This window comes from Arvicanthis niloticus, chromosome 17 (assembly GCF_011762505.2).
Source record: "Arvicanthis niloticus isolate mArvNil1 chromosome 17, mArvNil1.pat.X, whole genome shotgun sequence".
In the NCBI taxonomy this organism is placed as follows: domain Eukaryota; kingdom Metazoa; phylum Chordata; class Mammalia; order Rodentia; family Muridae; genus Arvicanthis; species Arvicanthis niloticus.
Window position 1 is genome coordinate 59,513,280 of NC_047674.1, and position 64,664 is coordinate 59,577,943.

General features: G+C 42.0%; 4 long non-coding RNA genes across 5 annotated transcripts; 2 read left to right on the forward strand and 2 right to left on the reverse strand.

Moving 5' to 3' along the window:
- Nucleotides 1–35,877: 35,877 nt before the first annotated feature.
- LOC143434797 (uncharacterized) lies at nt 35,878–39,783 on the reverse strand. Its single transcript, XR_013104556.1, has 3 exons — nt 39,300–39,783; nt 37,327–37,565; nt 35,878–36,747 (listed from the first exon to the last, which is right to left on the reverse strand). It is a non-coding gene; the product is annotated as an uncharacterized LOC143434797 (long non-coding RNA).
- Nucleotides 39,784–41,539: 1,756 nt separating this feature from the next.
- On the forward strand, nt 41,540–48,324 carry LOC143434798 (uncharacterized). Its single transcript, XR_013104557.1, has 3 exons — nt 41,540–41,628; nt 44,471–44,544; nt 48,180–48,324. It is a non-coding gene; the product is annotated as an uncharacterized LOC143434798 (long non-coding RNA).
- Nucleotides 48,325–49,509: 1,185 nt separating this feature from the next.
- On the forward strand, nt 49,510–53,582 carry LOC143434800 (uncharacterized). Its single transcript, XR_013104560.1, has 2 exons — nt 49,510–49,641; nt 53,159–53,582. It is a non-coding gene; the product is annotated as an uncharacterized LOC143434800 (long non-coding RNA).
- LOC143434799 (uncharacterized) lies at nt 51,472–57,318 on the reverse strand. Of its 2 annotated transcripts, none has more exons than XR_013104558.1 (5): nt 57,281–57,318; nt 56,030–56,065; nt 55,536–55,688; nt 52,573–52,640; nt 51,472–51,762 (listed from the first exon to the last, which is right to left on the reverse strand). It is a non-coding gene; the product is annotated as an uncharacterized LOC143434799 (long non-coding RNA). The 2 variants fall into 2 exon arrangements; XR_013104559.1 differs by lacking the exon at nt 51,472–51,762 and adding an exon at nt 51,837–52,415.
- Nucleotides 57,319–64,664: the final 7,346 nt, after the last annotated feature.

The window sequence follows — 64,664 nt, forward strand, 5'->3', positions numbered from 1 at the left end:
TTTTGTTGCTTGAAGAGAAGAGTTTCCAGTTGATAGCAGGGTCCATGGGACCCTCCTGATGGAGCTGTCTTGACATTCACAGTAAACAAAGAGCATCTGATGGTGTCTGAACCAGACAGTCATTCTGCAGCAGAAGGCTTTGTGGCTATCACTGGAAACTCTGATGTTACAATTGCATCTCGATTTTATGAAGCTGTCTTCTGATGACCAGTCACCAGTGAGGCACATGCAGAGGGTGGGTTGCTTCTGTTCATTTCAACCACTGTCAAAGCATTCTTGAGTTCATTCATTCAATAAAACATGTTAAACAGCTTATTTCATGCCAAAGGCATGTATCCCATGCCAGTAACAGCAATGACAGAGAAAAGTAACAGAGAAAAGACAACTCCATATATGGAGTTATATGCACTGAGAGGTGTGGTTACCCGATCACCCCACTTCAAATCATTGAGAATGGCCAATCACCAGTGACTTCATGGCAGTTGCTGATAGGATGAAGGCAATGCTTATAAGGGGCTGCGGGAGCTGGGGAAAAAGAAGAGGAAAAGAAGAGAGAGAGGAAGCGCACTGTACAGGGATAGCTGAATAAACCGCTTGAAGAAGAACACGGTTGCCGTTGCCTTATTCCCCTGGTCGGACGTGGGTAGCGACAGGAAAGGACAAGTGTGGACTTCCCAAGGAAGAGTAACAGTTGTGTTTTTCTGTAACAGTGGGTGTATGTAGGACATTGTACCTTTCAGGTTACATATAAAGGTAACTGAGAACCCTCTTCTCCTACTTTCTAACATTGTCCAGAGATATAGTTTACAGCAGGGTTAACAACTCAGCAAACTAAGTTGAAAGTTGGATTAATGTGGGACACTGGTTAGGTTTAAGAAAAAAGGGGGGAGGGAGTTCTAGAAACTCGGGGTTTTACACAAGTTTAACCCCAAGTAAGCACAACCTAATTTCTGACCTGTATATTGATTATTGAGGTCTCTTTGTTAATACGTCATCTGGCCCTAAGTAACCCTTATTTCCACTATTTGCCATCTCTGACAAGAGGAAAGTGGAAAACACTTGCACCTGTAGGCCTTCCCATCCTGATTGGTACGTCTGAAGTCTCCTGTCTTTCTCAGCAGAGAAAGCAGATCAGGACTTGTATCAGACCCCTACACCCAACTTTTCTCCTCATGTTGCTGTAATTCCCTGTCTTTCTATCCTATTCAGGATGACATGGCTTGTGCTCTGGAGGACAGTCTTGCAGAGCAGGCTTCAGGGCTTCTGTCTCTCCAGGCTGCAATTGAGCAAGAAGGGCTTTATCGCCTTAAAAACATCTGGAGATGGTTCATATAGGACACAAGATAAGCAGTTAAGAAAGTAGATCTAGGAGTCTAGTTTAATTGTCTTCAGGGAGACCAAAGAGAACTCATCCAGCAACTGGTGGGAGCAGATGCAGAGTCTCAAACATTAGATGGGGCTGGAGGAATCCTGTGAAGGGGAAAGAAGCATCAGAGGAACCAGAAGAGTCAGAGACACAAGAACACATCCCACACAACCAACTGACTGGGACTCATGGGGGCTCCAGAGACCAGGGAGCCTGTAGGGGTCTGACCTAGATCCTCTGTATATATGTACGGCTGAGTGAATTGGTGTTCTTGTAAGATTCCTAACAGTGGGAATAAAGGTTATCTTTGATTCTATTGCCTAGTCGTGGGACCCTTTTTCTCCTAGTTGGTTGCTTTGTACGGCCTTGATGTGATGGTATGTGCCTGGTCTTGTAGCTTGTTGTGCTGGGTTTGTTTGATGTACCTGGGAGGCCTGCTCTTTTCTAGTGGAGGCAAGGGATGGAGGATTGAGGTGGGGGGAGGGAGGGGTTGTAGGGAAGAGAAACTAAAAGGAGGGGAGAAAGAAGCACTGCAATCAGGATGTTATACATGAGAGAAGAACAAAAGTAGGGAAGTTTAAAGAAAGTAGGTCTAAGAAAAAAATAAAGAGAAATGTCATTGGAATTAGATTCAAATTAATGAACAGGAGAAGTGATGTAAATTGTCCACTTACTAGTGATGAATTATCTATCATTCTGTCTCTAAGTTTTCTGGCAGCCAAAGCAAGTACAAGGAAAATATCCACAAAACAAAATCAAGTCAAAAAAATACTAAGGATCTCTGAGGGATCCTCTGACTTTTTCTGACTGGCCCTTTGTCTTCATAGTTTCTGACTAAACCTGATGGCCCTCAGGTTTTCTCATGCTTTGCTGCAGAAAAACTAATGGAGTTGGGGTGAAGATTAAGTAAAGTACAGCCAAACCACTTGGTGGTCTCCTAGAACAATCTGTCCTGCTTAACTACCCTCTATTTAATCTAGTAAGTTAGTAGTCTCCACAGAAGTTAATATTTTGGTCACCTTTAAAGAATATCCTGTACCCCTTACTTATCTCTTTTTGCTGTGGTCCATCAGGGGGTGCAAATGTTTCTACTGTGAAAAAATCTGATAGAGGTTGCATAAGCCGGTAGAGACAGGAATCTTCAGTTAGCAAAACTCATATCCTGAGTAGGGTTGGAGATAAAGACATTGGGGGGAAAAATCTGTATTTTTTCCATACTCAGGCCTGCGTAACTTTTTGCTGTACTGGGTCTAAACACCTTCCCTGTAGATTCTCAATGACTTTGGTGGCATTGGCATTCATATCTACATCAATGACAAGGCACCTTGGTCAAGGGACAGAAAGGGAAAGGTTCACATTAAGTAAACTGGCTTATAAAGAACTTATAAAGGTATGATGGTACATATCTGTAATTCTAGTCCTGAGGAGGCTGAGCCAGGACAATTGTGAATTTGAGGCTATAAAAAGGTCATTTCAATGTCTTTCTTCCATTGACTAAAAATTGAACACACTGAATAGAACAGAATACATGTCTTATAAAGCTTAAAATAAAAAAAAAAATTCTAGGATCCATACAGATAAAGAAGTTTTAACTTCTTATATAACTCAATATATTTCACTAAAACTAAGGAATTCTTTTTTTGCTGATAAAAATCATATTTTTCTGAATAAAATGAGTTACAGGCAAATATAACAATGGTAATAAAGTGTTATTTTAAAGATTTCCACACAGGATTACAGAACTGTTAAAATTCTACTGCTATTTGAAGCTGAAGAGATAGCTTTGTAGTTAGAAGCACATGCTGCTCTTGCAGAATGTAGAGAATTTAGAGAATTTAGCAACATACTCATCTGTCAAGGGATCATATCCAAAGATATAATTCATCCAGAATGCAGAAATGCCCTGGATTACAGTATGGTCTGGCTGGAATACAGACACACCCTTTACACCTTTAATCCCTAACAGTAAAGGTAAGGTTAGTTTATAGAAGGAAGCAGCCATATTTAAAAGTGACCTATAATTGAGGGGTAGTCAATGTAATGAATCAGAGAAATATTTGACAGAATGAGTCAGAGATAGGATACACTCAGCTCACAGGAGACCAGCGGAAGAGAGGTGACTCAAAAGCAGCATGAGAGAAAAGTGTGTGGTGTGGTATTTGGTGGGCAGTGTGTATGTATGGCACTTTTACAGAGACAGGGTACAGAGAGAACAAGCTAGACACAGGTGAAGACAGAAAGCACCAGAGAATTAGGAGTCAGAAGATTAGAACATATTGCCAAAGTTGGTAAGAGGCCAGGCAGAGCAATTCAGTCAGAAACCTAGAGAAGTTAGATTGAATCAGTCAGCTTGGAAGACTGGATTGTAAAGAGGCTAGAAGCTTCCAAATATAGGCCTAAGGACAGTTAGCACAGAGAAAGAAACACTCTGGACTCAGCTCAAGCCATGTATTTGTACAGCTAGGGTATGGCTCTCATCTCATCACTTCATCTGAAGAAATAAAAGTAGCATTTGCAGCAGAAGACCTGGGTTTTGTTCCTAGCACCAATTTGTTGGGTTATAACCACCTGTAACTCCAGTTCTGTGGAACTCTCGCTTGGCCTTTGTGGACGTAAGGCATACACAAGGTATACATACATGATGCAGGCACTCACAAATACACATAAATTAAAAATAAGTACATTTCAAAATTAAATTAATAATAATTTCTAAAACAGAAATTATGTTGCTATTTAAAATTACTAATTTTTCTATGCATGCATACTTACATGATAGTGATTTATTTGAATCACTTGAATTTATGATGCAATAATTTAATTTATATTTTTATGTCTCTCAAAACCATAATTTTGGTTGCCATTGTAATATTGTCCTGGTATATGCCTCATAAAGTACTTAGTCATTTTTCTTAAAACAAACAAATAAGCAAGCAAACAAAGAAATAAATAAATATTTACTTTTATTTGTGTGTATGTGTGTGTGTTTGTGGCAGTTTGTGCATGCAGTGCCTGTGGAGGCCAGAAGAGGGAATCGGAGTCCCCCGTGATAAAGTTACCTTTGGTTGTAAGCTGCCCAGTGTGGCGGTTGGAAATGAAACTCAGGTCCTCTGGAAGAGCATTAAGTGCTTTTACCTACAGAGCTCTCTCTACCCCTGCTCCCCCACTTTGCTATTTTCTATCATGAGTTCCTTGATATTTGGAGATCTGTGGATGAATAAATTGTTTTGTAATTCTCACCTAGTGCTTCACTTGGACCCAAGTAAATGTGACTTCTGCCCTGATTCCATTTTAAGAGAACCTGTGCTTTGAGGTGCCTTCCCTGAAATTTCAAGAGTTTCCCTTTAGTGGTTAGGACCTATGAAAGCAACCCATAGTGAAGGCTAGCTTTCAGCACAGAAGTCAGTCACACAGAACCCCACACTGAGAGGTACTTTCCTCCATCCCTGCCTTGGTATTTTAATTCACTTTTAGGCAGTTTCTACCTTTTCACTTTGCATTGTGTCCTAAAAGTTATATAGCCTTGCCCTAACAGTAGTCCCATCTGGGTAAATGCTCTGGGTCTGCATCAGGACCAGATCACTCTATTTCCCCTCAGGGTTGTCTCTGGCCATTTCACCCTGATGTAGGGTTGACTAGATGCCCAGAGAAGCCTCAGAGTTTGGACATTTTAAAATCATCTGGGGTCCAGTCCAGGATAGCATTGTGACAGGAAAATTATTGCTCCTGGAGACTGTGGTACACGTTCTGCAGGGCTGGGATAAGCTGAGCTACAAGAATGCTACTGCTATACTAATAATGGGTGACTCAAATTACTTATATAGTCAAAGACCCACATGCCCATGGGTGGCCCTGAATTACGGTAAGAGCCATGGTAACACAATGTCATTAATTTTTGATTGCCAATTTGGCACAATCTAGAATACCTGAGAAGATGGTCTCAGGGAGGAATTGTCTAGATCAGGTTGTCTGTGGCAGGGGTAGATATCGTGACTGTGATAACTTAGATGAGAGAGTTGCCCACTGAGGGCGGGATCATTCCCTAGGTAAAGGGTTCTGAGGTAAAGGGTACAACAGTGGAGAAAGCCAGCTGAGCCTAAGCGTGCGTACATTCATTTTTCTCTCCTCTTGACTATGGATGTGACCAGTTCCTCCAAGCGTCTGCCTTGACTTCCTGGCAATGACAGAATTGTGAGCTAAAATAAACCTTCAGTCCCCTGACTTGTGTCATCGAGCTTTATGGCAGTAACAGAAAGCGAAAGCAAAACCACCACTCTGCCTTAACTTCTCTATGTTCTTGTCCAACCACAGTCCATTTGGGGTTTGGGCACAAGTTCGGAGTCCTGGAGAGCCCTCAGGCAGAAAACAGAGAGTTGGCAAAGTCAGAAGCAACCAAGTTCCAGGAAGGTGGTAAGGGCCCTCGAGAGGGACTATCCTCAAGAGTGAGGGCTTGTCGGGAGCAACAGTTCCCAGGAGGCTTGAGGAACATTCCTAAAGGCTGTGCTCTGAGTCAGAGCTTATTTATAAACTCTTCGTTAATTTCCTGATGTTATAATCAGAAGCTGAGTTTCCCGCAGTTGCTGGTATGAATGGGAAAGTCACAGCATATGCCAAGAGTGGTGAATTTTAGGAAGCTTACATTTTTCCTTTTCTCAGAGGCCCCCAAACTGAGAAAGCTTCTTTCCCTTCATTTATCCTTGTCATCTGAGAATCAGCTCAGTTCAGCTCAGCTCAGCTCAGCTCAGCTCAGCTCAGCTCAGCTCGCTCAGCTCTTCTTACAAAGTCTTGGACTGTGGGCTTGGAAACGCCAGCTGCCCTAGGGGCTTGGAGCCCAGCACACTGTGCTCTTGGTGGTGATGGGTGGAAGTGTGGCCAGATTGGAGAGTGGGTCGGTGCCTGGAGGGGCAGTGTTTATTCCTGACCTGGCTTTGGCATCCACGGGCTGCCGTACTGATGTACTGATGCTGTACTGGGGCTTTACTCTTATCTGCTCTTTCCCTGGCTTTGCTTTCTTGCCATTCCCAGAAGGAGAAATGTAGTCAAGGGAGCATTTCCACAACGAAGGGTCAAAGCCGGCCTTGTGGAGGTGTCCACAATGCTCCCCAGTCATTAGGGAGGGTGGGAAACAAAGGTCAAAGTTAACTGCAAAATAACATTTATTCGCTTAAAATTTATTAAATCCAATCCAAACCTACTTCCTTGTTAATATTATGGGGGCTACAGAGAAAAAAAAAGCATTATATTTTTTTCTTCTGTGGGGCTCACATGATAACTGTAGAACACTGGTTCTCAACTTTCCTAGTGCTGGGACTCTTTAATAGAGTTAGTCATGTTGTGGTGACCCCCTAACCATAAAATTATTTTCTCTGCTACTTCCCAATCATAATTTTGCTACTGTTATGAATTGTGATGTTAGTATCTGACATGCAGGATATCTGATATGTGACCCTTGTGAAAGGGTTATTTGACCCATAAAGGGGTGTGACCCACAGGCTCTAGAGTTTTTACTAATGCACTGTGAAAGCGCAAACAGCATAGTAATTCATTCTTCTTGGAAGAGGCAGGAATTACTGGGAAAATCTTCATGGAAGAAGTACTTCCAAGTTGAGCTTGATAGAGCAGTGGTTAGAGCACAGACATTTGTGGGTACAAAATATGTCCATGCTTCCCGGCGGTTCCCAGCATCTTTTTAAGTTCCATTGTAACTGTATGACAAGTTCTAGACAAGGATTTGCATAGATGCCACCAGCTTCTAAGACAGGATGCTTAAAAGCCTCATCCATTTTTCTCTCTGCAGTATGGAAGCTGTGTAAAGACACTGTGGGGCCTTGATATAGGAGACTTGTATGGAAGAAGGTCCCAGGTAAAGAAACCCATCTCTCATGGGGCTGAAGGAGCAATCCATGTTGTAAGATAATGTGGTTTTATGTCAATGAGACTTTACAGGTACTTGTTATTACAGTCTAGCCAATCCTACTTTGATTAATTTTAGGATTTTTTTTCCTAAGTGTATGAGGTGACTTTTCAGATTTGGAAAGGACATTTCAGGGGAACAGCAGGTGAAAATGTAAGGCAGTATTTCCAGAAGAAGAAGAAGAAAGAAAAGGAGAAGGAGAAGAGAAGAAGGAGGAGGGGAAGAGGGGGAAAAAACTTCCCTATTTTTCAACTGGGGAAGAACATCTTTACAGTGGGGTTAAATTCCCACATGCATTTTGGCTCGGTGTGCGGGGTGCCATATAGGTGAAATTAGAAAAAGGGTACAGCCAGACCCACCAACTATGTGAGTAATCTTGCCCTAGGTAAGACAAGAAATAGATGCATCCACTCCAGCTTGATTCGGCTGATCCACAGGAAACTTTGTAGCAACATGGAGAGCATTGAGGTCTCTCTGCTTTAGCTTGTGATCTACAAGTTGTACAGCGGAGATAAATATATTTTGGCAATTGTAAAAGTTCCATATCAGGGTCCTGATGAAGATGTAACTCTGCTGATTTGTGGCTCCATCACCAGCCCCTCAAGCTGTTTCTAGCCTCTTATTTATAGCTTTCCCAGGCTGTGTATCTTATCAACGCAAAACGAATGGAGGGGTGCAAATGAAAAAGGCAGCTTCCCTTATGGTCTGTTTACATCTTCTTGCTTGTCATGGCTAAAGAAAGACACAGACTCCCGATCTGCCAAGGGCTGGATTACTTCTGTTGTGTACAACATTGACAAAGGGTGTTGGTGGACAGAGAAGACTGTGGACACTGAGACACTTTGTTTTTGAGCTCTTAAAATGAAAGTGACTTGGAAGGCTGGGGCTAGTGGTCTTCATTTTCATAGTGTAGAAAAACCGTGGCATGCACACAGGTATCTTCTGCAGTCTCCGAGAGTTCTCCTGGGTCTGTGGATGGAGTTTGTGGTCCAGTACTACATTTAATGCACTTTAATATATTTCTATACCTCTTCCATGGCTCTGTCATAAATAGAATTGCATATCTTCACACCTCAGCTTTGATTTGGTATAGGTGACTCTATGGGTATGAAGTCACACGTGTCACTTCATTCGATCAGAGCCTGGGCATGAGAAAGCCTTATGCATGCTCATTGCACTAATGTGCCTATTCCATGACATTAAAAAATGACCTGCAGTTAGACCACTAACTTCAAGCCTCAGGGAGGATTGCAGAAGAAGGGAGGAAAAGAATGTAAAAACTAGAGGAAGAGGGGATGAGCCACAGAAAAGACATCTGGATACAATACAGACACTGTATGCATGAATTCACTGTAGGTGTGGATCCAAGGCCTGTCCAACATTAAGCCTGTCAATATTTTACTATGGAATAAAGAATCATGAGACTCCAGCTCCTCCCCCAGACACTATTGATGGTGAGTGCTGAGGGGCTAGTACCACTTTCTTCAGTGATGTACCCACTGACAAGTTGCCCTTACTCTGTTAAAGAACCTCCCACCTGTGCTCATACAAGCAGCTCTAGTTACACTCAGTGAATCACACACACAGTAGGAAGAAGATTCGCTGGGAGGAGAAGAGTTTTCATCAGAAGAAGGCGGAGGCTGAGAGAAAACAGGGAGGGGGTGTGAAATGAATGCTTGAAGATCATCATACACGTGCATGAAACCATTGAAGAATAAAATATGAAATGACCTGCACATTGCCCTTGGGAGGGAAAAAAAAACCCCACACAGAATAGAATTGCTTAGATCACTGAACCCTCAGCTCACCTCATGTACTTATGTGATAGAAAATGTTTCAAGCCAACATATCTTAGCTACATGGCTGTAGCTGATGAGTAAGAGCTTGTAACTAAATAAGTTGTTCTTTAGTAACCGATGCTTGTTAACTTACTCTAACTATGACATATTCTAGTGTGTGTTCCTTACTTTTTCTTATAATTCCCCAGGGTTGTGGTTGAATCATGGTATTCCCTTCAAAATTCATGTTGAAACTTAGCTTCGAACACATTAATGCCGTATGGCATTCTGGGAGGTAGTAAAGCCCTCATGGCCAGGATCAGCACAAGAGTAAAAGGCTGGAAGTTGAAGAGTGAACTCTCTTGATTTTCTATCCTTCTTACCAAATGAGTACACAACTTTCTTCCCATCCAGAGAATGCCCCAACTTGTCAGAGAACAGTCTTCCAGACCAGCACATTGGTCTTGGATTTCCCCATCTTCTAGGCTATGAAAAAATAAAGTTCTGTTATTTTTACATCACCAAGGTCTGTGATGTTCTGGAATAGTAGAACAAATGGGTTAAGTAAGAAATAAATTTCTGTTATTTTTAAATCGCTAGGTCTGTGACATTCTGGATCAGCAGAACAAATTGATTAAGGCCCTAAAGAGCCACCATTTGCTTCTCTTGAAGAATGTAGCAGTTAATGTTCTTTGACAACTTGACTGGATTTTAGATTCATCATGGAAACCCACTCCAAAACGTACCAATGATCGTGTTTCCAGAAAAGTTTCACTGAAAGGGGTAACTTCCCCCCACCCCAAAGGTTGACAGCACCATTCCATGGGCCAGGGTCCCAGGCTGAATGAGGAGGAGAAGAAAATGTAACCCCATCTTTCAGCTCTTTTTGCTTGCTGACTCTGGACACAGTGTAGCCAGCCGCATCAAGATCCTAACCCCACACCTTCCCGCCACACTGTAGAAACTGTATCTGTTCTTAAACTGCAAGTCTGAACAGAACATCCCACTCTTTGGTTGCCTTTGCGAGGCATTTTATTACAGCAAGAAAGGTAATTAATACAAGAACGGAGGAGCTTTTTTACATAAATGAAAACCACAAAGTTTGAGAATACATGTGGCACGAGTCCAAGAACACAAGGGGTGATCATATCTTAATCCTAAATCTCAGTATCTTTACCACGGCAGAGATTCCTCACATATGCAAAAGATCCCTGTGAGCTGGGTGTCTTTGCTGAGTGGCTTTGTTGCATGTGCTGACCCACAGATTGTGTTTTATGGCTCCATGGTGTCCACACAGAGCTTCTGCAGACTCTGCGAAGGACTAAGAAACAAACCAGCTTTACCCACCTCTCCTGTAAGCTTGGCCAGAAAGTGTCACATGGTTGCAACAAAATGGGGATGGAAGCTGGGACTGTGGTGTGGTTTGTGAACCCTGACCTTCTCTGCCCTAACTGTTCTTTTGAGCACAGTTTAGGAGCACTTCTTCTGTGAAGACTTGCCCAGATCCCCCTGCCTCTGCCAAGAAGAATCAATTGCTCCCCTGATTCTGTTTCCACTGAATGTTGACATATTTATCAATGACTGATACCCAAGACACAGGTTTTTCATACTTAGGACTTATTTAACTTTAAAGGTACTATTTCTGTCTTCTATAGCAGACATTTATTTTTTTTTTCTGTGTTCATGATCCTTCCTCTTTGGAGGACTGCCTTTCCATGCCCTCATGGCTTTTCTGGTTTTAAGCAGACTGCCCACTCTCAGCTCCAGGGGACACATAATGGCAGTAGGTGTGTTCTAGTCTCTGGAACATTGTGTTTGGTACAGGGGTAATCGTGACCCTCAGGTAGGCCTGATGGGACACAGTGACAAACATTTTTTAGCTTTTTGTTGTTGTTATTTTGTTTGTTTGGTTGGTTGGCTGATTGGTTTTTCTATGATAAGATTTTCTTTTCCACAATGACTTATAGCTGTAGAGATAACAGCTGTTGGGGTATCTGAGGCCTCCAGTGGAGGTCGGATAGAAAATTATTCTGACACAAAATGAAGGGGAAGTGGAGCGATGGGAAAGAATACTAGAGGTAACAACAGAGACAGAAGAGAAGCAGGAAGAAGAGGGAGCAGTCACACACAGTCGCAATCCCAGAACACTAGAAACAGGAAGAGAAGGACTGTGAGTTCACACAGACGTTGGCTATGTAGTGAGGCCCTGTCCACGATACCAAGAGCTCAGGGGTCAAGTACAGAACATGGACAAGAAGGCTATGGATTCCATCCCCAGTACACAAACAATAGCAAATAAAACATGAAAAACCGCAGCAAAATAATAACAATAAATAATGGATGGATGATTAAGTAAGTAAATAAGTAAATCCATCAATCAAGGAAAGAGAATGGGAAAGCCAATAGTTTGATTTGAACCACCAGCTCTTGGGTTAACAGCCTGTAGTCATTTTGTCCTGAACTTTTCGATTATCTACAGCATTTTTTTCTTTTGTTTTGTTTTTGTTTGTTTGTTTTTCGAGACAGGGTTTCTCTGTGTAGCCCTGGCTGTCCTGGAACTCACTCTGTAGACCAGGCTGGCCTAGAACTCAGAAATCCGCCTGCCTCTGCCTCCCGAGTGCTGGACTAAAGGCGTGCACCACCACCGCCCGGCTACAATATTTTTAAAATTTGTTTTTTACTTTTTTTTTTGTCTTAAGCCACGTTGAGCAGTGTTTTCTCTCACATGTAACTGTGAACAGTTCCAGTCTTAACTGTTTCTGACTTTTCAGACTGGAATGGAAGGTATACAGTATAAGTAAGATATGTTTCTCATTAGCACATGGAGATGTAGGGGCAAGCAGCAGCAGGTGTTCTGGAGCATTCCATCTTGACGTGACAGAGTACAGAACAGCCCCTTGGCTCTGTACCTGCACCATCTTCCCGTGTGTTTCTTTCTTCTACACCTACCTCCTTGAAGAATTGCTTTGTCATTCACATATATAACCTTTACTCTTCAAGTCTTTCCACACTGCCCAGCCCAACCAGGTCCATGCCCAGTTGCCCGTCAGCCTTTGAGTCCTGGGCTTGTCCTTACTTTGTTCTGAGTCTAGGAACGTCTCCAATGCCTGTACTCACTCTTGCTTTGACATTATTAACAAGACAGACGCTGCTATGACAATGCCTCAGAAGGTCCCAGGGGACAGCTCATCAAGCAGCAAACTTCCACTCCACACAGCTCTGCAGCCTCTCCTCCCTGTCTGAAGGACTTTCAATCTATACTCTTCTAATTTTTCAATAATTCTATTTTTCATGTAATGGAAGCTTAGTCTCTGAAGCTATTTCTTTATGTCTGAGTATAGATAATAATGTTTACCTACCCACAGGGAATACGCTACCCAATGCATGGCTGATCATGGGCGTGAGTATCCTCACAGTCTCTACCCATCTGTTAGCTCAGATCAAGTACATTTAAAAGTAGTTGGCAAGTGCTGTGTTGCTCCCGGCATCTTCCTCCTTTTTCCTGTTCCTTTTCCTCCTCTTGTTCTGTCTGGTTGAATTCACAGAAAGAATCTTATACATGGGATTATTAAATCTGAAATTATTCAGAAGATAGCATTTCCCTTTTCATTTCCGGTATGTATGTCCTTGTCTGCCACAGAAGTGAAGAATTTGAGAATTCCCCACCCCATTGGTCAATCTTGGAAGCGTTTTGTGGGTACCATCAACCACCAGTTTTAGGTTGGTGCATCTAGAAGTTCTAGGTAGTCTATCTTTCAGATGCCAAGAAACCCACTAAAGTTTCCATGGCTGAACAAAGAAACACATGGATCACTTTACTAACTAAATACACCAGTCTCCTGAGGGATGGCCTAGAGCTCATACATGTGATTCTGCATGGGAGAAGGTGTCAGATGTGTTGTCCTCAGGCCCACTAACACTGGACACTTGTATTTGGGGGAGCCTTTTATGTAACCCAGAGAACACTCTCAGGGAAATACTGGCCTAGTGCTTTAATTAGATAGTTTAAATGATATCTTCCCCGTTTTTCTCTTTGTTGTCTTGCCGTCATTGTGCCGGCCACTCCATCTCGTTTAGGTCCTGCTGGGTAAGTAGTTGTTATCTCGATGGTTAAGCACAGTGATAACTCAGCTAAAAAGGAGTGTGATAAGTCTCCAGTGTGTGGTGATAAATGCTTGTAAAAGGTTTAATTAACGTTTGATGCTAAGAAGAAAAAGAAAGAGGAGAAGAAGGAAGAGAAGGAGGAGAAGAAAAGGGACAAATCAAGACAAAGAGGCTGGGTGCAGGTAACACTATCACCAGTGCTCCCTGAGACTTTTTTTCTGACTGGAATATGAGGGGCTTAATATGGTCTTTAAAGAACATCAGGTGGAGAAATACTTTTGTTTTTATTGTAAGGACACATCGTCTTGTGTGCCAGCAGTCATTTGATTTTTATGGTTTATGTGCTTCCAGTTTGCTGGAGGAAATATGGGGTGGATAATTTAGACCAGATCAAAAGACAGACTGTTTACAGACCTACTCAATCCTTAATATGTGGACTCGAAACCGTCATTCACTCACACGGGGCCTTTCCTCTTTCCTAAGCACAGGATAATGTTAGTTACTGTCAGGTGTTTTAGTCCACTGCATCCAGGGTCCTTTATTCAATGTCATCCAGATAATGTAATCATTTTCTTCATATCCTATAGCCACCTCTAGATTACTATATATTTAATTAAAGGTGAGAATTGATGCCTCTTCATTTCTTTCTCTTTTATTGATCTTTGCAGCCTTCTCTTTTCAATGAAAAGAATATGAGTTTTCAGAAGATGTTTCTTTACAAATTTATTTAGCTCAATAAGAATAAACACAGCTTACATATTGTTTCTTTGTACTCATTTGTAAAGGGACACCAGTTTTATGGGAGAAACAAAACCTTCTTGGAGACACATACTAAAAGACACATGATAAGGGACGCATGCTAGGAGACACATGCTAAGAGATACATGCTAGAAGACACATGCTAAGAGACACATGCTAGGAGACATATCATTCTTCCTAGACTGCTTTTGTCTTATCAGTGAGAATTCAACTCTAGAATCCCTCAGTACAGATTTTTGTGAGAATTTCAGAACGAGCTTAGGTGCTAGCACTAAGTACAGGAATTATTTTCTTTTGGGTGTCACCTTCTGAACTAAGCAGCTGATGAAGGATCTGCTTCTTTTTATGGCTGACTGGGCTGAGAAAAGTGCGAAGTCACACTTTACCTTTCAGCCCTGTCTCTTCAGAAGAAATCGGTCTACACTGGCTTGATATCATTTCAGACTTGCTTAGGTGTCCTGGGACCAACCAACTGACCAGAAGGCTTGTACAGGACTTTACAACATGTCTAATTTGATTGCTTGCTATTCCCTTCACCTATGTAGAGCTAGCCCTCTTCTCTCTATCAGTGCTGAAATGCAGTAGAGCTGGACGCCGTCGTTGGCAATGGTGCCCATGGGTTAGACATTTGACTGACCTACCCACTTCTTAATGTTCTCTGCTTGTAGGAATAGGGTTTAAAGATAACACAGGCACTCATTGTGCAGGCTCTGTTTTCATGGTAGTGCTCGAATATAGCATGAAAGGTGAAAGTCCTTAACGGAATGTCTAGTCATACCAGAAAGGTGTCCTCTGTGGTGAAATATAGCTTTATGGGCAAAACGAAGCACTGAGTTTTCCCACGGCTTTCCACACCTTGTCATGCTGTGCAATTTACTCTTAACCACATGTGGCTAAGAAAAGCATGTTTCAATGGGACTTAAGCATGACGTCCTTTCTTTCATTTCCACAAATGAGAAGCAGATGCCCTGAGTCTCTGGGTAATATTAGGTTTTAATAATGCTGCCATGCATCAGGTTAATTAATTGACACTGACAGTAGTACTAATAATAGCAATAACACAATAAACTTTACTGAGTGTTTACCATGTGTCAGCTGTCAATGTTTTATGTGTATTACTTCATGTAACCCTCAAATCCCCATGTGGAAGGTTAGTGGGTTGTTTTTGTTTTAGGCCACCCAAATGTTCTCTCTTTTCCTGTTAGTAATAGTATCCAGATTTTCACTCCTCCCAATGGAGACCCTAAGAACTTGGGAGGAAATGGTTCCTATGTCATCCGTAGAGATGAGTGAGTGCTAATGGACTCAAGCTTAGTGTATTCCCCAGTCAGTACTGCTTAGTTTAGAGTTGATCATGTGACACAGTTTGGGATAGTTAGATCTCCAGTGAACTTTTCTAGGAAGATACTAGGTCTTCTGTGGAAGGTTTTGCAGACATAATAGTCACAATAAATATGAGTATAGACGCTGCTTAGGAAAGTCACCCCTTGGCAAACAACAACAAAGGAACTAATAAAGACAAATAAATAAATTGGAATTTTGTGGATTTTATTGAGCAGCTATGTTAAAGGCTCAATGAAGGTCCAAGCTAATTTTAGGTTTTCAGCCAATAGGCCCCTTCATCATTGGGTTTTCTGGTCCTGTTAACCAAAACTGTCGGGAAAAGGCTCTTAATAGGACCAACTCCATTTTGTAATAGGAAAGAAAACAAGTTTTGAAGTGAAGTTCTTTTGAAGTGCTATGATAACCAGAAGTTGTTTTGAAACCTTATATGTGTACATAAAAATGAGCTATTTTTAATAAGTATGATAACCAGCTGCAGTGAGGTCAGAACCTGGTGATAACCAGACACGAATCTCCCCACGGGGATATTAAAACCTGCTCGTTACAGATAAGAGGCGGGGCTTGAGACAAAAACTTTCCTAACAGATTCTTAGATCAAAATGTTTATTTTCCAGGCAGGGAACTAGGCTGAGAGTGTTCGAACACGTTCTCAACTTAGTTGACAAAGTAAGTGGGGTGGTAAGTGTGTGATGATTATTGCTCATCGCCAATATGGCTAGGTTTAGGGCCACCTAGGTAACCCCTCTCTGGGTATGACTGTGAGGGTGTTTCCAGACTAATGAAGACCCATCCTAAACACCACATGGATGCTGGGATGAAAAAAAAAAAAAACAGGAGAGAAGGAGCAAGAACATTCAATGAGCTCCAGAAGTCAGCTCCCTGTTGTCTGCCTGTGGATGCAGTGTGGGTAGCCATCATCACACTCCTGCCACTATGATGGATGGTGTTCTCAAATCCAAACAGCAAACCCTTCTGTCTTTAAGTCGACTACCTCAGGTCTTTTGTTGCAGCTCTGAGAAAGGTAACTAGTAAGATAGTAGAGAGTTGGATCCTGGTGGTTTGATTGCAAAATCCATGAACATAGCTGATACCCTGAGAGAGTGGAAGACTCCGTACACTTGAGGAGAGAGTACTGGGGAAAATGGCTTCTTTCTGCTTCTGACTCCTAATGAAATGCAAACTTAATTTGTGAAGAGTGTGTTAATTTTTTTCTTAAAGCTTGGGCCAAAGACCCTTTGTTTTCTACAGTTTTCAATATCTGTATTTTGCAGTGATTTTGGAAGCCAAAACTTCTTATTGAAGAAAGCATTATAAATTATCTTGTTATAAATTTATCAAATGGAGATTTTTATCACTATGTTTTTGAAATAGGAGTGAAATATATCCTAAAATAATAATGTTTCTGAACTACATGTAAGTTAATCAAAACATGCATTTTTGAATAGTGGGAGGTAGTTGACTTTGACCTCCTATAACCCAAGTTCATGATCATACAATAATTAATTATATAATTATAACATACAACATTGATTTTATATATATTATGTATATATAATATATAAGCTGTACATACATATATTCATAGGAAAGCTGCATATAGATTTTCAAAGACCAACTGAACAAAAATTAAATTCTTTAGCCAGGCAAGGTGGCTCACACCTCTATTCCAAGCACTCTGGATGTAGGGGCAAGCAGATCATTGAGTTTACAGCCAGCATGGTCTACACAGTGAGTTCCAGGTGACCTGGAGCTACATAGTGAGACCCTGTCTCTAAAAATAAATAAATAAATAAGTGAAGAAAACAAAAACCAAAATTATAAACAAAAGATTGATCAAAAAGTTTCCCTGAACTAGAAGATAATGTCTACTACATGAGACCTTCCTGCTGCACAGGAAGGATCACAAATGAACCAATTGGAAAGACTATTTCAAATTAATTATTAGACTATTTCTAGAATGATCCATGTTTTTTTTTTTCTTCCTACCTAGACTGGGGAGAAACAAAGAGATAGTTCTTGGGAATATACGATTTTATTCCTCAATAACTTGATAACATTTTAGCAATCCATTAAAAATTAATCTTGCCATGGGGTAATGAGTGTGCAAAGTATAATAATGCACATGCATGGAAATGAACCCAATTATTTTGTATGCTAACTAAAAAAATTAAATAAAAAAAAATTAACCGCACAAAGTCTATATAATATAGACCCAAGTCTAAATGAAAGACAGTAGCAAGGACTTAAAGCTTTTTTTGAAATTAAAGTATAACCAAGTCATTTTTATCTTTTCCTTCTCTATCCCCAACCCTCCCCATGTACTCCACTTATTCTCCCTCAATGGCCTCTGTTTCTTGAATTCTTTGAATGTATGTATGTGTATTCCTAAACATGTAAATACAACTGTGCAGTCTTTATGACATTACTTGTAAGTAGTACGTGATTTTAAGTCTGATTACTTGGCATTGGATCACCAAATCATGGCTCTTCCCTGGAGAAGACTGTCCTCCACTCCCAGCCTTCCTTAACTGCCTGCAGTTGTTTGTCTAGGCTTGAGGCCCCAGGAGAGTTTTGTCCTCTGAGTTAGCACGAATATTGCTATTGTCCTTGCTCAGGTTTTTTTAGGTAACAATGTAGATGTGCAAAGACTTTTGGTGGAAACTGTTCACAAGAACCGGACCTGGAAATTTGTAATACAGCACCTCTTCCTGTGGCCATTCTTCTGCAGGTCACACAGGTGACATAGTCTGTAAAAGCCTCAGGAAAAGTGTCTAAACCCGAGACTTGGGCAAGATGATTCAGCTCAAGGTCCAGGTTCTAAAGATGTGAAAAATCACACCAATTATTCACATAATTATGCGTAGGAGTGGTTTTCTTTAAATAATACTCTAACTCTTGGAGGGATTTAGTTATAGCAATTAATGATAAGTGACTGTTTAAAATAATTGTTTAATAAATGGTTCAATTTTTAAAATGTTAAGAGTAATAGTGTGGTTAAGAGAAATACTCATTTTCTTTGAATTATTGAACCTGCATTACAAGTTTACCTTGACTGCTCAAACCATGGTTCTGTCTGTCATCAAACACCTTGGAGCAGTTTGCCTAGATTGGAAATTAATGCCCAGGTGGAAAAAATAATTGTTTAGAGTATTAACCTCACCAAACCTCTGGAAGGTGATAGTAAAGCCTGCTGTCCCTGCTTAGGGATTGCACTCCCAAAGTGTTCTCATTGTCTCTTAATCGAAAGGGAGAGACTCGGCTCTTAGAAGCCATGGGGTTTTAGTAACTTTCAGCCGACTACAATAGATCTCTCATAAAATTCTATGCAAACTGCCAGAATCTTCGTTATTCCATAGGCAAGAATGAGCGTAAGTAATAACACTGAGGTAAATAATCATCCTGTAAACGTTATTGCCCAGGAGTTCATCATGAGGTCATGTGCTCTGAACATCTGGCTGAATGAGTCAATTGTGAATTTTCAGGGTCTTCTGAAGAGTGGTAAGAGCTGCCTGCTATGTTTAGGAGTCTTGCCTCTGAGCGAACATACCTGAAGTAGTCAGTTAAGTAAGTAGAAATTTGACATGCCAGTGTTGAAGATGATCACAAAAGTATTTTCTTTATCTATTTAGGAATTGTGATGGCTGTACCCTTTTTTGGGTGAATGGTAGAAAATGACTGCATACCCTCATTGGCTAGGCAGCTTCTCTTGACACCATGATTTACCCAGTAATAGATTCCTTTGAGGTGGGAGACCTCCATGCGCCCAGCTTCACTCCCTCTCCCCTATCTGGGGACTACACCTAGAAGCAGCACACCATCTCAGGTCATGAGTTGTAGGGGACTCTGGACCTTTCATTTTGTCCTCTTAGCACACCAGACATTTACTAGCACCTGCCAGGATCCTTAATATCCGAGTGTTGCCATCATTTGAAAGTCTTCCCTGGAAACATAGAGAAGGGACATGTATAGAATGAGGCTGAAGAGCTGGAGTCTAGACGCCACTGCAGTGAAGGAGGCCTTAGTTCCAATGTTGCTCCAAGGCAATCGTGCTTATTGGTTGATTATCAATTATTTGATCGACATTAGTGGGAATGGCTCACAAACATGGTTCAAGAATTCAACTATGAAAAGGTCAAGTGGAAATGCCTCCCTATCCTGTTGCTTTATTGCCGAGAAGATATTGACTGGGTTTTCTCTGTGCCCTTATGGAGGTTCTACACTTACACAGCTCACTGTTGCCTGCCTTCATCACTGAACTATATGTCCTGGAGACACTTCGCAGAGCTTTGGCCCAGGTCTGCATGTGTGTGTTTGTGTGTATGTGTGCATGTGTATGCTTGTGTGTGTATGTTTGCTTCTGTGTGTGTGTGTGTATGTGTGTGTGTGTGGTGTGGTGTGTATGTGTGTGTGGTGTGTAGTATGTATGTGTGTGTGTATGTATGTGTGTATGTGTTTGTGTATGTACATGTGTATGTATGTGTATATGTGTGTGTGGTGTGGTGTGTATGTGTGTGTGTGGTGTGGTATGTGTGTGTGTTTGTGTATGTATGTGTATATGTGTGTCTGTGTGGTGTGTATGTGTGGTGTGGTATGTGTGTGTGTTTGTGTATGTATGTGTGTATGTGTTGTGTGTGTGTGTGTGTGTGTGTGTGTGTGTGTGTGTGTGTGATATTGGCCTGTGTGCGGGTGTGCAGGTGTGCTTGCCCACGTGGTACAGGGCTTGACATCTAGGGTGTCTTTTTCAATCACTTCTTCCCCTCACTTGTAACAAGGTCTCCCACAAATTCTGGAGCTCCACTAGGCTGGCTGGTCAGTGAGCCCCTGGGATCTGCTGCCTCTTCTTTTCAACACTGGAGCTAAAGTCATGTGGCCCCCATACCCATCTTTTTATGTGGATGCTGGGGATCCAAACTCAGCTTCCCATGCTTGCATAGCAGACACTTTATAACCTGAGCTATCTCTCCAGGCCTGCCCTGGTCTTTTTAATAATGGAACTATTGTACATGGTACAGCAGAAACCAAGTTCATCCAGGGGCTCCCTAAGGGAGTCAGCATTTGGCCCCTTTCCAATTTTGGTATTGCTAAAATGTTACAATATATCATATGAACATTTGGGATTATATGCAGAGGAGACTTCTTAAAAGCAGAATCACTGAACTGAAGGGGAAGGCATACCTTTTATATTGTAATCTGTACGAAAAGACTCACTGATATGTTTTCTTAGAGTATTTGAATTCTGGGCTTAACACATCATCAGAATGTTCTCTCCTGAACTGAATTCTGTACCTGAGAAGGTGGAGCTGTTGTAGCAGAATTGGGGGGTGGGGCAGCAGATTCAAGCTGACTCATCAAACAGGAGAGGTAGGGGTAGGGGTTGAAGGGGGTTGAAGGGGGAAGCAGGGAGGTACTGATGTGGAACAAGGAGACAACTGAAGGCTTGCCAAAAACAACACCCTTTCATCATTTGAGAGAAGCAAATTCTAGGAGGCATTGTGAGCACTGTGGTGATCAAACAGGCAGAGATGAGAATAAACTCTGCCCTAGGTAAAGCCTGTCCCCGGCAGGAGAGGGACTAATTAGGAGAACAGAGAGACAATGGCTCAGCTCCCACATATGGAGTCGATCTTACTTTAAACAGGTTAAAGATTCATTACAATTTATGATTTTCTCCCTAGGTGCCCTTTTGATAACAATAGATGCTTCCCCCCTCTTTTTGTTCTCTTCCAAATTGGACACAATCAGAACATCAAGAGTTGCTCAAAGAATCTCTTTACTTTATGGTAAATAACCATAGGTAATTACCTTCTAGTGTGGCACTGTCCAGGTGGCCCTTTCTGGATTCCTTTTTAGGTTGGAAGTGTTACGAAAGATAAAGGGTACCTGGCAGGCCCATACCAAGGTGTCTCCTTAAGAAATCACACCATTGGACAGACCCTGGTATAAGGGGGCTTGATTTGGGGGAAGGAAGGAAAGTGAGGAGACCTGGAGAAGGGGTACCATGAGGACAGAGAAGACAGAACAGAGAAGGACAAAAAGAAAGAGAGGCTTACTGGGAACATGTGGGAAGAGAGAGAGAGAGAGAGAGAGAGAGAGAGAGAGAGAGAGAGAGAGAGACAGGGACAGAGGAGGGTAGCAAGCAGTCCTTTTTATATTCTGCCTCATCGGACTCAGCTGCTGCTATGTCCTGGGAATCACCCACCCATAAGATACCAGGAAGCAGATCTTCTAAAGTAACCTGTGAGGGAGTGTCTGTCCCAGGTACAGGTCGGAGGGCTGTAAAGAGAGGCAGCAGTTCATCTGCCCCCAGTGTCCGCCGACCTTGGCTCTTGGTGGACTAGGTCTGCTTCTTTTCCTTAACTCACCTGCCTTGGCTTTGAAGATCTCACCCTCGCCTTCTGTAGTCTTAACTGAAGCGATTCTTCAGTGGAGGACAGATGTCTTTGAAACTGAGTTGTTGTAATGTTGAGGTATAGGGAATAAGGACATCTATTGTGATAGCAAACTCCATAATTTTACAAGAGTCACTCTTACCTTATGCCTTTGTTTTATCCACTGGAAAGGACAGATGAAAACTTACACTACAAAAAAGATAGCCTGGGGTAGCCTTCTCATCACTCGCCTGAGGGACTGATGAAGGATTGACCCTGACACGCTGGAAAATAAGCGTCTTGCTTTTGCATTGATCTGCATCTCAGTGTCTTCACTCAGGGGCATCTTGAAGCTTGCTTTTAAACTCTTTCAATAGCTGAGTATGACCTTGAAATTAATCCAGTTGTCTCTGTACTGGCTAGTGTTATGTCAATTTGACACAAGCTAGAGCCATCTAGTCATCTAAAAGGAGAGGACATTAATTGAGCAAATACTTCCACACAATCAGACTGCAGGCATGAAGTGGTGACAGAGAACTGAAGCTTGGGCACTGCGGAGCCAGCCTGGGATCCTTAAAGGGAACCCAGAAGAGACTATCGGTGAAAGTGCAGCCCAGTTGCAGCAAGGAATGCCAAATCTTTGAAGATGCGAGTACCATAGGATGACCACCAAGGACAGTAGCAGTAGTGGAGTGCAGGCCACCTGAAACTGGAAGCAAAAGCTGTCTGTGCTGAAGAGGTCAGAAGTGGAGCAGTGACTCAAGCCTTGTGTTGAAACCTAGAAGATTGTGAGTGCATCTCAGATAATTGGATATTGGACTACTTATATCTACTTATATTGTTTGAGTTTGATTTTATTTTGTTCGGATTATGACTGGGCTCTGGTTTCTCCCTCTTGAAGAAAAATGTAATATAGGAGAAACTATGCAGACACCTCTGCATAAATCCTGAGCAACTGCAAAGGCATGTCCCTACAGGAGGACCTAATTGAAGACTGCCTGAGAGACCAAGGATTGCTGTTGCAGACAATGCCAGCCAATTGAGAACTGCTATCTAGAAGAGATGATTTCTTGGGACCAATGGGGTACCAGAGGGTATTAAAGGAGCTTGCAGCAGCGTTTAGATGGGCTTGCTCCTGGAGTCTGTGTTGTTGATTCTGTGCCACCTCAAGTCCAATCCCCAAGGGCAGGAATGTTCAGGCAGTGAGTAGTTGGGGGCACAGGCAACAACGTAATTTAGTTTTTACTTTTACAGGAGCCCACAAATGAAAGATATCCCACATTTAAAAAAATGATTTTTGATTTTTAAAAGAGATTGTATATTCTAAAAAGAAAGATATATTAATGTGTTTGAACCTGCAAAGATTGGGGAACTTTTAAAGTTATGATTTGATATTGTGAGGTTAATATTAACTTGCCTTCATAGGCTTGAGAAAGGAGAATTATAGCCGAAAAGTGATGTGTTTGTGTGTCAAGTTGACAAAGGGTTAATTTTACTGTCTAGACATACATCAACTTGACAAGATAGAGTCATCAGAGAGGACAGACACAAATTGGGAAAATCTCTCCATAAGATTGTGCTGTATGCAAACATGTAGGGCATTGTCTTAACTAGTGTTTGATGGATGATGTCCAGACAATATTAGTTGGTGCCCTTTCAGGGCTGTTGGTCCTAGATTCTATAACAAAGCAGGCTGAACAAACCGTGGGGATCATGCCAGTTAGTGGCACCCATTCATGGCCTCTGACGCAGGTCCTGCCTCTGGGTTTTGCAGTGCTTGAGTTTCTTGAGTTTCCGCCCTAACTTCCATTGATGTTAAACCATGATACAGCAGCATAAGCTAAATAAACCCTTTCCTTCTGTAAAAAACAATAATATAATTTAGGTCTCTATAATTCAGACGGGATTAATAAAAGAGCTGGTTTTAAAAACCAGATGGATTTTCTTCTTATTAAAACAGGCATTCACTGTAGTATGTCCTTGGATATGTATCATAGTATCCCCCTCGGTTCCTCCCCCTCCCCCCCCCAGTCAGGTACAGGAATATATAGAACCCAGGAATAGATTGCTAGAAGATCCTTCCAAATCAGCTTTATGTCCTAGGAACCAGAAATCTTACACCAGGGTAAGCCGGGACCATGTATGAAGGGAACAGTCTAGAATGCATATTTTCAGTACCACACATCTGAACTTCTGCCTAATGCAAATGCAGCCATGCATGTCAGGGCAGCGCGAGTAAAAAGTGCCCGCCACAAGTTTGTGCCTTTGCCTTCCAAATGGAATAAAATAACAATAAGTATTCTACCTTGAATTATCTGGTTAGAATAGTCAAACTCTAGCCTGGGTTTCTCTCTTCGTATTGAAGATAAGTCTTCTGACTAGCATGACCTCAGTGCTTTAGCACCTGAAGAAGTCAGAGTGGGGGAAGAATCCAAGAGGAGAAGCAAGACAAGCTTTGACTGCTGTTGTCTGTATGAATGAGCAAGTTACATTTCTTTATTCGGAGGAGAATGGTTCAAATGAGCTTTTTAATGGAATCCCAGTGCACATAAAGCAGCTCAGAGTTTCTGTCTGTTTCCATTTCTCTTCTCTTCCCCATGCTCTCCCCCTGAGCCGTTTCTCCAGACATCTTTTTTAAGGTTTACTTATTCATTTTATTTTTGATGAGTATGTGTAAATGCCTCAATATATATGCCTATATACATGTGGAAAGAGAGAGAGAGAGAGAGAGAGAGAGAGAGAGAGAGAGAGAGAGAGAGAGAGAGAGAGAGAGAGAAGATATAGTGAATAATGTTTGTGCAGGTGCTCTTGGTGGCTGAGAGAAGGCATCAGATCCCCTGGAACAGGCAGCTGTAAGCTTACGGGTTCTGAGAACTAAATCTAGATCCCCTGGAAGAGAAGCAAGTTCTCTTAAGCACTAAGCAATCTCTTCAACCCCCATCCATTTTTTTTAACATTTTTGTTGGAGATACTTAATGTACTTGAACTCATTTTATAATTCAGGTAGGGTTTAAATATACGATCTTCTTGTCTTAGCCTCTTGAGTGTCTGGGATTGCAGGCCTGTTCCAAGATGCCTGGCTCTGCCTGGTGATTCTCTGCCTTGTTTCATTTGAGAAGCAGCTGAGATTATAACCAGGTGGGGCTTGGTGGCTTGTGTTGTATCCTACCTAAGCTGGCCTGTGCCTGTGTCTAACTCTTGTGAGCGTTTGGAGATTTTAATTCCCTCACCTCACCTCAGGAAGGATCACATAATTTGAAGGCACAAGGTCTCCCTGTCTCATGTGTAGATCTGAGTTCTTAGAGGTTTGAGGTCACTGGGAGATCTTTAGGAAGCCAGCATCACCCACAGGCATATCAGATCTATTAGCTGCTGCCCATGTGGCAGTATGAGAAAACTCAATTAGTACAAACAGATAAGGGCATATTGAAGTCTTGGGAGAAAGAGAGGCCTGGTTGGAGTCCCTAATGCATACAAGTAAGATGGTTAGATAAAGCTTTATTTAATTACACCACAGGCGGGAAGAGAGTCACAAGGCATCTTGGTGCTTTTAAGTGTGTGTGTTTTAATCAATTTTTCAGAATGTCTGTATGGTTTCTGCCAGTTGCCTGGACAGCCATTAATTACACAGCCTCACCCTAAAAATAAGCAAGTCTCCATCTCATTACGAGGGAACCTGCTACCAAGGCAGCTTCCATTTGTGGGCTAGGCCTGTAGGTCCTCCCAGGTGTGAGCCCCACGTAGCTAGCTAGCCTTCTTTTCATTTTGCCTGCCCAACTGCTACTCTTAGTAGGTGCACATGTCTATGACACATAGATCAACCTTAAATTTTACTTTCAGATTCTAGAGATAATGTTTAGCCTCCTGAAAGAATCATAAAGTGATGTGAATTAGCGCTCATCAGATATTCATGTCTCTTGTCTTTCCTAGCTCCAGGGCTGGTTAAGTGGGGTTCTGTGGCCAATTTTAGACAATGGCTTGGATCTTAAATAGAATTCTGTGTCTCTTTTGGTCTGGGGCCATTAAGAGAAGACAAATCTCTATGCCTTTACTTTTTCTACTTTGGCAACGTTAGATGACATATTTGAAGTGATGGAATTGCAGACTGGAGGTCACTTGGTTCTTACATCTCAGGTTACACCTGATGTCAAGGATACCCACCTGACACATGTCAGGCTCTGGTGTGAACAAAATTTAAGCACTTGGCAATCTTGACACACCAACTGTCATAACTCAGAGAATCTGGCCTGGCTCACGAACACTTAGGGATTTCAGCGAAGTCAAAACAAAGGAAAAAAGCAGCTTGAAGCTTGCCTGTTGCTAGAGCTGCCCCACGAGGGGAGTGGTCAGCAGCTACTCAGTGAATGGTCTAACGTGGACACAGCAGCATGATTCTCTGGGCAGTGGTGATGCCTAAGACGATATGGAAATGGTTACTGTGGTTTGTGATGTTTTCTAATGTGGACCCAAACTTTGTTAGTTGCCAGGAAGGGGACTTTGTGTCAAACCCATGGAAAAGAAAGGCTAGGATAAGTGGGTGGAGCCAGCTGGGCGGTGGTGGCGCACGCCTTTAATCCCAGCACTTGGGAGGCAGAGGCAGGCGGATTTCTGAGTTCAAGGCCAGCCTGTTCTACAGAGTGAGTTCCAGGACAGCCAGAACTACACAGAGAAACCCTGTCTTGAAAAACAAAACAAAACAAAAAAAGTGGGTGGAGCCATGAGAAGGACAGAAGTGAGGAGCAAGCCAGGGGTAGGAAATTAAACCTTGGAAACCTTGGCCCTAAATTCATATGAGTAACGGGAACTGTCTAATATAAAATTAGAAGAGGAACCAGTATAGATGCCGCAACGGCACCAGTATGAGAGAGCCAAGTAGGAAAGGTCACAAAACTGAGTAAAGGAGAGGAGGAAGAGTCAGGTCCATCGATGTAGGGAAGTGTTAGGGAAAACTTCTGTGGCAGAGTTGAGAGAGATTCACCACAGGCATGGGGACATGGCACTCCACCCGTCTCAGGACAACACGGCAGCTGGGTCGCAAGAGATAGGTGAGCTCTTTTGGCCTTTCACATGTGAAAAGCAGGGTTCGTTCTGTCTGTGCCTTCCCAGTATATTCCCTGTTGCTACAGGTATGGAGCGTCTCATAGGCTCCACAGAGCTACCCCAGTAACAGCTTGGCCACTTGGCCAGGGCTCCCCTTCGTTCTCAAAGCCCACAGAGGCACCTGTTTAGTTGGAATATCTTTGTCTACCAGGGCGTCGGCTTCTGGTACCCACTGCTCAGGTCTATCTTTGAGCTGCCTGTGAGGTTGGTTGATTGGCTTTTTATTCAGCATCCCGTTAATTTGCTAAACACTATTTTGGTGGAAGCGGATGTGTAATATAAAAATGCAGTAGGTGTTTAATAAGAGACAAGTTGCAAGAGAATGCTCAAAGCTCCGAGCTGCACACACAATACCTACCCTCCAAAGGGCTGGATTCCCCTCGGGCTACCGGGGAGCAGCAAAGCCAGGTTCGCCATCCTCCTTACGGCTCCCTTTGACCTACTCCTCCCCCTCAGCGCTGCGTGGTGGGCGTACAACTGTTGCAAGTAGGTGGCACAGCTGTTTGCTTTGAGTGCCTCTGTACCTCAGGGATCCCAGTCACACAGTTAACATTGCAAGATGAAAATGGCATTTATGCTTTAATAAACTCACCCTATTTCTTTGTTCGAGGGAAAAGGGAGGGATCCCACTCACCATGGTGCCAGCTACATGTCACTGTTCAGAGCACGCCACAGTGGCTAATGTTTTCCAAATTCTCCCTTGCATTGGAAATAGGAGCCATTAGAAAAATATTGGGTTGGTGTGAAGATTTCCCAAACACCTGCCTCCACCTCTGATGCACATATGCCCAGCGTTTACAATGCACATTGTCCCTTTTTCCCCACGTTTGCTGCATTTTCATTTCCAAGTGCATGTATATTTTATAAGTGAGTGTGTACATACTTCTTGGTGATTTACTTGTAAATTTCCTAAATGGGGGAAGCCACACAAAGGTCACCAAGCCGTGGATGGAATTAAATAGCATTTTCTAATAGGAAATAATAAAAGAGGAGTCAGATACATATAGGCAAGGAGTGGGGAATGCATCTTCAGCTGGGAAGTTACTGAGTGGTTGAGATTGAGGAGCTAATTCTCTAGAGGAAGGGAGCCTGCCCTCTTCTTCCCTGTCAGATAAATCACCAAACGCTCTCAAAGTTGTCTTTCTAACTAGCTAAGCCTTTCAGCTCTCTCTCATCTTTGTCCTGGTGAAACAACAGTCATGCCTCCTTACTGGTGTGTTTCTCCTTCCTCCTTGCCTGGCAGTAGCTGTCCACGTGCATTCCACCCGTTTCCGTGAATGCACATTTTGCTGATTTGACTTGAACTATCCATAACTATGATGGATTCTTTGGCTGCCTCAGAAATAAGCTGGCTTGCCTGCTTCCATCTAGAGGATCTCTGCAAATCAGTGAAGAGACTGACATTGATTGTTCTCATGCCATCATTATATTATTTTTATTAACTAGCCCATTGTTATAATAATGCTGGGAAGCAGAACAGAACTCCACCTGGGGAGTGAGCTCCCAGTACCGATGGAGTCTCGAATGGGAAAGATGTTTAGAACTTATGTCCCTTGACAACCCAGGTTGCCCGTTGACAACTAACATTCTATAGCCAACGATTACTCAGTATCCCATTTTCCCTTAAGATTTTAAAACAGCAGTCAATAATTTTGGGGTAGAGGCTTTATGTCAAACTTTATGTCTTGCTTTATAAGTGGGCAGAATGTAGTCATTTGTTCATTATTTTATATAGTTTATTACAACTATATTTATTTAGTGTGTGCATTTGCACGTACTCGTGTGTGTGTGTGTGTGTGTGTGTGTGTGTGTGTGTGTGTGTGTGGCTATGAGAATATCAACACATACATGTGGAGGTCTGAAGACAACTTACAGGAGTTAGTTCTTCTCTTTCACCACAAGAGTTCTCAGATTGTCATGGTTGATGGCAAATGCCTTTACTCAATACACTGCCTTGCCAACCCTCATTAAATCTTTTAGATGAATATCTCCTATGTTCTAGGTGCTATTTTAAGGGCTGACAGTAACAGGAATCATTCAGGTTGCTAATGTTTTCCTAAGACAATATACAGTAAATGATTAAAACAACAAAAAGATAATTTGCATTGTGATGAACTTACCAAAACAAGATATGGTTGTATGGTTGGCAACTACTGTTCTCTGAGCAGGTGAGATGTGCTCTGAGGACTGAATAACTAGGAAGAACCAGAAGCTAAACACTTCCGGAAGGAATTTTCTGGATGAAGGACCACTTCACAGTCTCACCACAGGGGTGGTTTGGATGGTCTAAGAGAGCCAGACTAAGAAGGGGTAAATATCTAGCCAGAGAAGCAGTTGGGGTCTAGACCACTTGGAAACCTGTAGATCAGAAAAACTGTTGATGTTTTTAGAGCGGCAGGAAGCCTTGGGTGTGGGGAGGAGACTTAATGTGGCAAAGATGTTGGAGAGCCTGTGCTTCTGAAGAACTGTGAGGCTGTGGTTCATGGAAATCAATTGCAGGGAGTCGACAAGAGCTGAGTTTGGGCAGGGCTAAGTTTGGTGATGTCAGAGGTAGTCTCAGGCAAGAGACAGATAGATGATACTGATGGAAAAGAGTGATCAGAGTGCCCAAGGACTCACAATTAATAGATGGTGGCCTATATCTTATGGTCTGGCCAAGTCTAGAATAGTCTGACTGGTGGGTAAGATATTTCCCTGAAAAATGTATAGCCGTAGAATGTTTGAAGAAGCTGACATATATCAAGACATGTAGATAAGGAAGGACTGTTTACGAACGGAGGAGATAAGAAGTTTTGATACTTAGATTTAATATTCCTGGAAACAGAAATCAATGATTTAAACGTGTTTATGTTTGCTTACCATTTGATTCCTAGTGTTCTTATGACATAATTTGTTTCCCAATTTTAGGATCTATTTTTTTTTATTTTTATTTTTTTATTAGATATTTTATTTACACTTCAGATGCCATCCCCTTTCCCCATTCCTCCCCACCCCCCTTAGAAAACCCCTATCACATGCCCCCTTTTCCTTTTTGCATTTATACATTTTTTTAAAATAATGTTAATCATAAGCATTATAAGTTTGGAATTGTTCAATCAGAGGTGTAACCCACTGACCGACCTAGATATAACAACTATCTTTGACTGGTGGAGATACATGAATATCTGCCTCCCTGTCTCCCCCCTCTTTCTCTCTTTCATCACCTAGCTTCTCCTATCCTTCTTCTCCTCCTCTTCTTACTCCTTTTCTTCCTCTCAGTACTCCTCCTACCTTAGCTCCTCCTACACATCACCCTTCCTGTTAAAATGAAACTTTTCTCTCAAAATACAATTAGAGCATAATTATGCCAATTTGTACCAGTGAGGTACAAGATAGTCCTAATACCCAGTCCATCATTTTGTTGACTAACCAGCACCTCTGTCATCTATCCTAACTAAAACATTTAGTTCTGAACCTGGCTTTAGGATGAATGTCAGCTGACTACCATCCACTCAAATCTTTTCTCTTACGGTGAATAGCTATAAGTTTTCAACCCCGTCAGAAATCCAGAATGACTGAGTTAACTATAATTGTGGGAAGCACAAAGCATAGCTTCTAAAACTTAGCCAATTTATAGAGACCTCTGAACACCTGAAAAGCCCCTATACTACCGAACGTTGGAGCATCAAATCTTCAGCCTTCTGGCCCAGAATCATCTGACAGACCTTGGTGATGCAGGATTATTAAGGACTGATTACTCTGTCTAGGCAGATATAATCAGTCGACTATTCTGCATGTGTGTCCTTTTCTGGACAGTAATTTGTCTGTAGATGGAGAGAGGCAATTCTTGCCTAGTGGCTGTTACCACACAACTGGAGTAACTCCAAGGATGCTCAATTTCTTCTTAGAATCCACGACAGGAAGCTGTCAGGAGCAGACAGGTCTCTAATCAATATGAACATTAATATATAAATATTTGTAGCATCAGTTCTATGGACTTCTGATGTTTTGAAAACCAACTATCCATGTAAGGTAACCTGGACTGTTTTCTGTTAACTCCTCTCGGCTATTTCTAAGTAAAATATGGAAAGCACCCTAACAATAAACTCAAAAATATGAATTTGCTATAGTCCTTTAACTCATAGGTTAACCATCCCAAATCAGTTAAAAAAGTTAAAAAAGGGCTGGGTCTAGGCATTGTATTCCTAAATGTGTTATACAGGCACAATGCCCATGAGTGTATCAATATTCATCTCATTTTTATATTAATAAGAGGCTCGTACCAATGAAAACCTTAAATTTGAGATCAAAGTAAATTTTGTACCATTTAAGAATTTATAACTTCATCTTGATAATAAGTATATAGATTTCTACCAGTAGGTTATGGCTATGCAGTAAGTCCTAGCTAATCCCCCCTGTTCCAACAAAACCACTACTTGTCCCTAGAAAGACAGACCATTATTAACCACATTAGTCCCCAAGCTCAGGGAATAGGGGCGCTGACTCTTCTTTAACTTCTTCAAGTTGATTAAGGGCGTTGAGATTTTAGAAGAGGGGTGGGGGGGGAGAGTAAGTTGATAAGCCTCTGATGCTGTGTCTTCACTGAATCCAGATGGAATTCCAGGACATCAGAGGTTTGGGCAGGTCTGCTCAGTTTGCTTGATGAGTAGACACACCAAGGCTGTGTATTCTGCAATATACAATTCTCAGAACAAGTTTTAGTATCAAGAAAAAAGAAAAAAAAAATTTCCACCCCCAGGGGGCTGACATTTTTTTTTAAAGATGTTGGTTCTGAAGACTTCCCCCCCCCTTCTTAAAATTGGTTGTAGTATTTACATTTCAGATTTTATCCCCTTAGCCTACTTCCTCCCACCACCCAGAAACCTATCCCATCCCCCTCCTCATGCTTCTATGAGGCAGTGACCATACCTACCCCCCTCACTATCCCCTCCCCGTTCTCACATCCCCCCCCACTGTGTGTTCATTCATTCATTTTTCATTCATTTTTTTATGGGACCAAGAAACTCCTTTCCCACCTATGTCTGACAGGGCCATCCTCCCCTACATATACCTCTGGAGTCTTGGGTCCCTCTCTATGTGTTCCCAGGCTGGTGGTTTAGACCCTGGGGGGCTCTGGTTGTTTGGTATTGTTGCTTTCCACCTGGGGTCAATAACCCTTTCTGCTCCTTCAGTCCTCTCACTAAGTTCTCCATTGGGAAACCCCTGATCATATCAGTGGTTAATTGTGAACATTGTCCTCTGAGTGTTTTAGTCTTTGGCTGACCTCTAAGGAGACAGCTATATCATGTTCCTCACATTATGCACTTCCAGCCATCCACAACAGTGTTTAGATTAGGTGACTGTACATGGGGTGAATACCCAGGTGGAAAGGTCTCCTGATGGCCCCTCCTTCAGTTTCTGTTCCATGTTTTGTTTACATATTTGCTCCCTTGAGCATTTTTATTTCTCGTTCTAAGTAGAACTGAGGCATCCCCTCTTGGTCTTCCTTCTTCATGAGCTTCATGTGGTCTGTGGGTTGAGTCTTCGATAATCCAAGCTTTTGGGCTAACATCCGTGGAGATATGTTTGTGTAACTCTCTTCTTTTGGGGTTTTTGGAAGATTACTTTCTTGCTTTTTCTAGGTTGTAGTTTCCCTCCTTGTGTTGGAGTTTTCCACCAATTATTCTTTGAAGTGCTGGATTTGTGTTGAGATACTGTGTAAATTTGGATTTGTCATGGAATATTTTGGTTTCTCCATCAATAATGATTGACAGTTTTGCTGGGTATAGTAGTCTGGGCTGGCATTTGTGTTCTCTTAGGGTCTGTATGATATCGGTCCAGGATCTTCTGGCTTTTATGGTCTCTGGTGAGAAGTCTGGTGTAATTCTTATAGGTCTGCCTTTATATATTACTTTGCCTTTTTCCCTTACTGCTTTTAGTATTTTTTCTTTGTTTTGTACATTTGATGTTTTGACTATTATATGGCGGGAAGTATTTCTTTTCTGGTCTAAACTATTTGGAGTTCTGTAAGCTTCTTGTATATTTATGGACATCTCTTTCTTTAGGTTAGGGAAGTTTTCCTCTATAATTTTGTTGAGGATATTTACTGGTCCTTTTAGTTGGGAGTCTTCCCCCTCATCTATACCTATTATCCTTAGGTTTGGCCTTCTTATTGTGTCTTGGATTTCTTGTATATTTTGGGTTAGTAGCTTTTTGTATTTTGCATTTTCTTTGACAGTTGTGTCAATGTTTTCCATGGTATCTTCTGCACATGAGATTCTCTCTTCCATCTCTTGTATTCTGTTGGTGATACTTGTGTCTATGACTCCTGATCGTTTTTTTAGGTTTTCTATCTCCAGGGTATTGTCCCTTTGTGATTTCTTTATTGTTTCTACTTCCATTTTTAGATCCTGCATGGTTCTGTTTAATTCCTTTTCCCGTTTGGTTGCATTTTCTTGAAATTCCTTAAGGGATTTTTGTGTTTCCTCTTTAAGGGTTTCTATCTGTCTACCAGTGCTCTCCTTAAGTTCTTTGAGAGTGTTATTTATGTCTTTCTTAAAGCCCTCTATCATCATCATGAGAAGTGATTTTAATTCTGATTCCTGCTTTTCTGGTGTGATGGGGTGTTCAGGGCTTGCTTTGATGGGGGAGCTGGGTTCTGATGATGCCATGTAACTTTGGTTTCTATTGCTTACATTCTTGTTCTTGCCTTTTGCCATCTGGTTAACTCTAGTGCTGCCTGTACTTGCTGTCTCTGACTGAAGCCTGTCTTTCTAGTTATCTAGCTTGTGTCTGATCTCCTAGGGGTCCAGATGTCTCTGTGATCTTTTCCAGCTGCACTGATTATAGTGGTACCTCTAGGATGCCTCAGGATATGGTGCCTCCAAGGTAGTAGTCCAGCTACTACAGTCTGCTGTTCTGGGTGCAGTGTCTCCTCTAGAATATCTCAGGATACGTTGTCTGAAGCTCTGAGTTCATTTGTTCCTCTGTGGATCTGGATTGAGTGGAACTTCCAGTATGTCTCAGGTGGAATCCGGGGTCCACACAACAGCAGACCTGGCAGAGGTCTGATCTAGGCCTCAGATCTGAGAACTAGTTTCTAAGACACTGTCCAAGTTAGAGCGCCTGGGATCCCTGCTTCCTCTGGGTTCTTGGATGCTGGGGGCAGAGTTGCCACCCAAGATCTGCTCAGTGTTCTGGCCCAGACCGGAAGGAACCAGTGTTCCAGGCCGGGAGTGACTTCCTGGGTCCTTTTGGTTCCCAGTTACTCCCTGTTTAGGGAGGGCCCTGCTGTCTGCTTACCTAAGATACTGCCTGAGTTCGAGCACCTGGAATCCCTGCTTCCTCTGGGTTCTTGGATGTTGGGGGCAGAGCTGCCACCCAAGGTCTGCTCAGTGCTCTGGCCCAGACCGGAAGGAACCAGTGTTCCAGCTTTAGGATCTATTTTACGTACCAGTAACACCTTACATTTGCTGTATATAGTACATCTCACCCAGAGTCTGTGTGGGTATCTATCTAATAGAGGCACCCTATAGTGTTTACAACCACAATGTAACTAACACTATACATAGAGAGGGAGAGATATCAAGTCGCCCCGTCCCCAGAATACTCTTTGTTATGAGGAAGCTTAATGGAAGATAGTAAACATGGAAGAAGAACATATACAGGCTTTCTAAGCCCGCCCGCCCAAATGAGTAATACACAATAGACATTTTCATTATTCTCTGTCTTCCTACCAGATTCAAAGTTGACAGACATTCAAAATCAAACAGCAAGAACATATTTCAATTCGTATTCATGGGATATTGATAACTGGTTGGACAATTAAATTATAATGTTAAGGAGGCTTACAGAAAAGTGATTTTCTCAGTGTTCTAAAAAATATAGTGCTGTAGGTTGAGAATCACATAAGACATTCAAAGGGCCATTTATGCAGGCAGAGTCCCCAAAGTCTAGAATCTGATAAGTGATGATGTGACCACGTGACTTGACAAATTATATATGAAGAATATTGTATGTATTCAACTTCAAGACAGCAAGACCAGGAGCTCATTCCAAATTCTTCTTTTAGTGTTTTCAGCTTTGTAGCTATTTCTGAACATAGTGATTTTATCTGCCTCCAAATATTTAATATGGTAAAAAGAAGCTTTAGACATCAAATACTTAGCATTATCTTAACAAAGGTATTTGTTGTGATATTGGGACAGAGAGAAGATGTATCCATAGGAGAATGGCTCAACAACTATCACATATTTAAACACCGAATCCTCCATGAAGTGATGAAGTATATTTCCATGTGCTGACCATGAAAACATGACCATGGCATGCTATTGGCTGATGCAAACAGATGATAATGTAGCATAAATGTGGATTCCTTCATATGTAATTTCATATAGATAAAGATAACAGCAAATGTGTGCGGCTACAGAAATATTACGTATACTTATACACACTGGATTAGTTCACCAAATGTCAATTATGGGTCTAGAGAAATGGCTCGGCCATTAAGAGCGGTCACTGTTTGTCCAGAGGATACAAGTTTGGTTCTCAGTACCCACATGATGACTCATAGCTGCCTGTTACTCCATCCTCAGGGCTGCAGTGCCTCCTTGGGCACTGCACTCATGTGCAAGTCCCCACCACCACATAAATAATAGTTAAAAATAAAATAAATATTTTAAAAAGACATGTCAGTGGTGATTGTTTCTACTTGAAGAGCAGAATTTCAAGTGATATTTACCCTCTTTCTCTCTCTCCTTCCCTTCCCTCTCACCCCCTGTGTACACACACACACACACACACACACACACACACACGCACACATACACACACGCACACATACACAAAGCCTAGACATAATTTACATAGTTTAAAAGCTAAGCATTTGTAGTACCTGCAGATATTCATGGATTGACATTCTCCTTGAAAACTCTTTTTTATTTAGTTCCTCAGATGAGATACTACTCTAGAGCCAAACTTTAAAAAAAAATGTTTTGGTTTTGGAGAGTTGATTTTCGATATTTTTACTGCATTTTCAGCTGTCCCTTCCTGAGAGTTTGACTCACTGAGTACTCTGAATGGAGAAATGGAACATTATCAATAACTTAAATAGCATGTGGCCTATGTCTTACTTAGGGTTGCATTGCTATGAAGAAACACCATGACCAAGGCAACTCTTATGAAGATCATTTAATAATGGCTTAAGGTTTCAGAGGTTCAGTTCTTTACCATCATGGCAGGAAGCATGACAGAGTCCAGGCAGACAGGATGTTGCAGAAGGAACTGAATCCTGATCCGAAGGCAGCCATGAATAGACTGACTCTTCTGCACTGGGCGGAGCTTAAGCACTAGGAGCCCTCAAAGCCCATTCCCACAGTGATGCACTTCTGCTGACAAAGCCACACGCCCTAACAGTAGCACTTCTCATGGGCCAAGCATATTCAAACCACCACAGCCTGAATCCTACTTTAGTGCTCCTGTTTCAGCAAATATCACAGCAGCAGTCACCAGCACTGAATCTTCACTGAGATCATATATTGTGTGGGAAAAAAAATGTTCGAGACATTTATGCTTTGGTTTTGTTATGCAATTATGTTTGTACATAGTATAATGAATTGACAGAAGGCAAAAAGAAAACAATCAAACTGTAGGAGAAGGGTCATAATGGAACACATGATTGAAGTAGAAATTTCTGGATATGTCAGGTGATACAGACTCATGTGGTGTTTTGCTGAGGCCAGACCCATGGGAGGACTTGTGATATTTGGGAAAAGTATAAATAAGACTCAATGGACAGTGACGGTGTGCTTGCAGAGCTGGCTTTGCAGCACTTCGTTGGTCTCAAGTCTTCATTTTGGCTGATCTTCACTTTGTTGAGAAAGGAATGGAAAAGAGCTTCTCCTGGTGTCCCGGCTGGTCCTGTTTGCTGTCGCTGATTCATGCCAATTTGGTCGAGGCCTGGTGGTTTCTGCTGGATTGTGCCACCCCTGCTGATTCATGTTTGCTCTCCCAACACTCCTGAGCTGGACTACAGGTATCCTGACAAACAGATTGGAATCACCCCAAGGACCCACTTCTACACAGATCCACATCCCCCTGTCCTATTGACCATCTTTTTCCCCACCTTTGGATGGTGGGGTAGAAGGATGGGTCAAAGCATTTGAGAACCCTTACTAAAGTAGGCTTTAAAAAACTCTAAGCCTACACACTATATACATCCTTACCCTGCCCTCTCTGCCTCTGGGGACTCCTTCAGCACAAGCCACCACTTTACTTGCTTCGCTATTTCTCTGTTTAAGCCACATTTTCAAGTGGCTGGAGCTTGTATGTTGGCCTCCTCAGTTTTCTCCTCCAAGCGGGGAATTAGCATGGAGGTACTGCATAGCACCTGCAACCTCTCCATGCTTTACCACCTCACCTTCAAAGCCTGACATTCAGTGTCCTCCGTGTTTACCATATTGTGGTATTATCATCACTATTTACAGACGGGAAAACTCTACACCACACATTGACTGGTCTTGACGTTCGTAATAGTTCCTCATTTAAAAACAGGTTTCTATGTAATTATCACATAGGTATTTTTTTCCCTTCAAAAATTTTAAAAAGAGTAATACTCACCTCAGTTTAGATACTTTAAGTCATCTACTGCTACCTCTGCATTTTGTTCTTCCAGGAACTTGAACCCTCCATCTTCCTTTCATGGAATAGCAGAGTGTGCCACAGGCTGCAGCAGGTCTGTCTTCACAGACTCGGGAACTGCCTGCTTCCATTCCCTGCTTCTCATGATTTCTTCTTATTCCTTTTCTTTGTTTATTTGGTGATCTTTGTTATTATGGGTGATTTCTTCATGAATAAACCTCATGACAGAAATTACATGGTAAATAAAGGTGTATACTCATTTAAATATTTTATTGTATGCTTGATATACACATAAGTAAGTACTTTATATTTTATGTATTTTTATTAAATAATTTATAATTATTATTGTGTACTTGGTACATACACAGATAAATAGATAGGCTGGACATAGAAATTTAGTATAAAATTTATCTTTTTCTGAGATCTTTGACAGCATATATATGTATATATGTAAATAACTAGATCTTAATGCTTACATTAAGAACTATAATGACATTGATTTTAGAATGTTTTAAATAGTATATCTCATATAGTCACTCAGAAACATTTTATGACCTTTTCATATGTTCTATTATAAGTTTATTGTATTTCATTTTGTGGTAAATACTCTATGTATCACTTTAGTGCACAAGTCCTTGTCTGCTATTCTGAAATTTCCTTGATGGCATTTGAAATAAAGTCTTTTATTTCTTCTGTGTCTATGTGTGCTTGTGTATGGGCATGTGAGTCCCACATATCCATGTGGAAGTCAGGAGATAACTTGCAGGAGTTGGTTCTTTGGCTCCTCCATGTAGGGTCTAGAGATAAGTTTCAGGCCTGGACATCAGGCTCTACCCACTGAGCCATCTTGCAGGCCTTCTGGCCTTGTTAATAATTAGTTGTGGTTACTTGTTAGAACAACACACATAAACATACCTTTGAATTTCTCTAATTTTGCTTTTGGAAACGATTATTATTTGAATGTTGATTTTTCTGGATTCCTTTTCTCTTAATACTTTTGATAATTTAATGTATCCCCCCCTTCTTAAAGTATTACCTCAATTTTATATTTAAAACCACAGATTTTTTTTTCAGTTTTTACTTTTATGTTGTTAATGCTCATACAGATTTTCAGGGTCTCCTATCAAATACCTTCATCCATCGCCTAGTTCTAGGATACAGACAATGGAGACCCACCATCTCGGTGCCTTAACCCACAGCTGTACAGACAAGGCTATTAGAATTCTGAGATTGGTTTCACTAGGCTAAAATGAAGGTATTAGCAGGTCTTTGTGATCTTGAGCAAGTTATTTATCACCTCTCATTGGTGAAATAAAGTTAGCATTGCCCTATGCAAACTTTACAGAAAGAACTTATTTTGATATAACTTTGCATACAATGTGAAAACTGTGTTCTGTGCATAGAATCTTTTTCTGCTCTCACCCAGGCTCCTGAGCTTGCTGCTCTTTTATCAGTTTCTCACGTGTGTGCAAGCTGGGTCCCGGGCGTGCATCAGATTCTGACTTACTTTTTAAAATTTCTCAGGATGGTGAGATAGCTCTAGATAAAGGCACCAGCTACCACGCTGATGACATGATCCTTGGAATCCACTTAGTGGAGGGATGGAACTGACTCCTGCAAGTTATCCTGTGACCTCTACGTGTGTGTCATGGCACTTGTGCAAAAGAACACACACACACACTTACACACACACTTACACACACACAATAACATCTCTCCAGTTTTTACCTTTCTTTTCATTTTTATTATAATGTCTTTGAAGCTAGGTCTCATGTACCCAATCTAGTCTTGGACTTGCTGTGTAACTGAGACTGACTTTGAACTCCTGACTCTCCTGCCAGAGTGCTGGGATTACAGGCACGCTTGTCCAGGTTTGGCCTCTTGTTGGTTTCCTTTTATCATACCTGAGAACAAAACATCTGACAGAACAACATAAAGGAGAAACAACTTACATTGGCTCCCAGGGCTAGAGAGTTCTGGCCATGGTCTTTTGGTTTTCTGTGTTCCTGCTGTGGTGAGGCAGATCTTTATGATGGCAGGAGTATGCTGCAGAGTGCAGGCACTTGGGTGGTTTTCTCCATCCTCTTTCATTTCACCTGGGCCTTCAGCACATGTCATGGTACCACCATGTATTAGGGTAGAACTGGAAAGTCGTTATAGACATATCAGATCTGTGCTTTATCAGTCTCCTTGGAGATTCCCAATCCAGTCAATCTGACCATGGAGACCCTCCGATTCGGCACCTTAACACAGGTCTGAACAGATGAAGCTATTAGGATTCTGAAATTGGCTTCATTGGGCTAAAACGAAGGCATTAGCGGGTCTGTGTTCCTTTTTGAGCTTCTAGAGGAGAATCTATTAGCCACATTCTTTTGTCGCCTCAGCTAGTAGGCTTCAAGGCTCAGTCTGATCTGCCTTCCTTTTCCACATTGTAGGATCCTGTTTTCATCGGCCCTACCTGTATTATGCAAGATAAACTCCTTATTCGGAAGAGAGCTAATGAATAACCAACTTCAATTCCACCTGCAATCTTAATTCTTTTTATCCATGGAAGGCAGAATAATCATAGATTTTGAAATCAGAATGTGTTTTTCTGTTTTACTACGTGTACTCATCCCTCTTTAAGCACCTCCGTATTGTCTGGGAAAATAAAACAAGACAACATAGGCAAACAAACACAAAACTCGCTATATTCCAGGCTGTGGTGGTTTAGATAGGTAAGGCCCCAATAGACTCCTGTGTTCGAATGCTTGGCCCATGGGGAGCAGCACTATTAGGAGGTGTGGCCTTGTTGGAGGATGTGTGTCACTGTGGGGTAGGCTTTGAAGTCTCCCTTGCTCAAGCATTACCCAGTGTGCAACATAATCTCCTTCTGCTGCCTTCAGATCAAGATTTAGAACTCTCTTCTCCTCCAGCACTGTCTGCCTGCATGCCGCCATACTTCCCTCCATATTGATAATGGACTAAACCACTGAAACCACAAGCCAGCCTGAATTAAATGTTTTTCTTTATAAGAGTTTCCTTGGTCCTGGTGTTGGTTCACAGCAATGAAACCCTAAGATGCAGGACTTCCTGGAAAATATTTGTGCTTGCTCTACTTCTGCCTGGGTTGGCCATTCTTTGCCTTGTTTAGCCTTCACAATACTGGTAGATGCTACCACAACTCTTGTTTGACTAAGGAACTATGGGGAGTTCAATTAAGCAGCCCATTGCTTGAAAGGTTTTGAGAATAGGATAGAGACTCGATGTCAAGTCCCTTACCTCCTGCCTGTGTTCCTAACTGGCAGTGTGCAGAAATCTCACTATCCTGATGGAATGGTATTGCTGTGAGAAGGGAGTCCATGCCACTGTCAAGTGGTCTGCATACAGATACTGTAGAGCGTGTATGTACGTAAGCTTGGTATGTGGAGTGTGCTGATTTTTTTTAATCTCCTGACTGAAAATGGTCTCTTGACTGAAAACAATGACCTGTAGGAGATTTTTGTGCTGACTTTAAAGTAATGAAAGTCTGCGTGTCCTGTGTTGTTTGTCTAAGCAGTTCTCTAGTAATCAGTGTATATAATATATATTCATATTATTTTATTTTCTGTTAATGAGGCTCAGTTTAATAATTTATCAATGAAACTTTAATAACTACGTTGGGTTCCAGACATGAACTTTGAACAAGTTGTTTGTTCACCTCCTTGATCTGAAGTTACTGATTAATTTCAGAATTGACTTGGATAATATTCCCTCACAACTTAATTAATGATGTTGACTTTGGCATAACATTTACATTTTTTTGTGCAAAGATGGTATATATGATTTGACAACATGGGCCAGAAATAATTTTGCTCAGTACCACAGGAAACTGTAGGGATATTAACCACCCACCCCAACCAGTGCTTATAACAGAAATAAGCCTTCGCCATAAAGCTTCTCCAACAGGCCTTGTAACTGGAATGGCATGAGCAGGTGCTGCCACAATAAAGAAGCCAGCTTCCCCATGAACAAATATGAAATTAAAAATATCAATCAATCTGTAGTCTCAGTTCTGTCTAGCTTCATTGTCATTTCTTCCAGTGATGGTAAACTCGGGGTTGTTGGTACATCGTTAACGGGTTAAAGACCTTTAGAGTGTCCTTTTAAAGTATTTCAGGCAGTTGGCTCAGTTCCTCATACCAATGCTACATCAGAATCCACACGGAAAGCTGATGGGATTCCCAGCCTCGGGGCAAGTCCTCTGGCCCTGGCAGCTGTTAGGACTCCACAGGACTTTACAAAATGGGCTGGAGACTTACGGTGAGCTGTGGCATCTCCTTTAGGAAAGCTATTTATTCCTTAGCATGTGATGTCAACCAGACTGGCAGAATCTCATGTGATTGATTCAATTAGGTTCTGTAGCCCCTCCTGCTAGGCCCTTCTTCTCTTTCTAATGTGGTGGTGGTGGTGGTGGTGGTGTGTGTGTAAGTAGTTGGGGTGGGGTAGTGTTAACTATCCTTAGCAGCCCAGGATACCTGAACTTTCTGTCTTAACCTTCTCTCATTCCTGTACCTGTTCTGAGATTCCTCCACATTATAAATAAATAAATAAATAAATAAATAAATAAATAAATAAAAGCCAATCTGAGTATTTCTCTTGCTTTTGCTTATCAGCCAAGGTTCTTGGTTACCCAGGGTCCCGATCCTACAACCCTGTTCTGGCCCACCGATATGGCTGTATGTCTGGATGCTGAAGTCTTGCTGTAGAGTCTGTCTGACCTTCTATCTCTGTTGAACCAGGGCTGAAAATTTTTTTCTGTCAGGACTGAGGTGCCATTGAGCATGGCTCAGGATGTATTCTCTCAGCCTTTTTAGCTCCAGTCCTCTACAGCCCCAGGCCCTAGTTAGCAGCTCAAACAGATAACCCTCCTTTGTGGCCTGAGACTGCTGATGGTCCCTGAACACAAGCATGACTTGGGGATTTTTACAAATGCTTGTGTGGAGATTGACATAATTGTATTTGTTATTATTAATTTTTTGATGCTTTGACAAAATACTTGACAGAAACAAGTTTTGATAGAAAGGAATTATTTCAGTTTGCAGTTAAGGATGGGAAAGACATGAGGACTGGGCTAGATCTGTAGGTGCCATTCAGAGCTGTGGGCTGGTCACGTGATCACTGCACACAGAAAGGAAAAGTCCCTTGAAGTCTGCTCCCAGTGACTTATCTTGAAGAACCATGATTATATCCCCAAAGGCTCTCTGGCCTCCTAAAGTATCAACACTTGCTGAGGACCAAGTGTCCAAATAGTAATGGAACACGTGACTCCTTTTTCTTGAACATTTCCTAAAGCTTGTCTCTCTGCAAAGCAAGTTACTACTTAGCCGAAGGGAAAAGAGATATGCTTTGTGCATTTTTACAGTTAGGGTTTATCTGAAAGTTGGGTTTAATAAACCTCCCCATGTCATATGTAAATCAAAAAATGTGAAAACGACAGCATTAAATAACACCACAGAAAAAGTTATAAAGTTAGCTTTCTTTGTTGCTTCCACACGTTTTCAGTATTCTCCCTTGGGCCAGGGGGAGACATGTGAATGAATGATTCATATTGAGAAAGAATTGTGCACGAAAAACTAACAATGAGAGTTTACTGCCCAAAACATTTTCAATCTTATTTTTTGTATGTGGATTTTTGCCAGTATATGTGCCTGAGCACCGTGTGTGTGTGTGTGTGTGTGTGTGTGTGTGTGTGTGTGTGTGTGTGTGTGTGTGTGTCTATGTGTGTCTGTGTGAGTGTGTGTGTGTCTATGTGTGTCTGTGTGTGTGTGTATGTGTGTGTTGCTCATGGAGGCCAAAAGGGAGTATGAGATGCCTAGAGACTAGAGTTACAGACAGCTTTGAGCTGCCATCTGGGTGCTGGGAATTGAACCTAGCACCCTTAACTGTTGAGTCATGTCTCACTCTCCTGACTAAAGCATTTTATTCATCTCAAAGTGAAAAGTTTTTCCCTTCTTCATTATTTTCATGCTGGTAGATCAAGGAGAAAGTCAAGTTGTCCTTCCTCACTCTTCGACACATCAATCAAACCTCCATCTTGAAATCTGTTCTGATCAAGACACACCAGAAATTGGACCTGGGATACTCAGAAAATTCTTCCAATTTAGGTCATAGTTCAACTAAAACACACCTTGTCAGTATCTTTATTTTTTTCTTTGGCACATGTTTTCTGGAAAATTTCCTGATGTTATTTTTTTACTTACACATAGTATTTAGGGTGGATGTACACCATAATTTAGAAGGGGAAACACTTGGGATAGACTCCAGCATAAAACTGATTATTTGAGAATTCAGTGCACACATGTAAGGCACGTATGTATATACATCATGGTAGTAATGACGCTTGCAGGAGGCCTGAAAGGGCAGAGATGTCTGATGTTTTAGCTCCCCAATCATGAAATTGCCAAGCCTGTTCTCTCCCCTGCAAAATGGTAAGTGGTAAAGTGTGGTCATGACATGAAATACAGACATGGTGGTGTCCTTCCTGGTGCTCCTCTGAGAAGATGGGAGGCAGAGCACTCCTGGAAGCTCAGTGGCACAGGATCTGGGGACTAACAAGAAGACCCTGCCTCAAACCAAGTGGAGAGTGAAACTCGTGATCATCCTCTGACATCCAAGTGAGTGTTTGGTGTCTTGCCCTCTGAACATCACACACAGGCACACACAGTCACACACACACACACACACACACACACACACACACACAGAGGCACACATACACACACACACAGACACACACACACACACAGACACACACACACACACACACACAGACACACACAAATGTGAAGATATAGGGAAGGAAGGTGGCTATCTCCTAGATTTAGAAAATATCAATTCTAATCTTAGACTTCTGACCTCCATAGTTTAAAAGAAAAACATTACTATTTAAGTCACTGGACCATTACCTAACTAATATGACCATAGCATGAGGCATAAGCATAACTTAAAATTTTCTAGGAGTCACATTTGAAAATATTTAGAGGAACAACAGGTGAGACTAATGTTAATATAATGTGATCAACCTACTACACCTAAAATATTATCAAGTAATACAAAAATAATGATGAGATATTTTACATTTTTCTCATGATCAATCTTTCAGATGCGGTATGCATGTTCTAATTACAGAATATCTTCATGGGAAGCCCTCCTTCCAGGATGCCCGAGCCACGAGAGGTCAGTGACTACCTCAAATAGGTCAGCTTTAGTTCTATAGAACACGGGGGGGGGGGGGGGGATGGGGTGGCTGGAGTCTTAGGTAGAAGTAGGGAGGAGGAGGACTGTCAAATTCTGCCCCCAATTAATTGTGAGTTAAACCAACTTTCCTTCCAAAATCTAGAAGGGGTCTCCCCAACACACACGCACCAGATACACACTCATTTCCCACACAACTGGTCCTCATAAACTCCAGCCAGCTCTGGGCACCACCGTCGGTTCCAGTAACACAACTGGCTCTAGTACACTTTCCCAGTGGTTCCTTAAAGACCCGCTCATGGGCCCATCTCGTGAAGTTCCAGACCATTTTAGCCTTCAACTGTCTTGACCCTCTCTAGCATAGAGCCTGGCTTTTCCCTGAGCTTCACATATTACACATTTTATACTGCCCCCTCGTACACGAGTTTTTGTGCACGGGAGATAATGTGACACAATAGGAAAAAACCCACATGTCTGGGCTGGTGTCTTGTCTTTACTGTCTGTAGAACGTGCATCTTTACTGATGTACTCAGGGCTAGTGAGGTGGCTTAGCAAGTGGAGGGGCTTTGTACAGGTCTGCGGGCCTGTCCCTGGCTCCCATAAGGTAGCAGTAAAGAACCAAACCCTCAAGAGTTGTCTACTGACCTGCACATGTGCACTGGGGCTTGTGTGCCTAAATAAGATACACAAAATAAAATTACATTGAAAAATTGTGTATATATGATAGGGGTCATGCTACATAGGTCTTTATGATGACCAATGAGAGAATATATCCTCGAAACCTGGCACTCCTTTGTAGCCCCCTCCCTTCATTGTGGCGTTTGACTTGAATATTTATTCAATGCCTGGCGTACTGCTCAGTACTAGTCACAGCTGTGAACAAAGAACAACAACAACAAAGCTTCTTATTCACTTCTTGGGAACAGGTACCAGGCCATATATTTGAATGTATTATTTCGCTGTGCTTTGTTTTAAATCAGGGTCTCAATGTATATAGCCCAGGCTGGTCTAGAACACATTTGTTTTATTTCAATCATATTTCAGAACAGATTGCAAAGTTTATGGTAAGCATTTGCTGAATATTTGTTGTTTGTGCAAAGAAATGGTCATATATAAAATTAAAAACACCATGGGGCTGGAGAGACAGTTCAGTACTCAAACAAGCAAATGAACCAGAGTTTGGATCCCAGCTCCCTTGTAGAAAGTCAGGTGTCCCACACACACCTGTAAACCCAGCACTAAAAGGAGATGAAGATGAGGATGGAGGGGCTTGCCGGTGGTCAACATAGCTGAAACAACACAGCTCCATAGTCATGGGGAAACCCTGCCTCAAGGGAAAAGACAGGCAGTGAGAGAGGACCCTCATCCAGCCTCTAAGCACACTCACAGGTGTGCATGCTTGCATAGAGATACAAGTGAAAACTACAGGGAGGTGGATTTGATTTACAATCCCTATGTGTCCGTATGATAGGGGTCATGCCACCTACTTTATAGGTCTTCGTGATGACCAACGAGAGAATATATCCTCAAAGCCTGGCACTTTTGGATGCCCACTCAGTACTGCCAATGGGCACTGGAAGTGTGGGAGACGATACTCAGGGGCTCAGGGAACAGGACGGTTTAGAGAAGGAAACACTGTAAGTCTAAGAGAGCCTGCAGTCGTGACTCCATATGATTGCTTCCTCTGTAATGCTCATCTCCTTAAAACATAGAGCATTTGTCTAAAGACCCACACACATACGTCCTCTACTCACACATTAGCGATCTGAGCCTGTGACATAGTTTGCACTGTAAATTTATTTCTATATTTGCATTGAAATCTTCCTAAAATTTATTTCATGCTAGAGTTCTCTCTGGGCTTAATTACATGACCTTTTGGTTTTTTTCCCTTTCCCTTTGATATTTGCCTTCTATATATCTACCTCTACCCACTGAGGACATTCCAGATAGGTTTCTTTTATACTGCCTCCCCTCCCCTTCTCTCTCCAAAAGGGGAAGGAGAGCAACCGTGTTTCCAGCCTTTGTAAATAATTAAGGTCCTTGAGTCTCTGCATCATTCTGGTTGCCCTCTGCTGTACCTTCTTGATTTCAATAATACTCTTTTCATATTAACATGATCTATCTTATAGGAATGCTCCTGCCTCCAGCCTCTTGATCATAAGGCAGTAATCACTCTTGACCAGCATTTTTGTCTGGGCACCCACATTTCCATTTCAGATTCTTCAGTGCTGGAATCTCCCCATTTCCTCCACCTTCTGTATTATCTGATGATCAATTAAGCCCCGAACAATCTGGGGTCATCTTCATATTCTTTCATCTGTCCTTAGTCACAATGGTCATTGGCAAAGGCAATTGCTTGTACTGATAAATCAAGCCTACTGAAGATATAAATAGACTCAAGGAATGGTTAGGAGATTCAGACATGAGAGGGCACCAATGAACCCATGAGAAGACAGAAGAGGCAAATTGCTGTTGTGCTTTGGAGTCAAGGAAGCAAGAGCCATGCTCAGAGAAGGTGGCCACCGTGTAGTTTACCATTTCCAGAAGTGAACACCCCTGGTTCTACCAGATCCTAAGAAGCCTCCAAGTCTGTTGCCAAACACCTTTCCCATGCCTGTCCTTCACTCTCCTCCTGTGCCTCCCTCCCGTGACTGTCCGTCCTTATGTTCTTATCCCCCAGCTCTTCCCTCTGTCTGTTGCTCCAGGTTTCTGATTTGCTTCCTAGTTTTCCAAAATCGTCTTCACCACCCCCACCCCACCCCCTTCCAATGCACTATCTCCAGCCATTCTAAGTGACCATGCACATGGATGCCAACATGACTTCTCTTGTCTGACAATGGATTCAGTGACATCTACTCCCGTGACTTCATGGCTCCAGCAAATTCTTCTGTGCTGCCTTTGAACACCTCCAGCACCTTGAGCTGGGTTATTGATTGGAGTGGTCTAAGGCCATTTCTCTGCCTTCTGGCCACTGGCTCACTCTGGCATGGCTCTCCTCACATGTTTACCTCTTTCTCACCAAATCCCAAAAGCCCCTTTGAAATACTTGCCCAAACATCCTTCCAATCTCCTTTCTCCATTTCTCTAAATTTTGAAAGTTCAGTTTCACTTCAGTGGCATTACTTGGGCTCAGATAACTGTCATATTCCTCTATGTCTCTCAGACATACTTATGAATCATGTTTACCTTTAAGCATTGTTTAAAAACCCATCTCTGTGTTGGAAATAGCTGTATCAATGTAGGTGTGCATATTCATGTCAGAAGTCCCAATGCAACTGGGAACATGAAATAATTTTATCGACTGCTGTCAGCTCAATCACCAGTTGGTTTTTAAAAAAAAAAAAACCAAAGGAACTCAAATGATTTGTAATAACTTGATTAGTAAGCTGTTGCTCTTTGTAGCAAATCTAAAACTACTAAAAATAACTGGGCAGGAATGTCTTAATGTTTTATCCAATAACTCTTAGAAATTGTGTGTACGTGCATGTGTATGTCCCGGAGAGGGATGGTTACAGCAAAATGATCTAGGCCTAGATTTTAAGAACATATATTTGAGTCCCCACTCTTTACCTTTTAGACTGTCCTCTGATAAATCTTTTTTATTATAATTTTAACAGGTTTCCTGTGTTCCTGGCAATGACTATTTTATGGGGCCATGTTTACAGCCTCCCAGATGGAGCTGCTGCTCCTCCAACAACTTCCAGAATAATGTAATCACACTTGCTGAACTGCGTCTCCTGGCTGCCCAGTCTCAACTCGAAGGATGCAAGTAAAATACCATCTCAGTGTCGTTTATGCGTCCTTCCCCAACCCCTGCACCTTTGGGAGAAAATTAAAGTAGAATATTCTCAAGTCTGCCATTTTTGAGGCAAGAGGAGCTGTTATTCCCCACTGTTGAGAGTGAAGGTAGCTCTAACCACTCAGAAGGGCATTTTGCTATACATATCATGACCCTTATTTTCACTTCTAGAACTCTGTAGATCACTCTATCACTGTAGAGTTTCTACAGACCAACCACACCACGATGCTGGACTGTATATAACAAAGTGGGTGGGTGCTGGTCATACTGTCAATAGTATGCACTTGCTCGAGTCTTTGTTAGCTCTAGGCTCTGTTTGTCAGAGTTGTGTTTAGAAAGCAACTATCTCCTATTACAACTTACCAGGCATAAGACAAGATCTTATGACATTTTAGAAATTAGAAAAAAATTAGTGACTAAAAATTTGTGTTTTTTTCCTATTCTAAAATAGAAAATCCAAAATTTCTTTGAAAGATTATTTAGTCATTAAATCAATTCATAATGTGCCAGTGGCCTCTGTACACAGCCCAGGACTCTGTACCTTTGCATTTCATTTCATGAGCAAAAAAAATCTTCTTATTGAAAGATATGTTATATTAAGTTTCTGTTATTAGTAACTAAAAATAATTTCTATCGGATGCAAGATATTTATATGATAGTTACAAGCTGGCAGAACTTGAGACATCCAAGTTATAAATATTCTGAAATTGCTTCTTATTTCACTTTGGAGTGTGTGTGTGTTGTGTGTGTGGTATTTTAGGTAAGTAGTTACAATGATATTAGTATGGCGATTTGGATTTTTGTAGGACATGTCCACCACTCTGATTTTTATTGGCTGAAATGCAAGGTGTTTGGTGGTGGTGGTGGTGGTGGTGGTGGTGGTGGTGGTGGTGGTGGTGGTGGTATTAACAGAAAAGAAGCTGGTGGGAGTATTTGGGACTCTACCTTTGGACCTGAGATTATCTGCTCTTCAGGGGAGATGGTAAGGAGGAGATAGTCCCATTTTATGAAGAGGAGGCTATATGGCCTTTGAAAGGCCCTTGCTTACTAAGCCTCAAACTTTTATCCAGCCTTAAATCTCAAGTCTCTGATCCTCTGCCTGCCACTTCCATCTCAGGGTCTCTGACTACTATCCATTTGTATTCTAGATGTGAAGTCGTATAGACACATGAAGAAACACCAGTCTAGAAGAAGAGATAGTAAGAGATCAGCTAGCCAGGGCTCAATGCACTTCAAGGAGACTGTTATGGGGACTCTGGAATGGAACACTATCTCTATGGGTCAGTATACAGACAACAAGCTCTATGCGCTCTTCTGCCCACTTGGCTCCATTAGACGTGTGGAATTACAGCTTCAGAGCTTCTGAAGTAGCTCAATTACATGACTGTCAAGTGAGCAGAAACCACTGGCTGATATTAGGACCAGACCATCCAAAACCCACCCCTATCCATGTCCTGACTGAAAGAAGGAATATTGTGTAGAACGATGAGAAACCTCACGTGTGGTATCTATACATGGTATCTCTAGCACTGGAGGTGTTCATATGTGGTGACTGGAGTCGCCAGGACAAGTTGCCGTAGCTTGGTCCTCTCTATCTTTGGTGGTCTAACACACCGGCTGCTAGACACTTCTACTTCCATGTGGACTGAAATTAATTAAAATCAAATTAGAAAACTCCTCAGTCCTACCTGTCATATTCAAGGGCTCAGTTGCTGTGTGTGGTTGAGGCTGACCATGCTGGACAGCACAGGTAATAGTCATTCCTCTCACCACACAAAGCTGTCAAGTTTTCCGTCCTCTCAGCAGACCAACAGTATGCCATCCATCGCACCTGCCTGGGCACACATCAGATCATTCTTCTCACACATAAGTGGCTTAAGAGTCAATAGCTCCAAATGCCTCAGAATGTAGCCCTGTGCACACCATCCCACTTCAGGCCCAAGAAGACTGGCCCCAGACTTGCTTTCATGGCACCCAGATTTGTTTTCACAGTGGAACTGAGGGGACATTAAAACCAACTGATGAGTGACCGGGTCCCTGGCCCAGCAAGTCTATGCTCATGGAGCATTAAAGCTTTAAAGGGCTTTCCAGTGAATTCAGGCAGCAGCCATGATAAAGAGACCACTGCTTTGGGGATTAGTTATGAACTTATTAGAACTTGTTGATCTCATTAGGAAATTTTTAGTCAGGACACATGTTTACTTCTTGGAACATCTCATAAACGACTTCCCTTTACTCCATCTTTAAAACTACATACCATTTATAGGTACATTAACTAAGGTCACCATAAAATGAGATATGTAACTTGTTCGTCCAAAGTTATTACTAAAACAAGTGAGTTTCAGATAAACACCTTCTGATAGATAGTGTCCCATCCCCCTGGGAGCCCTTGCTCCACTTTCTACTGGCTATCTGTCTTCTGTGAGCCCAGTTCTTTAAACTTGCTGTCTTCTCTTTTATTTCTGTGGAACATTCATCCTCTGACATCCCGTCTCATTCCTTCTATTATTTATCCCTTTTACTTGACCTTTAAAGCCTAGTTCAAACTTCACTTCTTCAGGAGCGCCATCCCTGATCCCGCTGTACATCACTGAAGCAGAGAGTCACAGTAAGAATATTTGCCAAGTGCTCCAAGTGTTTATCTCACAATCAAGCAGAGGCATGTGACTACAACTGCCAATAAATAAAGACTAGAGATGGCACAAGGTGAACCTGGGACCAGAGATGACTCGTGTGTGTCTGACTCTCCCGTCCTTTGTTCATGGAGGTGTTAAGTGGCATTGTGTAGGACCGGTTCCTTTACTCTGAGTCTGACCAAGTGATATCGGTCTCATGTTGAATACGCAGCACAGATGAGAGACGAGGGTTCACATGTTGAGTTTTGTTGACTTCTTTGTTGGTTTGGCATTTCTGAACTTAACCCAATACAGATACTGCTTCCTCTTATGGGTTCCCCCTGGAGACACTGTTTTCTCTTTAAATCTTTACCAGTCTCGCAACTTACCCAAATGCAGGTCTTTCTCTTTAGACATTCAGCTGCCATGCCAGCAGATATGAAATCTGCTCTGTTTCCTTCTGATTCTTCAGCACTTAGCTCACTAACTGGCAAGTATTGGTGGTTGAGTAGCACCTAGGTGGCGAGGGGGGAATGGATGAATGAGAGGCAGACAGGAGAGCTAGTTTTATCTTCCTATTCTTTGTTAGCATATACAAAAGCACTGTATTTATAGTATACATAGCAAACCCCATTATTATGATAATTACAGAGAATATAAGATTAAGACATTACATATGAGGATAAATTCAAAGAGTACGAGTTGGAAAAAAAAATGAAGATATCATCAGATTCAGGGTATTTCTAAGTGACGTCAGAAGAACATCTGTATCTGCATCCGAATAACCTGCGGAAAGGGAGATTTGTTCAAATGGATAGGCTAGGTTGAAAGGGATTCTACCACCCCACAGTGTTACTCACAATCAGAGGGCAAAGGAGGGGCCTGAGAATAAGTATGAGGAGTCTTCACCCCTTTACAAAATGCCCCATGCCCTTTCCTCACTAATTTAGACCAGAACAAGTCCATCATCCTAGTAGTGGGACCTAGACAGCTTCATTTTAGCAAGCACCCTGCATGAGCTCTGTGCGCCAGAGTTTAGGAACCACTGGTCAGGTTCAGCACGTGCCTCACTCCAGGAGAATGACTTGTGGTCATGCAGCTGTTGCTACTGCTCTTTGAGGCTGGGAATCCATGAGGCGATGGCTTTGGGAAATCATGGCTTAGGGGAATGTGGTGGCAAGTAAGAATGGCCCCCATAAAAATCATAGATTTGAATGCCTGGTCATAAGGGAGTGGCACTTCTGGAGAGGAATGAGGACTGTGGCCTTGTTAGAGTAGGTATGACTTTATTAGAGGAAGCATGTTTCTGGGGTGGGCTTTGAGGTTTCATGAGCTCAAGCCAAGTCCGGTGTCAGTCTCTTCCTGCTGCCTGCGGATCTGGGTACAGGATGCTCAGCTCCTTCTCCAGCACTGTGTCTGCCTGTGCGCTGCCATGCTTCCTGCCATGATGACAATGGACTGAACCTCGGAACCTGTAAGCTAGCCCCAATTAATTGATTTCCTTATAATTAAACCCTTCCCTTATGTGGTTATGGCGTCTCTTCACAACAACAAAACGTTGACTAAGATGGAAAATTTCTCCAGAGACATACATACATGTTCCTTGCTTCAACTCCATCTCTTCCTTCATGCCTCTTGATTTCTCCCTGACTGAATTCTGAAATCTGTGAAATGAGAATAGTGAAATTCCTCTTACAGAAGACTTCTGAGGATTAAGTGAGATGATACTATGAAGTACAAACAACACTGGTGTAGAATAGTTGCTACTTTAATTACTGTTGCTGCTTTACTCAATACTTTGGAATTCTTACATTTTGAGATTTATGGTGGAGATAACTGTCCATAGGCAACATAATTAGACCCTTATTTCTTACGACATATACAGACTTTGTTTAAGTAACTCTGGTATATAAATCAAGATGTACATAAAAGCTATGCTACCAAGTAATTATTTACTTCAAGAATACAATTCTCCTCCTCCTCTCCTAAAAGAAAAGATTCCTGTGAGATTTATTTGAATGAAAAATTGAATAAAAGTTTTGAATAAAAATTTTATTGATTTGAATAAAATATTCCCATTGTGCATTTAAAGTCTGATTTGATATATAAAAAAAGAGTTTATGTAAAAATTTCAGAGACATTCTTATTGTTGAAATATAAATATTTTTTTTTCCTTTTCCAGGCTCTCTTTTGTATAGCATCGCAGAGTATGAGCTGTGGGTTCCCTGGGCAAAGCGTCAGTGCGGCAGTTCCTCAGGTGGGAAGCAGCTGGAGCCTCACTTTAGAAAGAACAGAGAGGTTCAGACCACAGAGTGCTGTTAGCACTGGGAAGAATGCTTTCCAGTGCTGGGTGTGGATGGGAAGCCATGGCATGGCTCTCACTGACCGTGGGGTGACAAGAAACAAAAGAATAGCCCAATGCTTCCTAAAACCAAAGGTCTTCAAGTTAAAACGTCTGTCCTCAATTCTACCACTGTGTCTTCCTAATTCTAGTGGGTTAAAATGCCTGAAGTTTAGAAAAATATTTGTGAGCAGCACTGGCTATCGCTGTGACTGTCACATGATGTCTCTACATTGTAAAAATAAAACTAGCAGTCCTTCATTGAGCCATGTATTGAGAGAGAGAGAGAGAGAGAGAGAGAGAGAGAGAGAGAGAGAGAGAGAGGTTGTTGTTGTTTGGTTGTTTTTCTGTTGTTTGTTTGTTTTTACATTTTACTTTAAAAGTCCCAAAAACTGAAACTCAACCTGGTTTTTAAAGCAATCCCAAACAGGAGAGAGCAGGCCTCAGCCACAGGCGGCACCAGCCTGTGTTCCTGGTGTTCCTAACCACTGTCTTTCCCATCCCCTCTTTACATCTGTTGCCCTCTTTCCTTTTCTTCTCTTCATCAGTGTTGGACAATGACCTCAGAGTTCTGCAGACGTCAGGCAAAATCACGGACCACTGAACCAGGCCTTCAATCTACTTTCTTTCTCAGCTCATCCTAATGAGATAAGAATTAACAAGTTGTTCCTAGAGATTTGTGTTATTGTTTGCTTATTTGTTTCTGGGTTGTTTTTTTGTTTGTTTTTTGTTTTGTTTTTTACATTTGCTTTAAAAGTTCAGAAAACTGAAAGTCAACTTGGTTTTATTTTTATAATAACCTGAAAGTTAACCTGGTATATAACATTTTCTTTTAGATGATGTTGCCTTTTTTCCTTCCATACACACACACACACACACACACACACACACACACACACACGCACGCACGCACGCATATATCTCCTTTCCTTCCCTTCTCCTCTCCCCCTCCCTTCTTTACTTCCTTGTGGGGGAGAAACATTGAAAATTTATGAGAGACTGAAATTTTGTATGAAAAAAAAACTACAGAAAAAATATCCTGGAAATCATGCTGTATGACACCCATCATAAGCATGGTCATAACCAGAAGGGAAGTGTTCTCTGGAACTCTGTGGGGAGGGCTCGACTGCACCAGTTGCCTGGCCAGGGCAGACTGGTACTCCTCCACAGCGTCTTCTGTCCCAGCTGGGCTGGAGGGCAGTGGCTTTATGACAGACATACTTTTGTTCATCTTCTCTGGTTCTGAGTTTTCCCTCTTTTCCTTGAAAAGGAAAGCAAGGAGCAGGATGCTTTCAGAGGGCTCCTCCAGTTTCTGCCACTCATTTACACAGTTGCAAAGATTTTTCTACTTTAAATTTTTGTGTGCATCTTTTTTTTTAACTAATGTTCATATTCCTTCATTTTATTTTTTGTGTTGCATGTGATATACATATGTACAAATACATATATACATACATATCCAATTTAATATGTATAGAAATATACAATATAAATGTATGTATGTATGTATTTATGTATTTACACATGCATTTCTATGTCTCTATGTATAGACCCATAAAAACAAAAACAGAAATATATGAATAATGTAAAAATATATTTTCTATATCTAAAATGACAAAATTTATTGGATGGATAATAATATATAGGTTTATAATAATATAGAGTATATATGTATGTATATATGTGTGTAAATATATACATATATATATGTATATTTCCAGGGTCAGCATCAGCCATGTTAGCAGATGCTTGTAACACAATGCTAGTGACAGACACTGCAGGATCCCTGGAGCTGAATTGATGAGCTCCAGGCCAATCAGAAATGCTGTGTGTGTGTGTGTACGTGTGTGTGTGTGTGTGTGTGTGTGTGTGTGTGTGTAAGAAGACCAAAGGCATTCCTGAGGATAACACCTAAGATTTTTCTCTGGCCTCCACACACAGGTCTACATACATGAATACACACATACAGACACACAGACACACACGTACACTCGTACACAGCATCCTTTGGGCACGTAAGGGATGTCCCTGTCAAGCAGTGGCTAGTGAACGGCAGGAGCTATCTGCTATAACCTGAAAACTTAAGACGCACACATCCTCAGTCCAGACGGAGGTCTTGGTTTGTCATTTCCTTCTCCTTTGTCCTTCTCCTCCTTTCTTCTCTTTACTCTTTGAAGAATGTCTCTGTTGTTACCTGCAGCAGGCTCTGAACACTCACTTGTTATTTTGTTGATTGCTCTGTCCTCGGAGACAGCGTATTTAAATCCCATCTGCTGTAGCAACATCAGGACCGCTGGGAAGTTAGAGCCCCTCTAAATAGAACTCCCAAGGGCCAGCTCCAAGGGAGGGTCTGGAAAAAGCCACAGGGCATCTGAGAGGCACACATAGAGGAAACAGTTACCAGAACAGAGGGAAGGCCCCCTCTCCCGCCTTCTTTTTCTTACAAGAGAAAAAAGGGAACACAAATATCTTGGTATTTGATGAATTGTTTCTATTCAGGGGAGTGCTATCATTTCAACCCCCCCCCCTTTTGAAAACATACCCACAGTCTCTGAATTCCCATTAATGCAAAGTTCAGATAAAGCCGATGAAAAGCATCTGCCATCTTGATAGTTGCCATGGCAGATGGCGCCAGCCTTTATGCTTTTATCAGTATTAGTATCGGAACACACTTTGTGTTCCAAGCTGAGATAAAAATCATTGAAGCCGTACCTGGAAGAGGCAGTACCCGCTGCAGGCCTTGCCACTCTGCATCATGATAGAGCAGTTTGAAAAACAGTCACACACACACACACACACACACACACGCAGAACACGTTTGTTTCTGTGGTGATGGTTGCAAACTTTAAAGATGGGAGTGGGGAGTAGTAGAAAAAAGAAGCTGGTTTTCCTTTTGCAACTGTTCCTTGTCCCCTAGAGACTTGTGAGGAATCACATCCTCAGTAATCATGGATGCCCATCAACCCTGCTGGGATATCCTCCAAGGGGCACTCAATGTCTGTGCTAGAAACTAAGAAAAGTACCTCAAAGAGAGAGAGCTATGAGTGGCTCAGGCTTAGAAAGCCTCTGTCCCTCACTATGACACAGCATTGCAGTGCCACTGCTCGTTAAGACACTGCTGCCATGTTGCTTCCAGAGAATGCAAGTCCTGCCCTGTCCCACTGTCCCACCACTCCTTGCCTCAATCCAGCCTTCTATACCATGGCTTGATAGCATCATCTTATTCAGGATGCCCCAAAAATATAAGCTTTAAAAAGTAAACACTTTGTACCACTTTCCGTTGAACTACCTGCTATATACACCACCGGTGTTCTCGAGTTCTCCCCTAAAGCTTACTTCCTTGCTTTAATCACAGTGAAATTATATGTAATAGTATTGTTGCTTGATAAAATAGGGGTTGCGTGATTCTAAGTTATTATGCAAGTGTTAGTGACACAGACAGGTGAGCCATTTGCCTGGTACACAGTGTGGGGGTGAACAGTAGCAGAGAGAAGGCGAACGAGTCAGTCATACTAACTGACGTATACATATGCATATATACAACATTAATAACAAAGGCGGGGAACCATTAGAGTTTCTCCATTAGTTTCAGGCACCCCCAAGAATGCCTTAAAAGAATTTTTAAAACAAACAAAACAAAACAAATTGGCTTTTTTTTTTTTTTACCTTTCCTTGTATATGAGAACTGTATTTGGAGCTGAACCTCAAATATTAACTCTGCTCTATGCTAACTAATTCTAATTTCAGCCACCTTGAAGAATACCCATGAAGATTAAGTAAAATAAAGTATGTAAAATAAAGATACCAATGTTCCGTAGCTATCAGGGATTATCAATGTTACCAAATTAATCAATTTCTTAGCATTGGGGTTGCCTTAAAGGGGATATTTCAAAAGTTGCCTCTCTGGTAGCATCTGCCTATGTGGGCACTAGACCACTGTTGACCAAGAAACCAAGCACTCACTCAGCAACCTAGATTTCAGCGCGGCTCCAAGGCAGAGGGACTAGACACTGCCGAGGTGCCTGCAACAGCTTGGTGATCGTTGGACAGCCTGATCCTCGTTCCAGGATGCACTGATGAGAGAAGGTCAATAATTAACTAAGGTCTCGTAATACTGTCCAGAACTATGTGGTTTACAAAGAGCTGCCAGGTACTGGGGAAGCTTCTTGTTGCTACAACACTGAATCTTCCCCTTGCTTCAGGGTGTAGGACTTCACAGAAGATGGGAGAAATGAAAACATGCACTCTCAAGATTTCGCTCCATGATGAATGTAATCGTCTTCATTTTTATACTGCAGTTGATGTGTAATTTATGTTAGTAACATGTACAGTTCCACACTGTGTAGTTTGATAAGCTGTATGTTGTGTAACTGTTAGCCCAGTTTTACCTGAATAAAAGGTTGCCCTGTGCAGCCCCTTTGCAGATAGCCCATGCCCAATCCTACTCTTTGGAGGTCCCTGCCTCTCCATCTCTGTAGCGTTGCCTTTTAAAGACTGTCATATATGCAGACCTTTGTAAGTGCCTGTTTTCATTTGCTCCATGGTGTCTAAAGTTTGCTTATGTTGTGTATATTTGTAGTTATTTTGTTCCTTGTTATTATGCAGAATTCTATTATATGGACATATCTGTTTATCCACTACTCCACTGAAGAACATTTGGGTTGCTTCCAGTTTGGGGTGATTATGAACGACGCTGCTATAAACAGCTGTGAACATGATTTTGGATGAGAATAAAGTTTATTCCACTAGGGTAATACTTAGGACCATGACTGTTGGGCGGTATAACAAGCATATGTTTATCTTTCTAAGAAGTGACCAAACTCTTTCCCAAAGTAGCCAAAGTGCCTCACATTCCCATCCTAGGTGATAGAAGTTCCTGGGGTTGGACATGCTCACTAGCACATGGGGGTCTTCATTGCTCTTCCGTGATTTTTTCTTCCATGTAGGTGAACAGTGAGTTCTCAAAGTGGTTCGTGCTTCAATTTGCTTTTTCCAATGACTACTGATGCTGAATTCTTTGGCACGTCAATTTGCCATCCTTGTATTTTTAATCAGGTTCCTGTTTCATTATTATAGAAGGGTTTCACCCCCAACACACACACTTTAGTTTGATCAAAACAACTGTCAGGAAAACAATCTCAATGGAAAAAAAGTTTACTTTGGCTCACAGTTTCATACATTTTGGTCCACTGTGGTGGGAAAGGCACGATGGGAGTGTGGTGGTGGAAGTGTGCCATGAAAGATGTTCACATCTGAGGAATCAGAAAGTTGAGGCAGTGTAGCAGAAAGGGCTGGGTTAGCCCCATCTCCCAAAGCCTCCCTAGCCTCTGCATATAACCCCACCAGCTGGGAAATAAACATTAACCGAGAGCCCGTGGGCAACATTTCAGATTCAAACCACAGCAGATGTTTTGCCTATGTTTTGAATTAGGTTGTTGTTATTATTGAATTTTGAGAATTTAAAAAAAAATATGAGTGTAAGTCATATCAGATCTGAAATTTGCAAATATTTCCTTTACATCTGTAACTTGTCTTATTCACTTATAATTTGAATTAGATGCAATAATAAAAATGGTATATTTGTCATATATGATATTTTATTTTGAAACATGTGTTCAATGTGGAATGATTAAATCAAGCTAATTTAACATGTGTAACATCTCACATCTGTATTATCTTTAAAGTTAAAGGCATGAAGAATCAACTTCTTTGACAGTTTTCAGGAATATAATATCTTGGGGCTGGACAGATGTCTCAATGATTTGGAGTGCTTACTTCATAACCACAGGAACTGGGTTTAGATCCCAGCACCCACCATCTTGTACACCTGCAAATCTAGGCTGTGGAGGCAGAGAGAGAAATATCACTGGGGACTGCTGACTGCCATTAACCAAACATTTCTAGCTCTGGCTTCATGGAGAGACTCAAGAATAATCAGAGAGTGATGGGGAGTGACAGGAAAGACTTGACTGTCCTCTGTTCTCAATGTACATACCAGGGTACACACTTGCACACATAGATGTATACAAACACATACACACACACACACACACACACACACACACACACACGGGAGGTGATAGATAGATAGATAGATAGATAGATAGATAGATAGATAGATAATTAGCAAACCAGCTTCTAAAAATAAAAGAATGTAATACACTGTCAAATATTATTAGATCTCTTAAACTCATATTTTATTGAACTGAAGTTTGCATTCCTGGGTCAATCTCTCCAAACTCTCCTCTTCTCTGCCTCTTTTAACTCTCAGTGCCTTCCAAATAGCAGGACCTCTTAATCTGATGAAGTTCAATTTATCAATTTTTTTTTAATGAAGTCAAATTTTTCTTTTAGTTTTTGTATTTCAAGTATGTTTGCCTTATGCAGAATGGCAAACATTTAAAACATTTACTCTTGTGTTTTCTTCTATAGTTTTGTCTTGCATTTAGCTAAAAATCTGAGTTAGTTTCCCTATATAACCCAACCTATAAAATGAAAGGTTCCTGGTACTTTGGAAGTTTGTTCTGAATTTTTGCCTTCAGGCTCCTTGTTGTAGCATAGCTTAATGACACTCCACTTCAGTACTGTTTTACTTCTGTAACTCTACTGTTACATCCCAATTCTTTTTCAACAATGAAAAGTCCGCTATATAAAGCACAGATACACTTCCTGTTCACACCACCCTGAGCACGCACTCTTGCTTTAAATGAGAGCGTGATGAATGAGGGATAAGGGACAGACACTGACTCCCTTCTGGAGATTTGGGGCCCTGCAGGGTTTATGCACGGGTGTGGTACTGCTGAGGCAGACCAAAGAAGACTAAAGACTGGCAAGCATTTGGTTCTCTAATCAACAGAATACCCTGTGAAGGATTTTTTAATATAGTTCACCTCTGTGTATTTAACACACATTCTTTGAGTTTCCTTTGCACTGCTGTGACAAACACCATGACAGGCGAGCAACTAAGGGGAGGAGTGGATTTATTGCAATGTGGGGATTACAGTCCATCGCTATGATGTCACAGCAGAGGCTCCAGCTTCCGTTACCAGAGAAGGACACCCTGGAGTAAAGGGGGTTCTTCAAGGCTGATTGCTGTAGGCTCAGGAAATCCAGTTTTCCCATGAAAATAAGAATCCCACCATGCAGACTTCGAATTTATATACATATTTACGGAGTGATCTTTCATTGATGGAGCAGAATGATGTCTGATGTCGTTTCCACTACAGAAGAAGCCAAAGCCTGGCGCCACAGAATGATCGTCTCTGCTGGAACTCTGCTACAGGTACAGTTCCACCCTCACCTCTTGGGAACTGCTAATTGGATGAACTGCCCTTCGCAGGGTGTTGTCTTTATTTATGTCCCCAGTTAGAAGCATCTCAGTCAACTGTTCCCTGCTTTTACGTTTGCTCAAGATTAGTTTTGTGTTTCATACAGAGCTGGATTTAAAATTAAAAAAAAAAAAAAGTACAGCTTTTGCCATGGAAGAGGCTTTAGGAAAGCATAGGACATGTGCTTTGTTCTGCTAGGGTCCCATTCGGACAACACAGACGCTGGAGACCTCTGCTTGCTACTGTGAGGCGAAGGAAAGAGTCCTAACAGGGCAGTGCCTTTTCGGTCACTGTGGCACAGCGGAGCATGTGAAGCTCCCAAAACAAACATCACCGATGGCCCAGAGAATGATGGGAGAACTGGATAGCTCCGCCCTGAGGAGGGGAGCAGAGGGGCAGTGGGTTATTCTTTTCTTTAGCAGCTATTTCCCACCAACTTTTATTTGTATTGTCCTTTTAAGTGGCTTAAAGTATCTTCCTGACTCCACACCGACAGATTTTCTTTCTAGAAGCCAGTTTTTGTCTTCCTCTCACAGTCTGAGGAAATGAGACACAGACACGTGAGGTACTTAAACTCCTACACACATTTCTGTATCTCATGCAACCACTCATCACAGACTAACTGCTGGGTCGAGTGGACTTCTGAGGAAAGCACACCCTTCCTTAAAAGTGTGAGAGAAAGCTACAAGGGAGTGGGCAGCATGGAAATCGATAAGCTCTTGTCTGTTAAGGAAATGTGTTATTGCTACTTGGCTTGGCCTGCTCTTTTTCTAAACAGTGTATTCTTGAGTCCTGGGGCTCAAGATTCAGTTGACAAAGCACTTGACATACAAGCTCAAGGATCTGAGTTCAAATCCCTATAAAGCTAGACACAGTAGCATACTTCTAAAAGTTCCAGCTCTCCTGGGATGGGAGGCAGAGACAGGAGACTCTCTGGAAGTTGCAGGCCAGCTGGCCTGGCATATGCTGTAGCAAACAAGAGATTCTGTTTCAGACAAGGTGGACGGTGAGGCTGAGTACTGAAGATTGTCGTCTGTACTCCACACATATGCTATGGTGCATGTGTCCTCCCCCCACACATACACACTCCACACACAAAGACTGTGCTCCTGTCTCCTTGCTTGTTCACATTAAACTCTTAACTGCTCAGTGTTCCATCTGAGTTCTCTTTGGGAGCAAGTGAATCTAGACTGCTGCTTGGGCTGAGTAAACTGGAGGGAGCTCTCTCTGACAAGATTATCCTTACCACCAGGTCATGTGAAATAGAGCCTCAGACTATGTCAGCAAAAATGTAGAGGGGTAGCCGGGCAGTGGTGGCGCACGCCTTTAATCCCAGCACTTGGGAGGCAGAGGCAGGTGGGTTTCTGAGTTCAAGGCCAGCCTGGTCTACAGTGTGAGTTCCAGGACAGCCAGAGCTATATAGAGAAACCCTGTCTCAGAACCCCGCCCCCAAATGTAAAGGGGTGATAGGCTCCGAGGTATAGATTTGTAGGGGCGATGGCTCAGACAACAATATGAGAAAGGGAATGAGGAGATACTAGGATGAAGGCCACTTCCAAGAAATAGGCACAGCCTTGTTACCAGTGCTCATTGTCTTTGCCTAGTGGAACTAAATTCTTTGAGAGAATACGGTAAAAATTTTTTTGTAGAGCGTTCTGCAGGGCCAGTCTCTGTCTATGCCTCCAACTCCCAGACAGAGCGGATTATACTCTCCACTGTTTTCCGATAGCACTCGCTATGCATTTTTCATAGCATATTTTACAAGTGAAAGATAATTTTCAGCAAGCTGAGGGATGGCTCAGTGAGTAGAGCACCTGCCATGCAAGCCTGAGGAGCTGAGTTCAAGTCCCTGGCACCCTGAGCCATGGCTGTTTAAGGCATAGTGACCCACTTGGAATTGCAGGATTTAAAAGGGCGCTGTCTTCGAGTAGCTGAATAAGTCATTCCTGGGTTCTGAGCACTTTTGCCTCAGTATGTAAGGTGGGGAACAATCAAGAAAGACACCAGACATAACTCCTTATCTTCTTGCCCATGTCCCTGCACACACAGAAGTGAACATTCACACACACACACACACAAACACACAGAGAGAGAGACAGAGAGAGAGAGAGAGAGAGAGAGAGAGAGAGAGAGAGAAAGGTGATTTGCAGAAATGTCTGTCTATGGCCACTTTCTCCCTCAAGAATTCCTTAGAATACTGACTTATAAGAGCAGTAGCCACTGATTTTCGGATTGATGACAGTTTTCTAACACAGGCACACATGTGTCATATATGTTATCTTTCTGTGGAGTTCCACTCCTCATTGTTACCTTCTTTAGCTGCACAGGAAACAACTGGAATTACAAGATAGCTTGTTCTTTTTTGTCTTAAAAGTATTTTTTTTCAAGCGGCAGCCACAGCCAGTGGAGTGACAGTTACCATCGGGGTAGAAGTTACAACAGGCAGTCCAGGGGCAGTAGATCCTATAGCTCAGTGAGTGACAGAAGTTACTCTCATCACCGGAGCCCCAGCGAGAGCAGCAGACACAGCTGAGGTGTCTCTGTACAGATTGTGTCTTAACTGTAAATACCCAGTAACTTAAAGCTTAAGAAACTGGAAAAAAATTTTTTTTTCAAACTCATTTGGTCATAGGCGTTGCTGAAAGTATTGAGCAGATGGAGATTTGAGGATCTTTGATAAACTTAACTTACTCATGGGTCTTTCTTATTTTTCATGTGTAATGTAAGTTGCTAGGATTTTTTTCCTTTCCCTTTTCTTTTCTTCTTCCTTTTTAAATTTTTTTTTGGTAGGAAAAAGAAAAACAGCAGAGGAAAGAATAGATTACAAAAAGAAAACAAAACATTTTTTTAAAGTTGAAAAAAATAAAACCGCCAACAAAGAAATAGTGTAAGCTCCAATTCACTCTTTTAAATAGAAGGCTCATGCCTTCTCCTTCCGGCTGGGATTTTAAGAATGGAGGAGCCCGGCTCCCAGGCCGTCCAGGACTCCTCTGCACTCGGCCCTTGAGCTATTATTAAGGGTGCTCGCCAGGGCTGCTGAGGAGGTGGTTCAGTGGAAACCGACACCCGCCCCACCTCCGCGCCCAGGCTGCTATAATTTAGGATTGGAGCTGAGAAGGAGGAAGAAAAGGAAATTATTTCTTACATTTAAGGGCTCAGTTTACCACCGAAATTGCTTTTCATTTAATTCAAGCAGCAACTGATAGCACAGAACACTTACGCAAAATTAAACAGAAATCTTTCACATTTAAGAGGCACTTACGTGTGCTTTGTTGTTGTTTACACCACCCCCTTCTCTCTGTCTCTCTCCTTTCTTCCTTCGTTCCCCCTCCCTCCTGCCTTTTTTTCCTCTCAGAATTCACCAGAGGGAAAAAAACAGCAGAACTGGCTTCTGTGGATGCCGTTTCCTTTGGCACTTGGGACTGTGGGAGCGGTGACAGCTCTGGACAGCTCCCTGCCTTCTGTCCTGCGTGTAACTCACGTTCTCTGTGAATTATTAGCACACACCAATACTGTCCTGGATAGACGTAATCATGCTCAACCTGTAAGACTAATGTATCTGTATGTTTACACATCTCTTCATCTGAGCGTTCGAACACATTTACAAAAATAAAAATGGGAATCTCAGAAACATACGGGGCAACAAAATTTCTGGGCAGAATGGACTGCTAGATGAAACTCCGTTAAAGCAATCAGTAATTGACTTAATTTTTGTGGCTAGTACAGTTGGCTAAAATAAGCTAACCAGATTTGCGGCCCGAATATCACCGAAGACCGCGATGTGGCTGCGGGATTGTTGATGTTCTGCCAGTCGGTGGAAGAGGGTCTGTGGTCACTGGGCCCCTTGCCCACCTTTCTGGGGCTAATGGTGCAGATGTGAAGCAGGAAGGAGCCCAGACCATTGGAACAGTGAAGGGGAGGAGGGGAAACAGACCGGAAGAGCTGGAGCATGTAACTGCCCAGACCATTTGCAACAGACAGCAAGAAAGTCCATTAAAAAGATGGTACTGGCCTGCTTT